The 72,089-nt window shown below is 43.6% G+C and overlaps 1 protein-coding gene across 1 annotated transcript; it reads left to right on the top strand.

Moving 5' to 3' along the window:
* Positions 1-6,160: 6,160 nt before the first annotated feature.
* LOC115506532 (peptidyl-prolyl cis-trans isomerase E-like) lies at positions 6,161-50,552 on the top strand. Its single transcript, XM_030304542.1, is given in 7 exon segments — positions 6,161-6,270; positions 7,144-7,214; positions 12,788-12,913; positions 13,084-13,188; positions 49,963-50,164; positions 50,166-50,305; positions 50,308-50,552. Coding segments are annotated over 7 exon segments (999 nt in total).
* The last annotated feature ends 21,537 nt before the right edge of the window (positions 50,553-72,089 follow it).

Consider the following 72,089-nt stretch of genomic DNA (forward strand, 5'->3'; position numbering starts at 1 on the left):
TGCTTAGCTTAGTATAGACAGTATATTCTTTTTGTTATTGCTGTTCATTTATTTTGAGAGAGAGAGAGGGCACGAGCAGAGGAGGAGCAGAGAGAGAGCCAGAGAGAGGATCCCAAGCAGACTCTACGCTGACCACGTGGTGCCCAATGTGGGGCTCAATCCCAGGAACCGTGAGTTCATGACCTGAGCCAAAAGCAAGAGTCGCATGCTCAACGGTCTAAGCCACCCAGGTGCCACCCGCCCCCGCCAAGAGTATACTCTTGAGTGAGACAGGAAAAGAACTAAGAAAAGGCTACCGGGGCACCTGGGTGGCTCAGTCGGTTGAGCGTCCGACTTCGGCTCAGGTCACGGTCTTGCGGTCCTCGAGTTCAAGCCCTGTGTCGAGCTCTGGGCTGATGGCTCGGAGCCTGGAGCCTGCTTCCGATTCTGTGTCTCCCTCTCTCTCTGCCCCTCCCCCGTTCATGCTGTGTCTCTCTCTGTCTCAAAAATAAATAAACGTTAAAAAAAAATTTTTAAAAAGGCTACCAACTGTCTGCATTAAACAAGTCACTTCCCTCCACTGGACCTCAACTCCCTCATGTATAAAATGGCAGGAGGGAGGTGTTTCACAAGAAATTACGAGAGTCTTCCTCAAGGAAATGCTGTTGAGAGGCACCCGGGCAGAAGAAAGTGGGCACCAATTTTCGGTCACCTATAAACGAGCCCTGCCTCGGCTCTGTCGCTTTCTAGCTGTGTGGCCCTGGCCCAGAGAGAGAGTTCATCTTTGCCTTCATTTCCTCAACTTTAAAACAGGAAGGAAAATGCCTCATCCGTGAATTGCTGTGAACTTCATGAAAAAATACGTTGACACTGAGCAGCGAATCTCCTGGGAACCGCGGCCAGCGCAGGTCGTGCTTGCGGAAGCTTGTAAGAGCAAAGGGGGCGGGAGAGAGGAGGCAAACCCTTGGGGGCGAATTATATAGCGAGATGCACCCCCTTGGCACATCAAACCCAACCAGACCTCCTTCCCCTGGATTTGCTTCTGCTTTCTCCGTGGAGCAGAAGGAAGGGAAGTAAATGCAGGAATGACAGCGCGACTTGAGCCGGGAGGAAGAAGCCCGGGAACCAGATTATGAGATTTCGCCCCCAGCTGAGAGGCCCGCTCGACTCACGCTAAGTGTGCGTGGTCACTGAAGAAATAGTGGCCTGGGAACCCACCAGGCGCCAGGCCCTGTGCTTGGTGGGAACTCCGACGCCGCCCCCACCCAGCCCTTAAGGTCCTAAAGGTGGAGATGACGATATGAGCAAAAACAAGGTTTCACGTTAGTGCAGGTGCGAACGGGGGCTCTCGTAGAGAGAAGACACCTGCACAAGCCCATGTGTGAGGGCCCCCAGGCACCATGATACACCAGGTGATAGAAGGTGTATTTTCTCGCGTTGAAAATGGAAGACGGGCAAGCCTTTGGCCTGGGAACCAGGTGAATGTCTGCATGGCTGGGCATAGCTCTGGACCCTTGTTTCAGGGTCTCGGGGAGCTACGGAAGGAACTCGATGTCAGCAACGGCTGCAGCAGTGTGTGCAAACAGGCCACGTGTGTGCGGGGTGGGGGGGTGCGTGTGTGTGCTGCACGTTCACACATATGCACGTGTGAACGTGAGAGCAAAGCCCGGCGCGCGTGGCCTATCGGGTAATCGTTTTCTATTGGGAGACCCCTGCTGCTCTGGGCTCTCACTTCCTTCCCCGCTCCGGTCATTTGTTTTCTCGGACAGTCTATTCCTCTGGCCACTCTTGGCTCCTTGAAAGTGGTTTCCACGACCCTTCTCCCGGAGAACCCTTACTTGGGAATCCGTGCCCATGACCTTGTTTGCTTCCACGTGTGTTCCCCAGATCCACGTTCTCTCAGCCAGGGCCAATTTTACTAGAGCTTTCTTATCCCTCCCTTTGAAAGCCCTGGAAGGCACGTTCATTTCTTCCCCAAACTGCACACAAACGCTGAAATGGGTGAAGATTCATCGAGAGAAAGGTCAGTGGTTAATAGGCACAGCTGGACAGGTGACATTAAACACAGTCTTTTATATAAAGCCCCAGGCAGATTCAGGAAAATGAAAATGGCCCCAGAAAAAAAATGGCCAGGTATCTCATACAGAGCCTACCTCATGTGGAAGACACCCCCAAACCACATTCAAAACCATAGCCTCTTCTCTACAGGTTGGACCTAAAACACAGTATTTTATTGCACACACAGATGCACACATACCTATTTTATTTTTTAGTTTTTAGGGTTTTTTTTAATGTTTTTATTTATTTTTGAGACAGACAGAGACAGAGCATGAGCAGGGGAGGGGCAGAGAGAGAGGGAGACACAGAATCCGAAACAGGCTCCGGGCTCTGAGCGGTCAGCATAGAGCCCGACGCGGGGCTCGAACTCACGGACTGTGAGATCATGACCTGAGCCGAAGTTGGACGCTTAACTGACTGAACCACCCAGGATTCCCATTATTTTTTTAGTTTTTCAGTGTATTTATTTATTTTGAGAGAGAGAGAGAGAGCATGAGCAGAGAAGGGGCAGAGAGACAGAGAATCCCAAGCAGGCTCCGCACTGTCAGCACAGAGACCGACGCGGGGCTCAATCTCCCGCATGAACCGTGACATCATGACCTGATCCGAAACCGAGAGTCAGACGCTTAATCGACCGAGCCACTCAGGCGCCCCCACATTTTATTTTCTCTAAAGTAAGGCACGAGGTTTAAATATACACACACGTATATAGACACACGCATGTCATTTTTTATCAAAGTAACGCAGGTATGAGGTTTAAAGAGACACACGCACAATTGGGAACGGTCAGTAACACGTTCTCATCCCCATCCAGCTCCACATAGACAAACACTTCTAATTACTTCAGCTTTCTCTGTATTTTTTACTCATAGTTCATTGTCTTTAAATATGTCTGCGCTGTTGGGGCGCCTGGGTGGCGCAGTCGGTTAAGCGTCCGACTTCAGCCAGGTCACGATCTCGCGGTCCGTGGGTTCGAGCCCCTGCATCGGGCTCTGGGCTGATGGCTCGGAGCCTGGAGCCTGCTTCCGATTCTGTGTCTCCCTCTCTCTCTGCCCCTCCCCCGTTCATGCTCTGTCTCTCTCTGTCCCAAAAATAAATAAACGTTGCAAAAAAAAAAATTTAAAAAAAAAATAAATATGTCTGCACTGTTAACATTTTGAGGTACGCTCACTTGACTTTAGCGGTCTAGGATGCTTCTACGACCTTCTCTCCCTCTTTCCTTGTCTGGGGGTCGAGCTCCCCTGCTTTCCCTGGCCGCCCTCCCATTTGCCTTCACGGACATTTCTCCTAATTACATTCTTGCCTGAGGAACTGCGTTTTGGCATCTACTTCTCGGAAGACCTGGATTGTCCTCTTGTCTTTCATAAATCCTTCGGCGGCTGCTACAGGACAAAGTCCAAATTCCAGTAGAGCATACCCAGACCTGTAAGACCTATTAGGAGTCAGAGTGGTCTCGATTGCATCCTCTCTGCACACGGAGCCAGGTGCCCCACTGTTTGCGACCCTCTCCATCCCCCTCTGTCTTTCACACATGCCGCTTGCCCTTGTCATTTCTGAAACTCCCTCTCTTCTCCTGCCCACCAAGAAAACTGCTCATTACTCACGAGTGTCCTCAACCACAACTCTCCTATCCCCCACCTGCAGGACAGGAACGAGGCCCCCCTCGTTCTCACTGTGGTCTGCTGACGTCTCCTGTAGCCTGACCAGAGCGGGGAGTGGCTTTCTTTGTTGTGCTCTACTCCCCACCGGGACGAATGGTCTTAGACGGCAGGCAACATCCTTCCTCCTACTCTGTCAACTGGGAATGAAGTACCAAGGCTGCGGTGAGGAGAGAGACCTAGATTTCTCTCCTGGCTCTACCACGTGATGGGTTGCTTGACCGTCACTTCTTGAAGCCTGTTTCCCTCTCTTTCAAGTGAGGCAACAACATCAAGGGGGCCATTAGATCCACTACAAAGAACATCATGCTTAATCTTTCAGGTGCGGATCCCCACACAGCCCCAAACTCTGAAGCTTGATGTGATGTGCAAATACGTGGGACTTTGGTGTCCCTCTTGGAAGGGAGGAGAGTGACGGTATCTTGTATGCTACAAGGAAAGTGAACCAAATGTTTGGTGATCAAAAGAAGAACTGTGTCACTTATTATGAGTTCAGCCCTTCCAAATATTTCTGGGTCTCCTTTTTCTCCGGGCCAATGGTAGGATTGTGCTTCCTTGGCCCCTTGGAGCTTGTCTGGCCCTGTCATTTGCTTTGGTCAATGGAATGTGGCCAGAAGTGCTGTGCGTGCCTTCTGGGTAGAAGTGTTAAGAACTCGTGTGCAATCCACGAGACCATTCTCCTTCCCACTGCTGAGCGACTGGTGATGCCACAGGTGGTGGCAGATGCCCCATCGGCCATCAGTCTGTTTTCTAGACTGAGGGCATTGCAGAACAAGGCCACAGCCAACGCCCGATGGACTTCTTCATCAGTGAGAAATATGCCTTTATCGTTTCCAGCCACTGGAATTCTAGATGGCCCCTGTAAACTTTGTGCTCCGATATTACTCCCATGATCATGGTACCTTACAGAGCAAAAGGGATTTTGCAGGTGCAATTAACATTAGCAAGTGATTCATAGGGAGATTATCCGGGCAGGTCTAATCCAACTGCCCTGAGTCCTTGAAAAGCAGAGTTTTCTCTGTCCTAGTGGCAGAAGAGGTCAGAGAGATGTGAAGCATGAGTGAGATGTGGTGAGGAAGAGGTTCTCTGCTGCTGAGATGGAGGGGCCACGGGAGAGGAAGTAAGAAAAGCCTCTTGTTGTTCTCAAGGGATTGGATTTTGCCTTCGATTTGAATGAACCTGAAAGTGAAGTCTTCCTCAGGGTCCCCAGACAGGAGCCCCACCTGGTGGGTGCGTTGGTTTCAGCCTATAAGACCCAACACAGAGAATTGAGATTTGCCCAGATTTCTGCCCTACAGAACTGTGACCTAATAAATGTGTGAGTTTCAAGCTGCTCAGTTTGTGGTCACTCGTCATGCAACAGTAGAAAACAAATACATGACAGCACAATCACCTGGCTCGGCCAGACTGACACAATTCAGGTTTGTGGTGAGGACCATCCCACTCTAGCATTTTTGAAAGCAGAAATGAATTGTTCTTCCTCAAAGCCCTTGTTTCTCCAGAGCCTAGAAAAGTGTCTGACACATGATTTTTATCAGACCGAGAAAACAAGATTGATGCAATGTCTGTAGCAAAGTACCTGACGTGTGCTTAATAAAAAGGGGTTTTTTTTTTGATCGGGTTATAATTATCACTCGTGCAAACTGAAAAGTCTATCACAGCTCTGTGAAACCGTTAGAGACGACTACTTTTTTTTCTTTATTCCTTCCAAATCACCTAGAAGCACTTGAATAAATAAAGTGGGAATAATAAAAAGGCTGTGTCCTGGGGAGCTGTAGACCACTCGCGCTTTCACCCCTTCAAGAAGCCTCCCCCGAATTCTCAGAAGTAAGTGGGAGTCTTCCAGTTACGTTTGTTCAAAGAATTCTCTATCGCTGTGTCAAGAAATTTTCTCAGCCACAATTAGTAATTATTTGTGTAACTGATTGCTTAAAATCTGTTACTGTCTCTGAGGGCAGAAACTCTGCTGGGTTGGTTGGCGTTGTTTCTCTATGACCTCGCGTAGCTCCTGACGTCAAGTAAATGCTCAACGCAAAAATTCCAACAGGAAGCAGAAGCAAGCCAGGAGGAAACAGAGCCAATCTTCAGTAATATATGTACTATACAGGGCAGGACTTACTGTCCCAAGGAGACGGATACAGATAGAGGAATACTTGCCAGCATGCTAGGACAATGGCATCAGGGTGTCATCCTCTGACAGGGATCGAGCAAGAGCTAACTGTCTTTCTAGAGCTCTAATCCAAATAGTTGGGGTTCAGGGGGCACAGGAGGACAAGCAAGTAAGGTCCAGATGGCAAATTCCAGCCTTTAGATTGGGCTGACACAGTGAGACTCGTAGGGAAACCTGCTTGGGAACCAGGCAACCTTCCAGGCCAACTCGTTCCAGAGAGCATCATGTCAAGTCTAGTTGACAGAAATGCCCTAGCACCAAAGGAACTAATTTCTATGGGGTCGAGGCATCTAGTATGGGTCTGGAGGAGGGAATTAACTGCAAGACCCATAAGAGGTTTGACAACCATAGGCTACGCACGCGGAGTGCGGCTTCTGCGCTTGGAACCGTTGAAGCACTTGGCAGGTATCGTCACGGTTCATTTGCAGAGCAACTCCTAGAGATAAATGCTAATATGATCTCCGTTTTAGAGATGAGAACCTGAAGCACAGATTCTCATAGTCCTAAAGCCAGTCCCAAGGTCGTAAGGCCAACCAGTATTCAAACGTGGCCGTCTGAGCTGTGAGCCCCTACTCTTAGCAAGATGGCAGTGTGAAGAGGTCGAAGGGAGTGTGTGTGTGTGTGTGTGTGTGTGTGTGTGTTGGAGGCCATAGATTGAGTTCAAATGTGACCCCACCATTTTGCAGCTGGGCCGACTTGAACACGTTTATCAACCTCTCAGAGCATCAGTGTCCTTCTTCACAAGGTAGACAAAACTACACTCACCTCCAGAAGTGGTGATGGGGACCACGAGGGTAATCACAATAGGAGTCAGACAGAGTAGATTTCCAATATGTATCCCATCCCCCCTTTACCTTCGGCCTCTTTTGTGACACACGAGGAAGATCAGCTGTGACCATCCCCAGAACCTGCCCCAGCTGGGAGGGTCAGAGAAAAAGAGAGGCGAGAGAATCGAACTTGCCTACCTTACCATTTGCTCGCTGCTGAATGGAGATCATAGTGCTTAGTTCACAGGGCTTTGATGAAGATCAGGTGAATTTGGTGAGCGTGTTCTACAAATGCAGCGTAAGGGCACGTCAGATATTATTATTCATTCCATTCTGTCTCATTCAGCAGAATAAAGGCAGGAAGAATCTGAAAGCCTAAGCATTGTCAGGAGACAGATGTGTGTTTTCAATTGTTCCTCTTGGAAATTCTAAAAGTAGTTTTAGCCTGAGTGAGTTTTGAAGCGATTCAATTTCCCTTTAAATTCAGAGATGCCGAAACCCTGTGATTTAGGCTCCCAGAACACACCATTGGAGGCGTCTGCCTGCTCTCAGTTTTAATCAAGTACTGGTACTTAGCTGAAAGTGAGGAAATAATGTCCTCCAACGTGGTTAAGCCTTTTAGCAAGAGAGGCAAGCTTGCCTATTTAGCGAGCCAAGCGCGCTATGGTTGGAAGGTCCACGTTCATTAGCATGGTTTCCAAGGCCCTTCAAGGTCTGAGGCTTGTTCTATCTCTATCTCTCTGCTCTCCTCCTCCAGCTTCTGGTCCCAACTCTGTCTCCTACGATCTGCTTACTATTCAATCAACACATCATTAAATTCCAAAGCTCTATGTTTTTATGGTACACCTTCCCTCTGCCTAGAATGCTTTACCCCCACCAGCTTCCCACCACGACACATAGACTCTGTGTGTGTGCTGAAATATCACTCAGCCTTTAGATAGAACTCTAACACCCCCTGTACTATGAAGTCCCCCTTCTCTGTCTGACTCTCAACCAAAATTTATGTCTTCCTTCTGTTTGTTTCTCTTGAAGTCATTTATGCATCCATCTATCCACCTCCCCTTCCCCCTCCTTCCCTCCCTTTTTCTATCCCTCACTCCATCCCACCTTCCCTCCCCTCTCTCCATCCATCCATCGTTCCACATCTGAGTGTCTTCTGTATTCTAGGCACCATACGAAACCTTAAGGTCCTTAAAAAAAGGGTAAAAAACAAACAAATGTTAGGTCGCAGTCTTCAAATGTCCCTTTATGTAAGATAGAACATTTCAAAATATTATAGTTCTAGTGAGTACGTGAGGTAATGGTAACAGTGGAAGATGGAAAAAATGTGTTTTTTTTTATGGGCAAATCAAAGAAGGCTTTAGATGGGAGGTGATAGCCACACTTACCTGTTTTGCAAGATGAGTAGGAAATTGCCATCTGGGGCACCTGATTGTAGCAATTTTTATAGTGTCATATGCTTACTTGTATATGTGACTTCCTACCTCTGTCATTCTGAAAGTCATCGGAGGGGATAAATCATATGCATTATTCATTTTTAGACCCTTGAGGAATGCCTGGCATGTTGAAATGAATGAATGGAGAGATACATGGTGATATTTTAGGAAGAGGAGAATATGTTCTTTTTTTTTTTTTTTTTTGGCATAAAGGAGTTCATGATAGCAAGACAAAGAAGTCTAATCCATAGATCAGTGCTATAAAGCCTAATCCCATGCTACATTGTGAAGCAATCCTAACTAACACTTATTGGGCAATTCACATGTTCCAGAAATTAGTGAGTATTTTTCCTGCATGATAAGAATCAATCTACAAAACAATCTTGGCACATAAGGATGATTATTGCCTCTATTTTAAGACTGACAAAGCTGGTAAAGACATAAAAGGACTTGCCCCAAGTCATAGAGTTGAGGCTCCACTGACATTCAGCTCTGGTTCTGATTCCAGAACCTGGCTTCTTAGCTGCCAAACGATCCCACCATCCACGTGGTCCTTTCTTGCCTAAGTGCTTCAGGGACCAGCCTTGGGCACTGTGGGGGACCCTCCACCTTCACATCAAAGCAAACCCATACCATGCAGCTCTACCTAAAAATTCGGCTCAACCTTAGGGGGCACCGTGATCACTCTACTTCGTACATAAAACCTCTTCTCTGGGATTTTGATTCCTAGCAGACTAATGGGTGACATAGTCTCTATATTGCGTAGTGATTAATCATCGTCGTTGTTACTAGACACCCCAGGGTTCAAATACATTTCCTGCCATGACCCCAAAATCTTGGACAGAAACAAATTTTAAAAAATCTATCAGGGACACCTGGGTGGCTCAGTCAATTGAGTCTCCGACTCTTGACTTCGGCTCAGGTCATGACCTCAAGCCTCCTGAGACTGAGCCCTGCATCGGGCTTTGCACTGACAGCACAGAGAAGGCTTGGGATTCTCATTCTCTCTCTCTCTCTCTCCCCCTCTGGCCTCCCCAACTCATGCTCTCTCTCTCTCAAATAAATAAACATTTTCAAAAAAGCAAAAAATTGGGGCGCCTAGGTGGCTCGATCAGTTGAGCATCCGACTTCGGCTTGCGTCATGATCTCGCAGTCCGTGAGTTCGAGCCCCGCGGCGGGCTCTGTGCTGACAGCTCAGAGCCTGTCGCCTGCTTTGGATTCTGTGTCTCCCTCTCTCTGACCCTCCCCCATTCATGCTCTGGCTCTCTGTGTCTCAAAAATAAGTAAACATTAAAAAAAAATTTTTTAAGGTGAAAAATCTATTCAATTGACTCAGCTTTCATTTCATCATGTATAATAATACTACAATAACACCTAACGTGTTAAAATTAAATGAGATAACATGTTAAATGCTTAGTATAGTACCTATTTCATGGTAAATGCTTAATAAACATATTATCATCTGATATAGATCTATATTATATACAAATATATAATTCCAGGACTCTAAAATGTTACATCATATGCATTATACATTATACACCATAGTGTATATAACATATAATACGTAATATATATAACTATATGTTTTTCCTCTCGTTCCCATCTCATCTTTTAGAGGCTGCAGCACAATATACTTATTATGAGTGCAGTTTTTGGAGCACAAATACATTTGTTTGAATCCTTTTCTTTCTACTGATGAGCCATGTGACCTTAGACAAGTCACGGGACATGAATAAGAATTCTAGTCCGTCTCATTGGCTGTCATGAGGAGTAAACAAGGCGCAAATCACTAAGCAAAGTGACAAATAGCAAGCCGGTGATGAAGATACAAACATCAGATCAGTATTCCTGCGGCACGGAGGACAGAGGGCAATTTGTGCTCCTTCTTCAATGACGTATTGATTTCTTGTGGTAGGAAAGAGTTATGCCTTTTTGAAAGCCTGTTTATCCGGCAGAGAAGTGCACGTTAAATAGGCAAGAGAAGAGAAGGGTTGATGGAGACTGCAAGGTTTTTGAGAGGAGGGAAGGCACTGAGAGGAGGGATGGGAATTCAGTTGTCACAAAGAGAAGCTTTAGAGGATAGAGACATCCCAGGGAAGGAAAGAAAAGACTTCCTTTGTCTTGCTTACTAATTAGGATTTTATCCTGGAGGTTACACGCAGACAATAATATCCTGGTTTTTCTCTACTGGTCATGCTTGTTCCAGCACAGAGGCTGCACTGGGAGCTCATGAGAGCACTGCCGTGGTGCTCCAGGCCAAGGAGAGGTGCTAAGTTAGTGGCAGTGGAGAATGCAGGACGGGGCTGTTTGAGAGACACTAGGAGTCACTGCAGCGTGATGATGGATCGATTCAGGTGGTGGAGCAGGGGTAGGGGAACAGCTGAGGTTGCCTTCTAGGCATTGCTTTGCGTGTCAGGATGAGCGACACCGAGAGCAGCATGATAGCGGAGATGCCTGTGAGGTACCCAATTACAGATGTCTCCCGGGCGATTATTTATATGGGCCAGGAGTTGAGAAGGGTCTGGCTTGGAAATAAAGGCCTCGGTGTAATTATGAAATAGTTGATGATGAAAGCCATGTGTTGGATGGAGTAGCCCAGAGAGAGGGCAGAGGATGTGGAGAGGAGAGGAGACCGGCCTGTGCAAATGGCTGCGGAAAGGGGGCGGGAAGGGGCCAGTAGAGGCGGGGGATGTGACGACAGGGAAGGAGAGCGGAGTCAACTCATTGAAGCAGGGCCCCTGAGAGGGGGATGAAATTCACAATGCGCAGAGCTCATGAGTTTTCCATGGTGAAGAGCCAACCGTCTGCTGTGGTAAACGAGCGGGAGGAAGAATACAGACAGACGCAGACAGAGATAAGATATATGGTTCGTGACTTGTATCTTCTCAGGGAGAGGGGAGGCCCGGTGATGTACCAAGATTGAAATGAAAGTGTCCAAAGGCAGGGAGCGGTACTTGGGAAGAGGGAGGGAAGAAAGCCCGTTTCCATTTCAGGGTGACTGGTGCGTGCAGTAGAGGCCGTCACGAGAGAATTAAGCGTGTTCCGTCACCTGCGCCTTCTCTATTCCATGATGTAACGTTTGGCTTGTATTAGAGTTCTCCAAGAAACAGAATCCACAGGAGGAGAGATATGAATGCAGAGAGAGATACGTAGATGGAGACAGACATTTATTTATTATAAGCTATTGACGCACACGATTATGGACGCGGAGATGACTCGTGATCTGCTTTCCGTAGGCTGCAGCCCCAGGAAAGCCAGTGGTGATAGCCTGAGAGCTCTAGTCAGGTTTTTCATGGATTGGATGGTGCCCCCCCACACTGGGGAGGGCCCGCTGCCCTACTGGGTCCACCAATTCCGAAGCTAACCCCTTCCAGAAGCATACTCACAGACACACGGAGGAGTAACGTTTAGTCAGACATAGGGCATCTTGTGGCCCAGTTGATACAGAATTTAACCATCGCGTGACTCATGCAGCCCACAGGAGTATCTAGCCACCATCGTAGGGACTTTGGGTAGTAATCACAGCGACTTCCAGAGCATCTAACGTTCATCCTGACTCACTTCCGGACTCCAGCTCCCTCTTGGAGGAGCCCTTGTGGGAAATTCCACAGGAAGTGGGAAACCACCGAACAGTCAGGTTGGGTTAGTGTGGGTCTTCTCAGTTACCTTCTTAAGTAACGGGACAAGGCCTAAAGAAAGCTCTTTAGATTAATGTACCACTCGGTCAAGGCTAACTTACGTCTAGGTAGTTAGAGGAGTTTAAATCACCTTAAATCCTTATCTCTGCACAATCAGGAAACTCTGTCTTACTATGGCTTTTAACTCCATGGCCCATTAACACAGGAAATTGCAAGAGTTCTCTGAGCTTTGTAATGAGCTCTGAGTTGGAATCCTCGCTTGGCCACTAACCAGCGGTGAGACTTTGGGCAAATTAGTTCAGTGCAACTGCACCAGAGCTCAATTTCCTCATCTGTAAAATGGGAGCGTTGAGGTGCACCTTGGAGTATTGTATAAAAGATTAGGAAAAAGTATTTATTAGATGTTGACATTAGTACTAACAGGTACCGTGCGATACTTTCCTCTTTATAAAAAGAGTAAGTCCTTAAATAAGGAGAGAGGAGAATAATGGCAGCTGAGTCACCGTGAAGTAGAAGGAATAGATTTCTTCCTCTGTTCTTCTGGAAATCAGATCAAGGACAGGAGTGCAGAAATTGTGAGGAGACAGATTTAGGCTGACTGTGGTAGTTAGCCAAGAGAGAAGACTGTCCAGCTGAGACTCTTTGGCCGGAAACAGAATCTAGCTGGGATTTCCTAACATTGTCTCCCATTTGTCATTTCGTGTTTTTTTCATTCATCACGTTATTTTTAAGTTGCCATTTTATGTATGGCAAGCGATTCTTATTTTCCATTTAAGACGGCAATTGGTGTTTATAGGAAAAAGGGAGTCTAGTAAAAATAAAAACACTGAAGAATAGTATTACGTGTATATAGCCAACACCCCAAAGGTGACCCAGGGATACCTGACGCTTGGGAAATACGGGCTCGATTAAGAAGCATTCTGCCTTTTCTCCTAGCTCTCAGCTGCTATGGGTCTGCATTCATAGGGCAGTCCTATGCCATGCTTGACAACTGGATGGCCATGGTTCTCAAGGGCATCAATACAGCTCCTCAAAGTGCATCCTGAAAATGTATAGGACGCATTTTCGTTTGTCCCAGGAATTGGGCATGGTGATCAGTCCTGGGAGCTGAGGATGCTAGATGTTCTGTGTCATCGGGGACGGTCCCCTGTGTCATCGGGGACGGTTTTAGTGTTTTATATCCCGTATGATTTATGGGATAAATGTATGTACGTAATGACTGCTGTGCAGGGATGAAGAAATCGCTTACAATGATTACACACGGTCAGAGTGTGCTTTTCATGGTTTTCAAATAAGATAATTGCCCGAGAATGCAACTATCATGTAGAGTGAGAAAAGATCATAATTTGTTATTTTTAAGCTCTTGTTACCAAGGGTTGCTGCCCTTTAAGAAAATCGCCAAGAATAATAACTTTGTGATGTTTGAGTTGCCGATAGCACACGCTGAGATCGCCGAGAGTTGCAGATGTCACATTCTTGGTGAGTCTATAATACTTGCAACATTTGACAAGTTAACTTGTCAATGTTCTTCCAGCATTTGGAAGAATGCTGTCTTCCAAAGCATTCATGTGTCAGTAATTCTATGTAATAAAATATATATAATAAATAATAATGAATAGTTATGCACATAATAAAACATTTATAATGCAGTAATAGGTTTGTTTATTTATTTGTTTGTTTGTTTGTTTTTAGTTCAAGTTACGTAACAGACAATGTAGTCTTGGCTTCAGGAGTAGAACCCGGTGATTCATCTCCTACATAGGAAACCCAGTGCTCATCCCAACAAGCACCCTCCCTAATGCCCGTCACCTATTCAACCCACCCCATCACCCACCACCCCCTCCAGCAACCCTCAGTTTGTTCTCTGTATTTAAGAGTCTCTTATGGTTTGCCTCCCTCTCTCTTTTTATCTTAATTTTCCTTCCCTTCCCCAATGTTCATCTGGTGAGTTTCTCAAATTCCACATGTTAGTGAAATCATACGATATTATTTATTGAATTATAGATTTTATTTTATCTTAAATTAATTTTATTTCTTTTATATATTACATTCAGATGTTTCTGTTGACTTTTTTTTTTTAATTTTTATTTTTGAGAGAGAGAGCAAGCAGGGGAGGGGCAGAGAGAGAGGGGGATCCAAGGATCCAAAGCGGGTTCCATGCTGACAGCAGAGAGGTTCGAACTCACAAACTGGGAGATCATGACTTCAGCTAACGTCAGATGCTTAATCGACTAAGCCACCCAGGTGCACCTCTATTGGCTTTTCTTAAAATCATTTGAGTAGCTAGATTACATTATCTATGAATTCATGATTATTCATGTTCTATTCATCTCATGATTGTACAAGGGGGACTTGCAAAATATTTAATAGAAAGTGGAAACTTGGGGATAAACCACTTTTTTCCCTGTGTGGTTGGGGCAGCCCTTAACTTCAGAGCCTACCTTCCCATCTGCAAGGAGGGGATTCTGTGAGTGTAACGAGGGTTATGTCAAGCCCTAGAAGTGCTTAGCAGAGCACCTGGCACATGTTAAGCCCTCAAACTATGCTAGCCTTTCTTTATAAATTGTAATTTTACATGGATTGCTTATCCCTCTGAGTCTTGCCCATAAGATGGGCTAAAAGCATTATCTCAGAGGATTGTTCAGAGAGTCTACTGATGGAATGTTTGCAAACTCAGCTCAGTGCTTGACAGATGATGGATTTTAATGCTAGCTCACTTTTCGTCATGTGTGTTAACCCTAACTGTACAGTCTTATGATTCTTGTTCCTAAAACCATAGCCCTCAGTAAGGTGTAAAGGACATAGAAGGCCCTTTATACATTGATCGTATCGAGGAAATAGATGACAACCGAGGGAGATGCAACTCTAAAGTTGGCTTTTATATGACCATTGCCTTTCTAGAACCCGTATGATTCTTTTTTGCACATTTGCAATGGGAAAAGTAAGCTTCAGATATCAAAATCAGATCAGAGGTCTTCAGGTATAAACTGTCTGTATTTTAGGTCATGCATGAGTTGAAATGGCAATCCAGAAGGTAATCTCAAGATGAAATGGAAGGGCTGTGCATCTTTCCACTCAAGAAAGCATCTGCATTACTCGCACACTTTGCTGGGGCTGGAAGTAGTCTGCAAATTACCAACATGCTTATACTGTGAAGAGACTCAGGACTTCAGTGAGTAAGACAGTCATTCAGAGCCCACTGTCACCTCCTGTAATTCACCTACCTTAACCCCAGAGCTGGGTATTGGTGGTGCAGAGGCTGCCTAGATTGCACGGGTGCTGATTAAGGACCCCTCGAGTGTAAGGAAACTTCAAGGTCATTTTCTCCAGACTGCCTTTTTTCCCTCTGAATTCCCACCTCCTCCTTAGCGTTCAAGAAAAAATCATAAAGAGCATCTCTTCTCGGCTTAGACGTGGGTTTGAATCCTGATTCCGACATGAATTACCCATGTAATATCATTCAAACACTCATGGCTTCTGTTTCCCCATCTATAAAATTGGGATCTCAGACCTCTTTAAAATTAAATGAGATTGTAAATAACTGAGACAAGAAATTTTTTTTAATTTTTAGTGTTTATTTATTTTGAGAGCGAGAAGGAGAGAGTGAGCAAGCAGAGGGGAAGGGAAGGAGAGAGGGGGAGGGAGAGAGGGAGAGAAGGAGAGAGAGAATCCCAAGCAGGCTCCATGCTGTCAACAGACAGCCCATGTTGTCAAGCCCAAACGGGGCTTGAACTCACAAACTGTGAGATCAGAACCTGAGCCAAAATCAAGAGTCAGATGCTTAACCAACGGAGCCACCCAGGCATTCCAACTGAGACAAGAAATTATGAGTACATGACATACAAACCTTTTCCCAAGAAGGTAAGTGTTCTCCCCTAATGATTTTTTTTTTTTTACTTTTAAAGCCATCCCCTGACTAAGCCAGAAACAATTGCTTCTTCCTATTTATTTCTCCAAAAGTTATCTGCATGTATCATGGGATACTCAACACTGTCTACCTGATGTAATAGTAATTTCTTCTCCTTCTCCTCATTTTGTCCACAGGAGGGAGGAGGCTGTTGAAGGTGACCATGTCTCGTATTTGCACATTCCTAGCCCTGGAAGTTGATGACATATAACGAAGGCAAACACATGATAGGTTCTTAAGATGTATATTGCAGACATACAAGAACACCAAACAAACCATCAGCAAAATTACATATTCAAAAGAATGCCCGTTGGCCAGAAATGATAGACATCACCTTTATTTTTTTTTTAATTTTTTTTTAACGTTTATTTATTTTTGAGACAGAGAGAGACAGAGCATGAACAGGGGAGGGTCAGTGAGAGAGGGAGACACAGAATCTGAGCCGTCAGCACAGAGCCCGACGCGGGGCTCGAACTCACGGACCATGAGAAGTAAGAAGGGGAGTAGATGCTTATGTAAGCTAAGATGTCTAGGAACAGATGTAGCTTCAGCTGAGTCGGGATCCTGGGTCAGGATGATATCACGAGGCTCCGCTTCTTTGCTCTGGGTCCTCCAGGTGGAACTCATTCCTGGGTCCCACCTGGTGACTCCAGTGAGTTGAGGTTTATCATCATTGTGGCATCCATCCAGCACAAGCAACCATTCACTTCCCTGAGCACGCCCACAAAAGGCAGAGAACTGGGTCCCGATGACAGTGAACGGTCTAACCTAGATCATTTCTCTACGCCTGGAAACTAAGTCTGTGGTTGGAGGAGTTGAATGTATTTACAGCATAGTCCAGTCAAGGTCACACACTTGGAATGTGGGCAAGAGGACGCGGTGGGGGGGTGGGGGGGGTGGGGAGGAAGAGTCAGCTTTGTTTACCTTATGCATGTGGACCCAAAAAAGGAGTGCTTGTTCTCTCATAGTAAAGTTAGAATACTGTTCTCAAAATACCAATACTCTGATGGGAAAAAATAATAAAATTCTACTCCAATGGTCGAATTGAGAGAACTCCCTTATCATGAATGGAGATATATATCCCGGCCAACAGACTGGATTGTATATACATATACACACATTTATGCATGTTTATCAGGACATATGTATACACGTATATAAAGCATGATAAGGTGGCTCCCACAGGACTTCCACTGGGCTGCAACATTGCCCAGAATTCTTATATCACCAATTCCTTTGGATTAAAACCTCAAAGGTCAGTCGCAAAAGTGCAAATAAACTGGGTGTATGGGGCCAGAAGACTAACTGTCCACCAGAAAACAATCATCCATTGCCTACAGTTTAAAAATATGTAATCTGGGGCGCCTGGGTGGCGCAGTCGGTTAAGCGTCCGACTTCAGCCAGGTCACGATCTCGCGGTCTGTGAGTTCGAGCCCCGCGTCGGGCTCTGGGCTGATGGCTCAGAGCCTGGAGCCTGTTTCCGATTCTGTGTCTCCCTCTCTCTCTGCCCCTCCCCCGTTCATGCTCTGTCTCTCTCTGTCCCAAAAATAAATAAACGTTGAAAAAAAAATTTAAAAAAAATATGTAATCTAAAAATGATAATCGAAGATTGTCAAATGAGGAAAGGACACCAGTGACTATTAGGTCAATATTTATCCTTCCAGATAATGAAAGCTAAAGGTTTAAGGTCTTGCCCGTTATTACATAGCTCTAGATTCAATTTGTTTCCTTATTTTTTTCTGTAGAATTCAAAGTTAATATGTATTAAAAGTTAATATTCTATAGAATTAAAAATTAATACAATTTATACTAATAATGGCCATTCTACTGGCTTTTAATGTTGAATCAATGTAAGTAATAATTGCCTAAAGGCCACGTTTGAAATTTTGAGCATCAGTTCCTGAAGACAGTGGCTGTTAATTTCACCAATGGTCCCGAGGTCTGACTTTGTTGAGATTAAGTGGGGTAAATTTCTTGACTGGATTAATGACAAGTGGAAGAAGTCTTTTCTTTCTTTTTTTTTTTTTTTTGAAAAGTTCATTAGAGTTCCTTTTATCAGAAAGAAAAAAAAAAATCTGCATCCTGAAAATGATGTTCATAGTCGAGCTTAGTGTTCACTTAAAGTGGCCATTCACTCATTGAACAAATATTTATCAAACATCTAAATATGAGTTTAGGAAATGTGAACATGGCAATGTCAAAGACTAAAGTCTGCTTTCGCGCGGAGTTCATCCTGATGGGGGTTAAAAAATGACAAACAAATGCATATATACTATCAAGTAATAACAAGCTTAGAGAAGAAAAGAACTGCTTAGCCTGGGATTTTGCAGTATCCATTTCTCCCCTAGTACCTCCCTGGCCTCTCAATAAAGTTTCTCAAAGTTTATCATGACTCTGAATCCCTTGAAATACAGATTTTTGGTTGTGAACTGCCGTATGTTTCTGAAATTAGTCCTAGCAAAAATGTAAATATCTCCTTAACGCAAATCAGCTGGTTAGATTGCGCCTGTCGTATCCAATAGAATGGACTCGTTCAAGAGTGCCTCCTGTGGACTGACCATTGGCGCTAGTGGGGAGAGATAGGAGAATATAAATACTTGTGCCAAAATGTCATGTGTTGTGCTAACCAGAAGAAAATAGGAATGCCAGAGACACATGAGGGCCCTGTAGGTACGCAGAACAGCATACCCCAAATGCACTATTTCCCTGTCTAGCACCTTAGTCTGGAATAGAGGGAGCTGAGATGGAAAAGAGAGAGCAGTGGCAGATGATAGAGGGTGAACGACCTAGAAAGTGGCAGTGGTGGCCAGGTGGAGATGGGCCTTGAGTCATGCTAACAAGCTGGGGTTTGACCCTGTGGCTTTAACATCAGCATTAAATCTGAGTGAACAAAAGGCCAACAGAATTGCACACAGGGGATATTAACTCACTGCTCAGTTTGCTCAAAGTCCTCGACTTTCTCCTAGCAGCACACAGCGGTCTTCCTCTGCGTTCTGAATCACAACAGACCTGGTGACTTCTCTGCCCAGGGGCCCCCCATCGCACACCTTGCAAAAACCAAAGGCTTTGCAACGGCATGCAAAGCCCCACGTGATCTAGCCCTTCTGTCATTCCTTCCTCTTCCCCTTTCTCACTCTACCCACCCCCCCTCGCTCACTGTACCAGTGCTGAACATGGCAAAGAATCTTCCTCCTGTGCACCGATCTTTCCTTTTGCTTGCAGATCTTTCCTTCCCGGGCACGCTTCTTCAAGTCTTCGCTCAGACATCATCCCTCGGTGGGGACTGCCATAGTCACCCCATTTAAATTTGTAACATTCTTCTCCATTGTCCCTCTTCCATATCCTGTTTAATGTGTGGCCATAGAGCTGATACCCTCTCACATTTTGCCATTTACCTACTGATCACAGTTATGTTCCACCTCACCGCACTAGGATCCCAAATCCGGAGAGGCAGGGAGTTCTGCCCTGCTTTCTTCTGCTGTATCCCCAGCTTCCGTTGTTACATTTCCACCATTTGTGACAAAATTGCTAAAGAGGAACGAGCATGAGAAAAACGGACAAAAGTAATATGCATACTTTTTAGCTGGGCAATTTTCTCTTGAACCATGGGTCCCTTTTTAATCAGGAATTGGTGATGCACAAAAGCAATCAACAGATCTGAGAGAACTCAGGGGGATCACAAAAATCAATGTGCCGACATCCAACGATGCGTTTCCTGTATGTTAATTACTTTCATTTCTCAGACCCGAAAATCAGTCATTAAGCGTTTGGTTTGCTGGGCCTTTTCCTTTCTTCAGGTTGGGTAATGACATTTTTCTCAGGCACTCATTTTCCCTATGTTCCTGTTTAAAAATTATCTCACGCTGTTTCTCTTTCCAGAACAATTCATCACAGTTCCATGCTAATGCTATCTTTAGTCCCTTCTCTTCTTTTTTGGTGGCAAGTCAGGATATCTTTATTTTAATTCCTCCCCCAAAGTCATTTCGTTTTGTTTTGTTTTGTTTTTACTGTTAAATGTTGATATTACTTCTGGAATCACTGAGTAGAGTGCTTAGCAAATCCTATCTGCAAAAATCAACATTAAAACCAGATCACACTGACCAAAACAACTATATCAGGACTCTGGAAATTGATCAAAGGCATCCGTCAAATTGAGAAGTATTTATGCGAGAAAAAACTACTATAAAAAAAAAAACCACTCACCCTAGATAAAAATAGTGACTTACCTTTCTTGTTTTCTTCTTGTAACCCACCTCACCTCTCCTTTCCCTGGCTCCCCCAGGCAGAGAGAAACTCTGGACACCATCAGATAAGTCTTCCGTAAGTCTTACCTGCCACTTCCATAAATCTCACAAGAGGCCGTTCCTCTTGAGGCAAAACCAGACATAAACAAAATACACTGGAAAGTGTTTCCCAAAGTGGGTCACTTCTGTACGTTTTGACTTTCTACCATAATTTGCCCACTTCTGTTTTCTTTTAAGAATCATAAAGTAACACTCTTGAATTTTGTCCAACATTTTTATTTTTCACTAGTGGCGGGATGGGCTATAGCAAGTCACATTTCTAGAGTGGAACACGGCTAGAAACACATTTCTAGCGGAACACATTTCTAGAGTTGACACGGCTAGATCAAGGGCTGGCAAGCTTTTCTGCAAAGCTCAGTTAGTAAACCTTTCAGCTTTTGAGAGACACATATGGTCTCTGTAACATATTCTTATTTTTCTAAACAGCCCTTGAGAAATGTGGGGATGGATGTTAAGGAAACTTATTGTGGGGATCATTTTGCAATATACACAGATATTGACTCATGTTGCACACCAGAAACTGATGTCATATGTCAATTATATCTCAAAAAATCTATTGAGTCGCTATTGTACCACCACATACTACATAGCAGACCCTTCACAAATCCTACTTCACACACGCCATCCACGGTTCTTGTTCTACAAATGCAATAACCTAAAACACTCTAAATATTTTTCCTGCTTCTCCCACCCTTGTGTTGTTGTTGTTCTATCTTTTATATATGTTATAAACCTCACCTGGCGAGGCAACTATTTTTGCTTTCAAGGTTAGTTATCCCTCAGGGAAAACATAAGAGTGAAAAATAGTGCTTTGTATTTCCCCAGTCGTGTGTTATTTCTGGTGACCCTAACGTTCTTTCCCGTGATCTGACTCTGCACCCAGCATCAATTGACCTCTGTGTGAACAACACTTTCCCATCACTTATAGGGCAGGTCAAATGCCAATGGATTCTTTCAACTTTAATTTTACAAGAATGCATTTATTTCACTTTCAGTTTTTTCGAAAGATATTTTTACTGGATATAGGATTCTGGGTTTCTAACTCTTTTTTTCCATCATTTTAAAGATGTGGGCTCATCTTCTACAGGCTTCCATTCTTTTATCCCCCTGAGGAGAAGGCAGGAGATTATCCTATGACTATTCCCATATGTAGTGTGCTCATTTCGTTTTTTCCTGATTGCTTTATATTCCTGTTCTTGACCTTGGGGGTTCAGCAGTTTGACTGTGAAGTATGTAGATATAGTTATCTTTGTAATATTTCCTGCCTGGGGTTCACAGAGCTTTTGCATTTCTAAGCGAACATTTTTCTCCAGGTATGGAAAATTGTCCATCATAATGCCTTCATACAGTTCTACTCTCTTCTTCTGCAACTCCTGTTTTTTGTAGGGCAAACGATTTGGTATTCCCCTCAGTTCCTTGCTGATTCATTCATTCCCCCCCCCCAATAATTTTTCCCTTTCTTTTGAGATTGAGCAAGTTCTACTGATTTTTCTTCCATTTCACTGGCACTCGATTGGATCATACCTGATGTACTCTAAAGTGAATGTATTTTTGAATGCGTAATTGAATGAATTTGGTCACATCTATACACCCAGAAGACCATAGTTAAGGAAATGATTTTATTCACCACACTCAAAGCTCCCCCTTTCCCCTTTGTAACCCATCCTTTCTTCCAAATCCAGTACATTCTGGCTGTCCTAACAGTGCCTTTAAAGAATGATTTTTTAGGGGTGCCTGGGTGGTGCAGTCGGTTAAGCGTCCGACTTCAGCCAGGTCACGATCTTGCGATCCGTGAGTTCCAGCCCGGCGTCGGGCTCTGGGCTGATGGCTCAGAGCCTGGAGCCTGTTTCCGATTCTGTGTCTCCCTCTCTCTCTGCCCCTCCCCTGTTCATGCTCTGTCTCTCTCTGTCCCAAAAAAAATAAACGTTGAAAAAAAAATTTTTTTTAAAAAGAATGATTTTTAATTTTGGTGAGATGTTCAATATACAGATTGTTATTAGCTCATTATTTTGTGTCCTTTATAAGGTAGTTTTCCTACTCTCAAGTTACTAAGATATTACCCTATTGTCTTCCACATTTTTTATAATCTTAGCCCTTTCATTGAGGTATATGACCTATGTGGGGTTATTCCTTTGTGTATGGGGAGAAGTAAGATTCGATCATTTGTTTTCACATATGCTATTCATTTTGTTAAAGGCTTTTATGCATCTGTTGAGATGACCTATGATCTTTTTTTTTTTTTTGTCTCTTAGTATGGTGAATTACATAGATTTGCAAATGTTAAACCAGCCTTGCATTGCTAAGACCAACTCCTACTCAGCCATGGTACATTACCCATTTCAAATATTCTAAATTGGATTTGCTAAAAAAAAAATTGCTAAAAGTATGTACATTTATGTTCATAAGGGATATCAATCTGTAATTTTTTGTTGAAATGTATCTTTTCAATTTTAGTATAAATACTTTTTTCTGCCCCTACCTCTCTTTTCTTCTGTACGTCAATTGCATGTGCATAGACTGCCTCAATTTATCCCATGGTTTACTTTTGCACCTTTAATATTGTTAGGCCCTTTTTCCCTGTGTTTTTCACTGTAGATAGTTTTTATTGCTATGTATTGAAGTTCAGAAGTCTTTTATTTCTCAATGTCACATATGTTGTTAATCCCATCCAGTGTATTTTTCATGCCTAGATGTCTGATTTACATGTGTTTTATATCTTTGTATTCTTTTTTTTTTTTTTTTTTGGTCTTAAAAATACCTCTGTATTACACCTCCCCTCTGAGTCATAAAAACAAACTCCTTCTCTAATACATTTTACGTTTGACATATTTATAGTTTTATGACTCAATCCAATTTTATTTATTTATATACACATACATACGCATATGTGCTTATATATGTGTGTGTATATCTTATTTTTATACACACACATACATTTATTTACACACGGAAACTTCTAACCTTCATCTATCCTTTCCAAACTCAAGTCCAGTCTGCAGAATTTTCAAGGGGATTTCCACTTCAACGCACAAAAAAATACACTCACAACTTAACTGTACATAATAAAATTGCCAGTGCGGTTAAGTGAGCCATGTTTCAGAGTAGAGGTATGTACTATTTTTTATTTTTATTTTTTTAATTTTATTATTATTATTATTTTTTTTAAAGAAATCAACGTTTATTTATTTTTGGGACAGAGAGAGACAGAGCATGAACGGGAGAGGGGCAGAGAGAGAGGGAGACACAGAATCGGAAACATGCTCCAGGCTCTGAGCCGTCAGCCCAGAGCCTGACGCGGGGCTCGAACTCCCGGACGGCGAGATCGTGACCTGGCTGAAGTCGGACGCTTAACCGACTGCGCCACCCAGGCGCCCCGATTTATTATTTTTTTTAAATATGAGATTTATTGCCAAATTGGTTTCCATACAACACCCAGTGCTCATCCCAACTGGTGCCCTCCTCAATACCCATCACCCCCCCCCCAACAACCCTCAGTTTGTTCTCGGTTTTTAAGAGTCTCTTATGTTTTGGCTCCCTCCCTCTCTAACCTCTTTTTTTTTTTTTTTTTTTACTCTTTAATCCCCATCCCCTATTTCCCCCACCCTCCACCCACCTCTTCTCTGGAAACCATCAGTTGTTCTCTAGAGTTAAGAGTCTCTTTCTTGGTTTGTCTCTCTCCTTACCTTTTTTTTCCCTTTGCTCATCTGTTTCTTAACTATCACATATGAGTGAGGTCATATGTTTTTTCTCTTTCTCTGACTTATTTCACTTAGCGTAACACTCTCCAGCTCCATCCATGTTGTTGTAAATGGCAAGATACCATTGGTTTTTTTATGGCTGAATAATTTAGTAGTACAATTCCTGGATTGTAGGGTAGGTCTATCTTTAACTTTTTGAGGAACTTCCAGACTGTTTTCCACAATAACTCCAGCAGTTTGCATTCCCATCAATAGCGCAAAAGGGTTTCTTTTTCTACACGTCTTCGCCAACACTTGTTGTTTCTTACGTTTTTCATTTTAGCCATTCTGACAGGTGTGAGGTGATATCTCACTGTAGTTTTGAGTCCGTTTCCCTGACGATGAGTGGTGTTAAGCATCTTTTCATGTGTCTGTTGGCCATCTGGATGTCTTCTTTGGAGAAATGTCTGTTCGTGACTTCTGTGCATTTTTTAGTTAGGTTATTTGTCTTGTGGGTGTTGAGTTGTATCAGTTCTTTATATATTTTGGATACTAATGCTTCATTGGATATGTAATTTCCAAATATCTTCTCCCATTCAGTAGGTTGTCTTGTTGATTATTTCCTTCATCGTATAGAAACAGTTTACTCAGATGTAGTTCCAGTAATTTATTTTTGCTATTACTTCTCTTGCCTCAGGCTTTCCTCTATTTTTTTAAACATGTCAAATTTTTATGAAGATGTCTCAATGTCCTTGTCAGTGAGTTATATCATCTGTGTTACTTCTGTGCTTGTTTCCACTGCTGGACTTTATAACTCTCGTTATAGGTTATGTTTCCTGCTTTACACGCCTGGAACTATTTGACCGGATGACGGACATCATTAATTTTACCTTGACTGGGATGGGGTATTTTCTTTGTGCTTTATTAAACTCCTTAGAAACAATTTGACTATTTCAATCTTGATGTAAGGTTGTCAGTTGCATTAATCCTTTAATCTCTGGGTAATTTTGTTTGACTTCTGAGGGCTCACTGAATCTATATCCTTCTGAGCAGTCCACCGATATCCCATATGTTATGTTTTTTTAGTCCGGCTGATAGGGACATAAGCTATTATTTCTGTGTGAGTTTTGGGTTTGAGCTTTCAGCTTGTTCTTTTCCAGTGATTCTCAGGCCTCGTGGTGTTTTATTTTGTTTGGTTTGGTCTTGTTTTTTGTTTTGTTTTCTTTTGTTTTGTTTGTGGTTTTTGTTTTGTTTGGTTTGGTTTTGTTTTTTGTTTTGTTTTCTTTTGTTTTGTTTTGTGGTTTTTGTTTTGTTTTGTTTTGTTTTTTGTTTTCTTTTGTTTTGTTTTGTGGTTTTTGTTTTGTTTTGTTTTGTTTTGTTTTTGCGAGGATGAACTTACTGGTTCTCTGCTAAAGTCAGGAGGATCCTTTGAGATCTCCAGAGCCTCTCTCTGTGCAATTCTCTCCTTTCATTTCAGGTTTCTTCCCTCCTATATTCTTACAGGAAAATCCTAGCTCACTTGGCTTTCCCAAACGTCTTGTGCTTATTCTTCCGATACTCTGGCTCCTATCCAACTGAAAGACATTATGTGTATGCTCCAACACAGAGGCTTTTTAAAAAAAGATCTGATCGTAACAGTTCCAAGAACTACAACAGGCCGAGTCAAAGGTGGAGTCCTGGCTTGCTCCAACCCTGTTCTCCACACCTCACAAGTGCATTGGACAAATGCCTTTCAAAAAAGAAGAGGAACCAGGGATATTTCCTCCTCTCCTTCCAAGGTAATAAAAAAATAAAAGAACCTTTTATAACTGTCACAATGCTGCTTTTTATCAAGGCCATCAGCTTCACAATACATTGCCTTATTTATTGTTTCCTTTTTTCTGGCGTGAGGTAGAGGGTCCTGTTGGCATATCCAACAACAGGGTAAGAGCCTGCGTATGTGTTTCTTTACATATAATCAGACCGGTTGTTGCCATTACATTGTTTCCAAGGTGTCTCTTGCAGTCGGTTCTTAAAATGGGGAAATTTATTTTTACTCTGTGTACGTTTGCAACATGTCTCTGTTCAAGGCTTTGGTTTCTCAGACGGTAGGGGCACTGTTTGCACAAGGCCCCAAATTTTGCAAAAGAGAAGGTAAGCAATACGTAGCCATAGAAACACGATGCAATAAAACCCGTGGGTGATGGAGACCAGAGGATTGGGGTTTCTCAGATGGATAAAATCAGGATCCTTATGTAGAATCGTCATGACAGCTCTAGGCTAAGTCACATGGACTGGAAAAAGCTAAAAGCCTTAGACTTTTTTGACCGGCACATGGTGATAGAGTTAATACACGGCACATCCTTACCTTTCATGTTACAGACAAGGAAAATAAAGTTGAGATTAAAAAAAAAGGACTTGGGGCGCCTGGGTGGCACAGTCGGTTAAGCGTCCGACTTCAGCCAGGTCACGATCTCGCGGTCCGTGAGTTCGAGCCCTGCGTCGGGCTCTGGGCTCAGAGCCTGGAGCCTGTTTCCGATTCTGTGTCTCCCTCTCTCTCTGCCCCTCCCCCGTTCATGCTCTGTCTCTCTCTGTCCCAAAAATAAATAAACGTTGAAAAAAAAATTTAAAAAAAAGGACTTGTCCAAGTTCACCTACTTAGTACTTAGGTTCTTCAGGGTCAATGTTCTTTCGGTAATACCTGGCCACCACTTTTTAGTAGCATGGCAAACTTGGACAAGTAAGCAAAGCCCTCTCAAACTCACTTTTCTCATCTATAAAATGGGACAATAGCACCTACCTTAAAGAGTTGCTGTGTGTGGTTCCATGAGCTTCCGTAGGTAATATGTATCAGGCAATGCCTGCCACGGACTAGATGCCTAAAAAATTCTCTTTGAACCAATGCTTTACTCTTAGCAGTCAGATTTGCTCATGCTTTTATTAGAAAAAAAAAATCTACTGAGCAAAAACTCTGTGCCAGGTTCTGTGCAAAGCTATTTAGGCAGGAATGGCACTCAAAGTTCAAAAGTAAAGATGATCAGTATTCAAGTTACACGACAAAAGAAGCAAATGCTGTCATGGTGGTTATTAATGTAAGGGTTTTTTTGTTTTTTAAACTTTAAGCTAGATATACAATGAATTTTTAAATAACAGAAAGAATGTTAATATTTCAACCAGAGCGTTTGAGAATTCAAACAGAAAAAAGTCATACCTTTATCTTCCTTACTCTTGATTCGTATTTAGTATTTCTGACCAAGTCTGACAGTTTTGCCTCGATCCATTCATTTCTTCTTAGATTGTGATAGCATTTTTCTCCGGCACATTACATCCCAGAATTGAAACTCTATTTCCTAACATCTCCTGCAACGTTGTGTAGCCATGTGATCGAGTTCCGGCTAATGAGTGGTAAAAACAGAAGTTTTTAATTTTATAAAGACCAATTTTAAAACCTTATCTGCCACAGTTTCCCAAAATAACAGATTTTCTCTTGTGTTTCCTTCTAGCAAGTTCATAGTGTTCGGTTTCACATTGGGGTCTGTGATGTATACTGAGTTATCTTTCATAAATGGTACAAAATATAGGTCAAAGTTCATATTCTTGCATATGGACATCTACTTGTTTGAGTACCATTCATGAAGAAGACTGTCCTCTCTCTATTGAATTGTGTTTGCATCTTTGTTGAAAATCAGTTGCGTGTGTGTGTGGGTTTCTTTCTAGACATTCTACTTCCTTCTATGGATGTATTCATCTGTCTTGATGTTAGAACCACATTCTCTTGATGATTGTAGTTCCTCCTGAAACCAGGTAGAGTGTGTCCTCCAACTTGGTTTTTCTTTTCAGAGATATTTTGGCTTCCCTAAGTCCTTTGCATTTCCATGTGGATTTTAGAATCAGATTGTCAATTTTAAAAAAAAGTTTGTTGAGTATGACAATCATGGAATTTTCTTCCCATAGAAATATAATTAAGAAGGAGTGTTACCAATGTAAATAATAATTGATACCTTTTGTGTTTGTTATGATAACCAAATAATAATTCCTTATTTCATTCTATTTCCATATGTTGCAAAGATCTACGTAATTATTACAGATTAAAATGTATACCTTTCACCTATTACTACGTAGTTCTGCCTGAGCACGTTTCTGTATTTTGAACTGGTCCTAGTCTACCGCAAAGAAATAATACATAGAAGGATGTGTAGTGTGGAGCTGGTACTTAACAAAAATTCATTTCCTCCTGGATTTTCTCTTTTTCTATAGATGATATTCCTGTAGAAATTGAGCCAGCAGATCCTAAGGTTGCCTCTCTATTTAACGTCCCTGTGGTTTTATTCTTTTGAGTGCCAAGTGTATAATTGGATTAAGGGTATAATAATAAGAACACAAATGCACTAATTTCTTATCAATGATGGGCACCAGCTAGACTATATGAAGTTCCATTTCTTACCCAACACTATCATAAACACAATATTCCTAGCCAGTTTTCCTCATAGCTACAAAACAATGATAATTAACGTTCATCAAGCAACATTGAGGAAAAATACTGCAGCGTTTTCTGAATCATCAAAGGAATCAAATTCCCTTCAGTTAAGTTAAATAGTAATCAGTCCCCTGCTTTCTTTAAGATTGGTGAACGCTTTAGCCCTAACTAGCAGTTTGATTTTTTTAAAAAAATTACAACGTCCTTGATTTGGGGTAAACTTCTGCTTACAGCTATAATAGAATAACAGGCATCAGAGAGACTCATCTCCAATGGCAGAAAAACTGAGCAAACTATCTGAAGCAGTAATAGCTATATACTGGACAATAGCAGCTCAGGATAGTAAACTCTTGGAGAAAGAAACAAACAAACAAGTTAAGTCCTGTGGTTATTCTGGCTCGCTGCCTAGGAACAGCATCAGGGACACAGCTCAAGGAGTGGGAACCCCCCCAAAAGCCCGACAGACCCTCTTGGCTGGTCCTGCCCCTCTGAGTCCTTAAACCCAGCCAGTCTGCATCAAAGCGCAAGCCAGAGTCAGGCCTTCCCTTGAGTTACTGGAAGAAGTGACACTCCAGTCACAGAGCCAATTAAAGCTGAGCATCGTCCAAGAGGGCAAGGGGAGACAAGGCTGTGCATCTCCTGAAGAAATGATTTTCCAGAATAGACCAGCAAGGGCAGAGTGATATTGAAACACAAAGAACTGACACCGTGTGCCTGGACGATGTCAAAGTGACTATCTTGAGAGATCAATCCTCTGCTGATTCCTTAAGGACAGGTAACTCTTATATTTACATCACATCATCCAATGAAACCTTAGCACAGGGGGCATATATAGTTGCCGATATGAACCAAATAGGAAGATATATTAAGCCTTCATCCCAGAACGTGGATGGCAAAGTCTTAGTCACTCTTAATAAAACCTGAGGTTGGAGAAACCCTTGAGGCCTTGTAGGTAGATATATGAACTGGATAAAATGTGACCTTATTGCAGACTTGATTACAGTGTTCAGAATGACAAATCAGTTAAGAAGTTCCCTGATTATTAAAGAATAAAACAATTCCTCCCTGGATTTGCCACACACAGCCCCGGTAGACACAAAGGGTAGAAAGTACAAAAATATAAGAACATTTTCAGTGGGGGGAAATGTATGCCAGTTGAGAGAAACTAACTCAGAAAGTGTTGCTTACAAAATCAAGCTTGGGGTCCAGCCTGGTGCATTTCTGACTCGACCACAGATTAACTGATCTTGACTAGTTATTAAGCTTATCAAAACCTCAATTTACTCATTTGAAAAGTGAGGGCAAAAGGAACATCCAATCTCACAGAGCTGTGGGGAAGTTTATATTAGATCGCATGCTCTTAGTAGAGAGCCAACAAATAGTAATAATCATTCATCAACCACCCATCAAATAGCAAGGTTCTTCTATTTCTGCATCAGAACTCTGGTTCACATTCTGGATCAAGATTCAAAAAAAGCCACAATGGTTGTTATAACCATTGAGTCCTACAACTTTATAAATAACAGTTGGTCCTCAGGTACCTTTCGGAACGTGTGTGAAAATCAATGATATTAAACATTTGAGTCAATGCATTAACAATTCCTGTGAGCTCACCTAAGAATTCGGAGTTTCATTTTACAGACGGGGGCATTTGAAGCTCAAAGAGGATAGGCACTGTGTCTCAGCCTCTGGTGTGTGAGTCACTGTCCTTGGGTTCAACTCCCAGCTCCTACACCTACCAGTGTATGACCTTGGGCACATAAATTTAAATTCATCTGCAAACTGGAGATAAAGCTAGGCTCTCTATTCCTGGACTGCTGGGAAGTTAAAATGAAGTATTTCATATAAAGCTGTAGAACAGCACTGGGCACGTGGCAAGGACTTCATAAATATCAGCCATTGTCATTGTTATCTTATTCCCAGTGCCATGGCTGTCCTTCCTTCTAGAGCAGCAGTTCCCAGCGTGCAGTTATCTGCATCAGCAGCACCAACATCACCTGGGCGCTGGTTAGAAAGTTTAAAAAAATAAAAAATAACAAATAAGGCAAATTTTTAGCCCCATACTGGTTCTCTCGAACGAGACATTCTGGGGTAGGACCAGCAATCTGAGTACCAAGAACCCTACGGGTGCTAAAGTTTGAGGACCATTTTGATAAAGGGAATTTTGAGCATCTTCCTAGATACCTTCATTTTTCTACCTGTGAATGGGACGAGGCAGTAGCTGTAGAGCCCTCATCCATGTACTTACTTTAACATATGGATGGAGGGGCGCCTGGGTGGCGCAGTCGGTTAAGCGTCCGACTTCGGCCAGGTCACGATCTCGCGGTCTGTGAGTTCGAGCCCCGCATCAGGCTCTGGGCTGATGGCTCAGAGCCTGGAGCCTGTTTCTGATTCTGTGTCTCCCTCTCTCTCTGCCCCGCCCCCGTTCATGCTCTGTCTCTCTCTGTCCCAAAAATAAATAAACGTTGAAAAAAATTAAAAAAAAAAAAAACATATGGATGGAGAAGGTTCTGTAGGTCCTGTGTCCACACCCCTCTCCAGACATGTCAATGTGTACAAGATCTTGATTTATAGTTGGAGAAATTCTCTTATATAATGTCATAGTTATCATATACTTGCCCAGATTCATGACAATTGATACTTTGCTTCTATTTACCTACCGTATTGGGCTTTATGTTACATCAATCAATAAGACTGAGGAGAAGGGTGAATATATAACACAAATTCATTAATTAATATTTCCCATTCTTCCATTCCTCCTGACAACGTTTCCCAGAGGCACAGGCTTTAAATACTCTTTCTGGTCTTCCAGGAGGATGGAGAAACACACATATTATTCCACTGAAAATGCCCTCCGGACCTATAAGAAAGATCTCACCTGCAGTCAAGTATAAAGAAGAGATATAGATCATCAAACTAGAAAGTACAACACAATGGTGGGGGGGTTTTGCCCCCCCCCCCAATTTTTTTAATTAAAAAATTGATTTAAAAGTCAATTGGGAGTAGGGGCGCCTGGGTGGCTCAGTCGGTTGGGTGTCTGACTTCGGCTCAGGTTATGATCTCACGGTTTGTGAGTTGGAGCCCTGCATCGGGCTCTGTGCTAACAGCTTGGAGCCTGGAGCCTGCTTTGGATTCTGTGTCTCCCTCTTTCTCTGCACCGCCCCCCACCTTACTCATGCTCTGTCTCTCTCTATCTTTCAATAATGAATAAATGTTAAAAATTTTTTTTAAAAATCAATTGGGTCTAAAAACTTGAAATGAACAGATAGAAAGAAGGCAGAAGTCTTACTATCAGACAACCTTGAAAGATATCCGAAGGAAAAACCATCTCAAAATTCAAGACAGACCTGATTTTCAGTCCCATCTCCAGCACCAAAATCTTTGTCGCTTTGAGCAAGTCAATTGTCCATTCTGCTCTCCAAGATCGCTAACTAGAGGAAGAGGGATTCTTACACTGGCTATTAGCTATTGTCAAACTTTTAAGGAACTAATGAAGTTATAAATATAGCAGGATATCAAAATACCATCAGGAGGCACGATTTTATTAGCTATTTCAGGAATTTAGACAATAAGAAAGGTTTGTATGCAGTAGATTTGGAGTCAAACTTAGGCCCAAATTCTGGGTTCATCCCTAAGAAACTATGTTAGCTTGTAAGTTCTTCGATGTCTCTCAGCCTTATTTTTCACAATATTCCAACACCCATTTCATGGAGCTGTTACAATGTTTGATGTTACTTAGATGGCCTAGAGTTAATTGTGTGAGGCTCAGAGTGGATACTCACTGAAGATTAGGTATTATTGAAATGCATTAAATAGAATACTTAAGGCAAGGAAGGCAGAACAGAAAACTAATACTATGGTCCCATTTGTAACAACCTCAGTCTCCTACCCTCAGGAGTAGATTACTTATCATGGACACGGACATGAACTTGAGAATGTAAAGAAAGACTTGATTTCTTAATACTTAAAAATGTCCTCACTTCCTGTGAGGCAGGAAGTGTCCCTGCTTAACAGTAACATCTTCCCAGAAAAAAAAAGACTAAGAAATGTGAAAAAATCCAAGACATCAATCTTGGGGAACAATGAACAGGTGACTCTGGGCCAGTTCTTTAAGCTTTTGAAGCCCACTTTCCTTCCTGTTAAATAGATGCCCTGCCTGCCTCCAAAGTTAGTTGCGCAGGTCACATATAATAACGCGTTTATTTTTTTTTAGGTTTACTTATTCATTTTGAGAGAGAGAGACAGAGAGGGAGCAGGGGAGGGACAGAGAGAGGGTGACAGAGAATCCCAGGCAAGCTCTTCACTGTCAGCACAGAGCCCAATGCGGGGCTCAATCCAATGCACGGTGAGATCATGACCTGAACCGAAATCAACAGTCAGACATTCAACTGACTGAACCACCCGGGCACCCCAATGCAATCATGTGTTTCTAAGCTCTCAGGATACTGTCGAAAATCCTGATGTTATTGGGTTGTTGTTGTTATGGTGATGATGGCCGTGGTGGTGGCTACTGTTATTTTGGCCATTGCATTAAGAATTCTAGAAACAGGGGCGCCTGGGTGGCGCAGTCGGTTAAGCGTCCGACTTCAGCCAGGTCACGATCTCGCGGTCCGTGAGTTCGAGCCCCGCGTCGGGCTCTGGGCTGATGGCTCAGAGCCTGGAGCCTGTTTCTGATTCTGTGTCTCCCTCTCTCTCTGCCCCTCCCCCGTTCATGCTCTGTCTCTCTCTGTCGCAAAAACGTTGAAAAAAAAAATTTTATAAAAAAAAAATAAAAAATAAAATAAAAAAAAGAATTCTAGAAACAGGGGCGCCTGGGTGGCGCAGTCGGTTAAGCGTCCGACTTCAGCCAGGTCACGATCTCGCGGTCTGTGGGTTCGAGCCCCGCGTCGGGCTCTGGGCTGATGGCTCAGAGCCTGGAGCCTGTTTCCGATTCTGTGTCTCCCTCTCTCTCTGCCCCTCCCCCGTTCATGCTCTGTCTCTCTCTGTCCCAAAAATAAATAAAAAACGTTGAAAAAAAAATTAAAAAAAAAAAAAAAAAGAATTCTAGAAACATAAGACAGACAACATTCTAGCACTGTTTATAAATTATCCAAGAAGCCACAGCTGATCTCTATGGGCTATCACAATTAGGAGCCATAAGTCCTTTCGATACAAAACAGATTATGTATATATTAATAGAAGAAAAGATAAATGAAAGTCACAACATGTGTTTGTAAGTGAATAAGGTAGGCCTGCAAGCCTACTGGAATCACAGGCTCCATGGGATGGAAGGAGGAGTGTGGTTGATTACAAACAGTGTAATTTGTCAGCATTTTTCACTCTTCAGTTGTCCACATCCCTTGCAGTAAGAGTTTGCAATTTCTCCTATTGAAGATGCAGAGTCACTTCCCTACCCCTTCACTCTTGACTGGCTTTGTGTCTTATTTTGTTCGATGAGATGCAGTGAAGACTCCAATTTTAAGAATAGGGCCCAAGAGGCCATGAGTTTCTTGGTCTACTGGATCCCTCCTACTACTATATAAACAAATCCTAGCTAGCCTGCTAGAGTGTTAAAGACCTCATGGAAGGCACACGTTTGTCTTAGCCAGGACCATCATCAACCAGACTATAGCCAATCACTCCCAAACATATGATAGTTTTCAGCCCAGGTTAGCAAAGCCACTTGCACCCAGAGCAGCTGACTGCAGACACATGAGGGAGCCCAACCAAGACTGAAGGAACGATTCGGCTGTCCTCTAGACAATGTGAAAAATAATACAGACTTACTGTTTTAAGCCATTGAGTTTTGAGATGGTTTGTCACATAGCAACTACTAACTGATACAGGAACTTAGAAACTGTAATCCAATCTCCCACATGATGTTGGAACCCGGTCTCCAACATACCTGCCAAATGCTTACCTGGACTTTGTTAGATCGTGACTAGAAACCTGTCTTTTTTGATGTATGGACCCTCTCCTGCCATAGATCATTCTGTCTCTGAGCAGTTCTGACTGCTGCAAGGCTTTCCTTTATGTTGAACAAGGTTGGTACCATTAGATTTCTATCCCTGGATTTAGTCTTCCCCTTACGCTTGCCCCAGAGAGGTGGACTGGTTCATCTCCATTTCACCTAACTGAAAGAATTCTCAATTCAGATTACAACTAGAAATGTTTTGAGTCAGCCCCGTCTCCCGAGAGGATGAGAAAAGTTTGCTTTGCTGGGCCTGTTTTCACTTTATTCCTCTTGGTCTGGTTTCCGCCGTGAAAGGAAAATTAAAACATTCCAGAAAGTGTTTCCTTCACTGTTGAAGCCAAGAGATGTGAGAATCTTCAGAACTAAATCTGTCCTGGTGAAATGAAGGAAGGCAGCTTCCTCTGGATCAGAAATGAAGAGCCAGTAAAGACAATTAGTGAGTATAAACTGACTCTACGGACCTTTGAGAGGTGAGCGGGCCATCTAGACTGCTAAGTTCTTCATTGGGCTGTTTTATGGGCCAAGGAGAGAGGAGACGCATCCAAGGGTAGGAACTTCTGCTGGCCCATCTGGTGACCATTTCCTGAGCTATGCTAACCAAGGCAGCACCTTTGATTGTAGACTCGGCCTTACTGAGCAATCTCTCCAGTGTTCCTGTTCTCTGAGTCGAGTTCTGGACATCTCCTCATTCTGGTATCTGGAATGGAGAATTTCTCATCCCCTGAATTAATTTCCCCATTCATTCGTTTTTATGTTACCTGTGGCAGGGCACTTGACCTCTCCAATTATTCAGATCCCTCTTTTGTTAAGTAAGGGTCATTAGTACTAATTCATGAAAATGCAGTAAATATTAAATGTGATACTGTAGGTAAATCTAACAAAGAGCAATAGATATTCAATATCTGAAAACTGATGTTGGGATCAGCATTAGAATCATTGCTAATAATGATAGTATAGAGATTAACCTTTCAAGATAAATCAAAGCTGTATATAATCCCAAAGCTTTCAGTGTTGATTTTTCCTTTTTATAAAAGGCTCATATATCTAAGACTGCCTCAACACTGAGCTTATTTGAGTCTCAATGAATTTAGCGGATGAAGGGCATACATGGAAAATGGCAGGCTCCTCTAAAGACTTGCATATTCAGACATGCTCGAAGACAGCTCGAGGACTAAAGGAGCCCTGGGGGGGAGCTATTTGCGGAAGGACCAAGAGGCATCATGGAATATAATCTGTCTGGAGGGAAAAGAGAGACAGAACACGTGCGTCTGCTCCAAGGCAACAGGACAGGGACAAGGGATCGTGGTGACTCTGAAGCCAGCTCAGGAAATATTTTTAAATGTCTGACATCCTTGCTGTCATGAACGGACTCCTGGTTTTATAAAAAAAGAATTGCGATTAAATAAAGCAACCAACATGGACCACTGGAAGAACAAATAACAGGGGCACAGTCACCAGTTTCTAGAGAAAGGGTGCGTTCAGCAGAAGTGGGTTTTCTCTGTACCCCTCGCCATGTCCCTGGTAACACAAGTATGTGATTTCTACTAGTCTTTCGGCTTTACTGAGATATAATTGTGGTGATCATTTTGCAGCACATAAATGTATCAAAATGATATATTATACATCTTAGACTCACGCAGTGTTACCTGTGTATTGATCATCTCTTTACACATCTCAGGTGATTACATGAAAACAGAGACCTTATCAATAATGTAAATGAATACTGTAACTTTTAAATTAAATTTTTCCTGATTATATGAATGACACACGTGCTTTATGAAATTGTAAGAATAAAGAAAAGTATAAATAAGTTGGCTGGCATTTTTAAATTCACTTTTAAAATTAACACGAAATTCTTCTATGTAAACAGGATACATGAATCTTCCAGAATTATGGTACAATGACCAGTAAAACTTAAAGTAAAAAAACCTTTATTTTCAGTAGAATTTCACAAATAGTAACGTCCACATGCCAAAAATATTGAGCACTTGCTGCAAGATAAAGAAAAAACTAGATTGGATTCAAGACAGTGTCAACATGGCCAATAATTTGCCACATCTCAAAGAACAAGATGCTTAGGAATTACGAACAGGGACCCACACAATCCTGAGAGAGGCTCTGTATCATTCCCTTCGTGGAAAATATGACAGCCCCAAGTGGCAGAGTGGGAGATGAAGAAAAATCAGGGACTTGAGGAAAAATACCACAGTCCAAAAGATTCTGAAAATGGATAACTAGGAGAAAAAGGAGGAACCTTTCACATGCTTAAATTAATTTTTTCAAGAGTCAAGAGGACTTTGAATCTTTAAGAAGAGATCTTAGGGGCACCTGGTTGTCTCAGTTGGTTAAGCGTCCATCTTTGGTTCAGGTCATGATCTCGTGGTCTGTGAGTTCGAGCCCTATGTCAGGCTCTGTGCTGACAGCTCAGAGCCTGCTTCAGATTCTGTGTCTCCCCCTCTCTCTGCCCCTCCCCCACTCACTCTCTCTCTTCCTCTCTCAAAAATAAGTAAAACATTTTTTAAAATGAAAAATAAATTAAAAATAGAAAGAGAACTTGCAGTCATGAAAAGAAAATAATTTCATTTCAGGAAAGACTACAGGAGGTGAAAGGCACATTTATCATAGTAAAAGGACAGTGGGATCAGTACACATTCGTTGGGACTAAAAGACAGAACAAGTCACACATTGCGGCCAAATTCAATTGTGGCCAATTGAAGCCAACATAGGACACAAATTACACAAAAGGCAGAAGAAAGTTTATAACTTTAATGAGAAAATAACAACAATGATAAAGAACTTCCCCAGCTCAGAGAAAAATATGAAGCTTGCAAATGAAAACTACATACCAGGCAATGTTAGTGAAATAATACCAATCTCATAACACAATTTGTCTTGGTCCTTTTTAATGTCCAGCTATACATAAGAAAAATGTCCTTCAACCCCCTAGGGGGGGAAAGAACAACACAAAACAGCATCTCTACAGAGGAGCACAGGTTAATTTGGACTCAGAAGGCACCTCTACCAGAAGCGAACTTTTCTAAGTTTGACACAGTCTTCAGCCCTCCTTTAATCACGCATCGTTTCCAGTCACCCGGCTCCCCTCTCAGTGAATTGTTAGAGCTTGGAGAACCCAAGATGTGTCAAAGAGAGTGAAAAGAGTGTACAAAAGTAGTCGATACGCACAGCCAAACAGGACGCAGCTTCCTCTTCAGTGGGTTCTCTGAAGACTGGGAGAGGTAGAAACGTAGACAAAGATAAAACCAAGGGTGGAAAGCAGGAAGATATGCCCAGGTTGCAACTGGAACCCAGAGTACTGGTGTCTAATCAGATGGAGGGAGGCTGGGAGTGAGAAGGTTGAAGGAAAACCCTGAAACAGGCAATGCCTGAGATGCATTCAAAAATAGACGTAGGATGGATGGATGGATGGAGAAAGAAAGAAAGAAGAAAGAAAGAAAGAAAGAAAGAAAGAAAGAAAGAAAGAAGATAGGTGTGAAGGTTAATCAGACTACAAGGGGATGGGGAAGGGAGGGCAGCCCACACAGAGGACCAAGCCTGAGTACCACTGGAGGTTGTGCTCAAAGGAACAAGCACAGTTTGACAATTCTTACTCATGCCCACAATTTTCCAAAACTCCCTAAATTTCTACATCCTCATCTATGAAACAAAGACAATGCTAGGACTATTGTGAAAATCAATTAATGTAACCTTCTAAGACTAGTGCCTGGCACTCAGTGAGTATTTGTTGCTCTTACGGTGATGATGGGGGTCCTCTTTTCATCTCCATCATCAACATCTTCCTCCTCATCCTCACCATCCAGTCTGGTAGATGTGGAGAGTTATATTTTATTTCCCCTGTTGCCACTTCCGGCTTCAATGTAAGCAGCTTGAGCTACTTCTCTGTGCCACAATTTCCGTCTTACGAAAATAAAGCTGATCGTGTCTACCTCGTGAAATTCGTAGAGAAATTCAGTGACATCATAAGTGTAAAGTACCCGACACACAGAAGGGGGTTACAAGAACACCTGTCCTTTGAAGTACAAAGCACACAAAAGCACAAAGATCCAAGTACAAATACACTCAAGAGTTCGTCGGAACGCTATGTCTAAAGAACCAAGACATTCCTAGGATTCTACCCAACATCTTCAAATGGTCTGTCTCTACAAGCTTCCTCCTCTCTGTGATTCTTCTCAGTTTCATTCCTTAATTCTAAAAGTTGAGCACAAGAAACTCCCGGTTTTTCCAACTCACCAGGACCTGTCTCCCCTTGGCCTTCATGTTGGTGATGACCTGTTGTAGCATAGCCCATAATTCCCTGGGATCCCAGGACTGGACGAGGCTCCTCTCCTCAGGCCCAACGGGCCCTTATACCTCCATCACAACCTTTACAGCTGTTTGTGATCGTCCGATTGATTACTGGCATGCCACATTGGACTAAAGACGGCGGTGACAGGGTAAAAGCTGTTTTGTTCACCAGCACCGTCCCCAGAACGCAGAATATTGTCACCAAATAGTAGGTTCTCCACAAACTTTTGTACAGTAAATAATTAAACAAAAGCACTCCCGTTGAGTATTTTTTCTGGATCAGAGTAAAATCGAATTCAAAAAGAGTAAATTATTTTTTTTTTTTACCAATGTGTACGTCTGTAAATTCATCATAAACACCTATTCAAGTCATTCGACTCAAGGTTGTAGAATTGTTTTAATGGTCACGTTCAAACTCCACTGAATTTGTGATTTCTTGGGTTTTCTGCGAGTGTTTCTGTAAAGGCAGGTTTTGATGTTAGGTTTTCTTTAATTTTTATTAACAGTTACTAAGTTTTATTAACTATGTACACTTCCGCAACGTTCTATATGTTATTGATACTCATGTTGAAATGTTCCTTTAAATGGTATAAGTTCTTTTAAGATATGTCCCTACACTAAATTAATTTTCATCATATTAACAAAACCATATTAACAAAATTAACTTTTATAGAACTATGAGGTTAAAATCTGAAAGGCTTACTATTAAAAGTAATGTTAGAGAGCCACATAGTATTGTCCGTACATTTTCCCCTCCGTAGCTTTTATTTACTTTTTTCTTTAATAATAATCATCTTTCCCTTGCATTTTGGTAGAACCGCTCAAGTTTGCCAGGCACATTTTGTGTGCCATTGTCACTCTAGCCCCTTTCCTACCTCCAATAGGGGTTTTAGCTCTGCTGGTGAATTGTTGCTGTCTTTCAGCCCTTCCCGGTCTCTCTTAGCTCTCTTGTCTTCCCAGCCTGCTGTCTTTGCATGTCAACTAGCTGTCTGCTTAAGCCTTCCTGCTCCAGTTTTACAGAGGTCATCACTTCCTGCATTCTTTCAAAGCATTTAGTTCCCCAACAATTTCATCTAATTGCTGTAAAATATAGATATATATTGGTAGGTGCAAAGATCTCCTGGGTGTTCAGGATTTTTTTTTCACCAGTTCTACAGTAGATTTCATGTTTACTTTCCACTTTATTCACTTTCAAGTGCGATGAGATTTGTCTATACTGTGTTGCCGTACTATGTATCTATACACTAAGCGTTTGCCAGCCCTGGCTTCCAGGCACTGTTCATTTGGGTGACGGTTAAATGCCATTCTCAAAGAAGGAATGGAGATATTGCAACTCAAAAACCACCAGTAGGTCTGCTCAAGAGAGATTGCAGTTTTTCCTATGTTCACTATGCCGTTCATTGTCCTTTGAACCGATGGACTACCGTGGGGGCAAAAATCACAAAATAACCTGCTGACAGATCTCTTTTTCTGTTCCCATTCATGAGTCTTTCCATGAAGCGTTTCACCTTCCAAATACTGCATATCCAAATACTGTGTATTATGGACAATTGTCTTTTTGTTTTTCAGCCATAATTGTTTTTTTAGTATTTGTTTGTTTGTTTGTATGGGGATGGGTGTAGTCTAAGAATAAAACAATGTGGAGCACATTATTGTCTCCTAGGCTCTCTTGAGGTATTGAAAACACCATGAAGAACACAACAGACATAACCTCTGCCCTCCTGGAGTCCATAATTTACCCAAGATCCAGTTATTAAACACGTACAAGTATGACATGTTCCACATGTACTAGAGAGAGCTAACTGTAGACAAAGAAGAACAAAATAGAAACACTGGGAATAGAAGCTTCATGGTGACTGCTTTTGACAGAATATTCCACATAAGACAGGGCTCCTTTTCTGTTGGTTTAAACTTTTTATTTCAGGGACACAGACCATAAACTAAAGAATTTTCTGTGATTTTTTTCCAGAATGAATGGTAAATTTGATTTGGTTCTATGGACGACAGAGGCACTTGTTAAAAAATGTTTTTTCTATTATATTAATCTCTGGTAATCTGTTAAAAGTGATTTGGATTCCTGTAATTTTTAGTGGCTTTAAAATTTGATGCTGTTGACACATTTTATCTTTTTAAAATGCATTTTCATAGATATTTTTAGTGAAAAATTGGAAATAACTTCAGCAAGGAGTGTGAGCTAGAACCCATTTTAAAATTAAAGCGAGAAGTCATTTCGAGAGATGTTTAAGAGGCACATTCTACAGGGACTGGTGATAGATTAAATTGAGAGAGGGAGCTGTTTCACAAGACTCGGTTTTCGGCAAATAGGTGAATGTGAGCCCTAGGAGGAAGCCTGGGCTGGAAACAAGAACTTGAAAGTCATGTCGCAGCCAGTTGCCATCTGAAGGCCAAAAGTCAACTGTGGAAGACCCCAAAGCATGTATTCCCTTCACATGTTGAGTCTTGAAATAGGTCAAAAGATAACCCAAGTGAATAAAATTTTGCTCTGGGTGGCATGACTTAACACTCTTTAAAATAACAACGACTGTATTTATCCTATACCTTCCAAGGGTCTCTCGCATCACCCATTTTTCCTTAACCACAACTCTTGCTCCCATAGAATCCCATTCGCCTCGAATTCTGATGTGATTTATTAATTTGGAAGAAGCTGGTTAGTTTCCCAACATAATAAAATGGGGGCTTTAATAAGGAAGGGACGTGACAGCCAAGCAAGGTGCACCACGAAGGGCCCTGGGACTTCCATCTACTTCTCACCCCACCCCTCCCCTCCTTCCCTTTCACTTCCCAGAATCTCATCTCTTGCCACCCCTAACTATGAGTGCCTCCTTACTGGTCTCTCATAATCTTGGTTTACTCCTTTCTCATCCATTCCTCGTCACCTATGAGATTTGTGCATTTGTTTCTCCTAAAGCAGAATAAAGAGGTCAAGGCTTGGTTCTCGCCTTAACCATCGGGGGAAATCACAACCTTCCCCACAAAGTTTCTGTATAAAATGGGAAAAATTAGATTGCCTTGCCTTGCCTCCTCCATGATAGAAAAGAGTAAAGGAGACAACATATGTGAAGGTAAACACAAGTTCTACACACGTGATGGTACATCGCACTAGTTAGGGTAACACCGGCAGAGTGTAAGAGAAGCTCTGGTGTCTTAATAGCTTATCAAAGTAAGATTTCTTTTTCCCTCCAGCAGGTAGGATTTACAGTGGTCCAGGGTCCCTGGCTTCTTTCTACCCAGCCTTCCCCAGTGCCTCATAATTCTTCACTCTGCCAGCAAACAAGAAAAAGGACTGGAAGAATCACCCATGGGAAGCTTTTAAGGGCGAGGATTGCCAATCGTGTATATCACTTCCAAGCACACCCAGTTGGCTAGAACTCAGTCACGTGGTCATACTTAACTGGAGGGTTGGGAAATCTTGTTTAGCTGTTTATATAGGATGAGAAAGAAACGGACTTTGGTGAACACACCGCAATTTGTGATTTCTTGACGTTCCTATAACTCTACTGGATGAAGGGGGTACCAATGTAATAAATACCTTTCTTAAAGAAAGTCAGTCATTGGGATGAGCCAGACATACAAATAACCAACTGGAACTTAGGATAAGATAAATGCTAAGTTTTAGGTTCAAAGTGCTAATGGCTTGTAGTGCACCAGAAATTACCAAGAGCCTACTAAGTGCCACAGCCTTTTCTGAGTACTTATTTTCTTTTAGGTACCATCCTTCTATTTACAGAAGAGAAATACTCAGGTTCAATTAAGCTGGACTCGTCACCAAGCTCCAAATGACTATATGTAATGGTGATCTGCACTCAAGCCCAAGATGAAGGAGGAATTGATTTTGCCCGGTTATTTGAGGGAAGAATGTTTGACAGAAGAAATATTTCAAAGTGGTCCTCAAGGAGAAGCCCATAACTGACAGGGTGAAAATTTTAAAGAGTAAGTCAGAACTTGTTACTCCCAGCTTAACAAACCACTAACGCCTCCATCACACTTGGACTGCAATCCAACTCCTCCTTGCATTGACTAGCAAAGTCTGTATCTGGTTGGTGACCATCCCTATGACCTCATTGTGTCCCACGTGCCCCAAGTCATCACCATCATAACCCACTGTCTCTTCCTCCGATGTGTCAAGAGTACCTTAGGGCCTTTGAAATAGCTATTTCCTTTGCCTGGAGTGCTCCTGGTCTAGACTTTCATGGGTCTCCAAGAGTCTTTTCCTGACACTTCACTGTTCTCTATTCTCCCAACATTTATCATTATCTGATATCTTTCTCTCTCTTTCTCTCCCTCTCTCTCTCTCTCCCTACTTATTCCCTCCCTCCCTCCCTCCCTCCCTCCCTCCCTTCCTTCTTCTTTCCACTCTCTCCCATCAGCATGCCGGCCCCTTGAAAACATGAAGCTTCCCTACTCTCTTCACCGCCAAACTAAAACAATATGGCTCAGAAATTACTTGTCGAATAAATGCGTCCTATTTTGACAGGTTGAGAAATGGGGAGAATAAAGATATTAGAGACTGAGGGTAGCTTCAAGAGCCAAGGCAAGTTATATGTCAGCCTAAGGGGTCATGCACGTTCATACCTCACCTTTTCCTCTTAAGTCTGACTATGACATATTCTCCTGTTTTATAAGATCCAGGGAGTCTGTTCGTGGAATATAACATGCTGTTGGTGGAAGATTGTGTACAATGGCTGGTACTTGTTCTTTCAAAAAGACTTAATGATGGTTGGGAATGCTCCCACAAAGGGCAAAGGCCAGCAGAGACTCTTGTACAATTCCAGACTCAAAGTATGGGGATTGCTCTGCCTTGAGATATTAAGTTGAGAAGAGGTGGAAACAAAATCTGGAGCAGTGTGGAGAAAGGAAACATAGTTTCATTCAGCTAAACCCAACATCCTATCCTCAGGCTCCTTTAAAGCTAGAAAGAGGGCACATTTAGGACAAATAAAATATCATAACCCTCCATTGGCATAACACTAGGTTTATAAGATGCTTTTTTCTTTCATATTTCTTCAAAATCTGCACACAACATCTGTATGGTGGGTATAATTATTCCTATTCTATAAATTGAGTATATCAGGGTTCTGATGGGCAGTTTGCCTAAATTCCTTGAGGAAAATAATCCTGTCTAACTCATTCTTTTCGTGTTGTTTGTAAAGTTAAAAAGGGGGGGGGGAGAAGAAAAAGAAAGAACAATAAAGGTCTATGGAACTGAATTGGATAAAACTCAGATGAATCAGAAATAGGTTTCCTAAGAATGCCTTGCCACTGGGTACCCATTTCTTCATCATTAAAGGTGAAGAGAAATAATTCACTTCTTTTTTTTTGCCCCGAAGTCCAAAACGCCCTCAGCCCTGAAAAAATAATGAACAGAGTGAACTCAGAAATTTAAATTGCAACCAAAAAGATGTCAATGTCTCTAAACTGAGCCTGGAGGAAATTGGTCTTAGAAGGAAAGAAGATTGAGAGCTCCTTGTTTCAACATCTTGGCAAGATGACGGAATAACATAAGATCCTTTTCCTCAAATCAACCCTGTAAAATCAAAACAAGGAGAGGGAAGCAGCAAACCCAAAACTGTTAGTTTCGGTTCTGGCCAAGGCTGAGTAAGCACGCTCCGTCCTGTCTCTCCCGCTCCACGCAATGAACAACCCCAGACAGAATGCACGGAGTAGCGATCTGAAGAATATTTATAAAAATAAAATAAAAGCGGTAGCAGGCAGATTGGGGAAGGAAAGCAGAACTCGAAATAACACCAAGCCAGTGATGACTTTCCTCTTTTTCCTCCTCCAGTATTTCTGAGCCTGGATTCAAAGACAGTCTGAAACCCGTAAGTGTGCACCAGATGTGAGCTCTGTATTACTTTGCTAGAACTATCAGAGCACAGTACCACACCCTGGGTGCCTTAAGAAAAAAGACAGAAATGTATTATCTCACAGTTCCGGAGGATAGAAGTTCAAAATCAAGTTGTAAGCACTGCCAGTTCCTCCTGAGGGTCGTGAGGGAAGGATTTACTTCAAGCCTCTCTTTAGCTTGCAGATGGCTGTCTCCTTCCATCAGCTTCCCTTTATATGTACTGACATCCAAGCTTCCCTGTTCGTAAGGGCATCAGCCACACTGGATTAGGGGATCGTCCTAGTCCAGTGTGGCTGAGTTACTTACATCTGCAATGATCCCATTTCCAAATAAAGTCGTGTTCTGACGTGCAAGTGTTAGGATGTCAACATATGAATTGAGGGTGGGGGTACAATTCAACGTGTACAAAGATTAAAAATAACAACAATGATAACCTTCTCTTTCTGGTCCAAGGAAGAGATAGGAAAGAGGGTTCCTACGGGTCAGAGAGAATAGTAGAGTCCCCTGGTTTTGTTTTGGTTTTGTTTTTCCTTCTCTCCCAACCCAGTCTCCAGGCAATCCCATGACATTAGTAGTGGGGGGACTGGCAGAGGAAGGCTTACTGACCAGGAAACCATTGCACTAAGGGAGTGGGAGGTGTTCCTTCTTACCATTCCATATACCCTGGTTCTTTGGCCCCTGATGTCTCAGTATGAGGAAGTACATGGCAAAGCTGGGAACCTACAGTGTCCTTTCCTAGACAGAAAAGAAAGGTGGGACTGTGGTGGACTCGATCAATGAATGGGATGGATTTGGGGAGACAGAATGTGTCTGGAAAATAACCAAAGGGAAATAAAGGGGTGCCATAAAAGGTATGAACCCTTGAACTCTTGGGCTCACCTTCAAGCTGTGCATTCATGGAGCTTGGTCTTAAACTGCATACAAAAGACTTTGAGAATTGAACAACGGGGTAAATCCTCACCCAGCTCCCAGACTGGCCACTCCATGATACACACATGGGACAAATCTAAGTGGTCCTTCAAAGGCTTTGAAAATTAAGCCTACATTTGGAACCGCAGCCCAGAGAAAAGGACAGTAGGAATTTGTGACCTTGAACTAGGACAATTCCTCGCTGAAACAAATAAAAAATATTCCCTATAGGATTTAAATGAGATTTAGGCCCTTGCAATATTCAAAATGTCCAAGATATAATCCAAAATTATAAACATGAAGAATGAAGAAACTATAATATCTTGTAAGGAAAAAAAAAGTCAACTGTAGATGTTAACCCTGAGGTGATAGAGATGTTGGAATTCTTATAGACAGAAGACTTCCGAGCTGTTAATTTAACCATGCTCCACAAAGTAAGGGTAACCACTTTTGAAATAAAAGAAAGAACATGTAATTAGATAAATAGAAGTTATAACAAAGGATCAGCTGAAAAATAATACTTTTCACTGAATGGGCTCAGTAGCAAATTAGAGATGATAGAGAAAAAGTCAGTAAACTTCATGCTACCATCAGTAAAATCAATAAAAATTATCGAGTTTGAACAACAGAGAAGGAAAATGACTGAGAAAGAAAAGGAGCCTTAGGACTGTTAAGATCAAAAAGGCTAAGCTCCAGATGGAAAAGAGAAAAAATACGAGGAAGAAAAATATTTTAAAGAGATAACGGCTAATATCTTCCCAAATGTGGCCAAAGACTTAAAGTTAAGTAATAATTGTAACATTGCATTATTTTTTATCGTTGTTGCTCTTGTTAAGGACATCTATTGAGCACTTTGTTCCAGGGATCTGTTTTAAGTTCTTTACATACTTATTTAGTCATCAAGGAGTAACACATAGAAGTTCTCACCCAAGATCACAGAGGTATTAAGTGGTAAAGACAAGAAACATATCCAAGAAGTATGTGTCCAAAGAACAAGGTCTTAGCCACAATGTAACACACTCTCCGGCTCATCTAGTGGGTGGATCTCTCCTCCTCTGCATTTAGATTCTTGTGTGTGTGTGTGTGTGTGTGTGTGTGTGTGTGTGTTTACATAAAGCAATATATTTTATAACATATAATACACGCTACATTGTATATGTATGTATATCATGTATACACACACGCTGAATAAAAGTTTGAAAGGAGTGGATGGTAGCAGACAATTGTCACATGTGCTGTGGCTCGGAAATCACCTGCACTCTTCCCGCTGCTTTCCAGAACCTTCTCCAGATGTTCAAGTCTTGCCATGAGGCTCACTAATGAATGAGGTATGAGGACACTTCTTACCCAAGCGCACACATGATGCTTTTGGGAGGAAACAGAGTACGCGGGCCGGTCATCCAGAAGGTTCACGGCAGTGGCCTTCAGAGGGAGGGCTGTCCTTAAGCAGTGAGACATGGCAGGTGCCGTCCCTGAGGGCTGGGGCAAGTGTGGTGAGTGAGAGCCGTGGGCCCTGGCAGAGTCCTGGGAGGCAGCGAAAATGGGAAAAATTGGGTGCTGTGAGAAGTAATCCCAAATACACACTGTATGTTGTCCTAACTCCTTTATCGCAGGACTGTGAAATTAGGTCTGCAGGCTAAATCAAGAATCATTTTTCTGTGAAACTTCAGTGGAGTCTAAATTTTAGAGTTTCTGTGGAAGCCAGAGTGTATGTAGATAATCTGTACCTTTTTGTCCCTCGCTAGACAGTACAGGGAAAGGAGCACTTTAACTCAGAGCTGGCAGTCCGGGATCGTTCATTCCTTGGCCCGGTGACTTGAGGAAGGTCGCCGCAAACTCCACACCCGAAAAACAACCCAGTGAAGAAATGGGCAGAAAACATGAATAGACACTTCTCTAAAGAAGACATCCGGATGGCCAACAGGCACATGAAAAGATGCTCAACGTCGCTCCTTATCAGGGAAATACAAATCAAAACCACACTCAGATATCACCTCACGCCAGTCAGAGTGGCCAAAATGAACAAATCAGGAGACTATAGATGCTGGAGAGGACATGGAGAAACGGGAACCCTCTTGCACTGTTGGTGGGAATGCAAACTGGTGCAGCCACTCTGGAAAAGGGTGTGGAGGTTCCTCAGAAAATTAAAAATAGACCTACCCTATGACCCAGCAATAGCACTGCTAGGAATTCACCCAAGGGATACAGGAGTGCTGATGCATAGGGCACTTGTACCCCAATGTTTATAGCAGCACTCTCAACAATAGCCAAATTATGGAAAGAGCCTAAATGTCCATCAACTGATGAATGGATAAAGAAATTGTGGTTTATATACACAATGGAACACTACGTGGCAATGAGAAAGAATGAAATATGGCCCTTTGTAGCAACGTGGATGGAACTGGAGAGTGTGATGCTAAGTGAAATAAGCCATACAGAGAAAAACCATATGGTTTCACTCTTATGTGGATCCTGAGAAACTTAACAGAAACCCATGGGGGAGGGGAAGGAAAAAAAAAAAGAGGTTAGAGTGGGAGAGAGCCAAAGCATAAGAGACTCTTAAAAACTGAGAACAAACTGAGGGTTGATGGGGGGTGGGAGGGAGGGGAGGGTGGGTGATGGGTATTGAGGAGGGCACCTTTTGGGATGAGCACTGGGTGTTGTATGGAAACCAATTTGACAATAAATTTCATATATTGAAAAAAAAAAGAAAGAAAGAAACAGGCCGGGAGCTTCCTGCAGACTGGCTCCTGCTAAGGGGACCGTAATCCGCAGGCGGCTTCCCCGTTGGCACGACGTGTCCACACATTGTTCCTTTCGGTCGTTAACACAGGACTGCGATGTGGATGCCAGCATCCTGTTTCCCGACACGGCCACATAACCCAAGGCGTCGTGCCTTTAGATTCTTAATGGCAGTTACTTTGTTGTGCTGCACTGTTATTTTGTTTTTCAATTACGTGCTCTTGGTGTGGTGTCAAATATACGGATGCGCAAAAAATTTGAGGGAAGGGAAGCACCTGGGTGGCTCAGTCGGTTAAGCATCCAACTATTGGTTTGGGCTCAGGTCATGACCTCACGGTTTCATGGGTGTGAGCCCCGCATCAGGCTCTGGGCTGGCCCCATGGAATCTGCTTGGGAGTCTCCCTCTCTCCCTACCCCTCCCCAGCTTGTGCTGTTTTTGTCTCTCTCGAAATAAATAAGTAAACTTTTTTTTTTTATTTGAGGGGGAAAAGGATAAATACCTATACTACAGGGTTGTCTTAGTCTGTTTGGGCCACTATAACAAAAATACCATACACCATATGCCTTGTAAACAATATCATGGAGGTTGAAGTCCAAGATCAGTGCCAGCGTGGTTGGGTGAAGGCTCTTTTCCGATTGGAGACTTCTCATTGTGCTCTTGTGTGGCAGTAGGGGAAAGGGAGCTCTCTGGGGACTCTTTTATAAGGGAACTAATCTTGTTCACGAGGCACCAGCCCTCATGATTTCATCATTTCCTGAAGTTTCCACCTCATAATACCACCACATTGGGCGTTAGCATTTCAACTTATGAATTTAAGGTGGGGAGGGGGCTCATAAACATTCAGACCATAGCCAGGGTGAAAGTTGGTTTTTTTTATGATTTACGATCTAATAAGACTGTAAATTTCTTAATGGAAGATATTCTGCTGATATTCTTATATTCCAAAGTATCTAATATGCTTCTGGTACATATAGCTGCTTAATTTAAACAATTTTGTGGTTTAACGAAATAGGCATAAGTCTCCATAATTTCCACACACACACACACACACACACACACACACACACAAAACAATGTTATAAGAAGATGTTCTGTTTCTACCTCTAACTAGTTTCCTAATCTTGGGAAAGTCACTTAATCTTTGAAGCCATGGCATCTTTTCGTAAACCAAGGAGAAAGCATTCCAATGCCCAACTAGAGTATATTGTGAAGAGTGCTGAGGTCACGTATGTGCAAATGCTTCGGAGAGCACGACGCAAATGACTTTTCCTTTGATTTAACTCATTGCAAGGGAGACAGGAATAAGTGAAGCAAACTAGATAAGGAGCTTCACTGGCTAGGAGAGGGCGTAGTGACTAATTCCAGCTGGGAGCATTGAAGGGTTGTGGGTAAAGAGTCAAACAAGCTGGGAAGGAGTTGCTTAAAGGAAAGGAGGCCAAGGCCAGAGTTACAGAGAGCTGCGTCCTTGCAAGGCGAGCTCCCACCTCAGGAACTTATTTCTGACCTCCTCTCCTCCCCGGAGCTTGGAAGAGATATGATCTCAGGGAACATGCTCAAAATGACTGCAACCATTTGGAACGCTTTGTAATCACGAGAAAGAGAACACCACACAGATGAAAAGCAGGAGACGAGGGAGGTTTTGAGATGAGCAGGCTTTTTACAAAACATCTTTCTTTTTTAATTTTGGTGATTGGTGCGGTGGGGAGGGGGGTTCTTTTCCTAACCGAACCAAACTAGTTTCTATCCAGTTGTTGGGAAACTAGCAGATGTGTGCACACACATCTAACCGATCTGTGCACTTCAGGATGAGTAAGAATACCTTGAGGAACTTATCTAAGGAGAAAAAAAAATGGATTCCTAGGCTACATCCCCAGGGCCACTGATGCAGAGCTTACCTAGAGTTGGACCACGGTTCTTCACTTTAACACACAAGCAGGTGCTCCAGATGTAGACAGTTCATTCTCACCAAGGAAAGATCGAAGATCGGGTCCATGCCAAAGCTGAGAGCACAGTATTTTGCACTCAAAGCAGCTCCAACATTGCTCAGACTCCCCTCCAAGAACAGCAGCTTGGGGATACGGACAGAGTGGGAGATTTGGAATCCACATTGGACTTTTCCAGATTGCTTTATTTTAGTCTTTGCATTTTCTTCTGCTCAGAAGCAAGAGTTTAAAAAACCAGACCTTGGCCTTGCACACCCTGCTGCCCCAGAGCCACCCACATGCTGCCCAGCCGTGGTCAACCCCACCCTGTTCTTCGACATCGCCGAGGACGGCAAGCCCTTGGGCCACGTCTCCTTTGACCTGTTTGCAGAGTTCCAAAGACAGCAGAAAAAAAATTCATGCTCTGAGCACTGGGGAGAAAGAATCTGGTTATAATGTTTCTTGCTTTCACAGGATTATTCCAGGATTCACATACCCAAGTGGTAACTTCACACGCCATAATGGCACTGGTGGTAAACCCATCTCTGGGGAGAAATCTGAGATGAGCATTTCATCCTGAAGCATAGGGGTCCTGGCACCTTGTCCATGGTAAACGCTGGGTCTCACACAAATGGTTCCCAGTTTGTCATCTGCACTGCCAAGACGGACTGGTTGGATGGCAAGCAGGTGGTCTTTGGCCAGGTGACAGAGGGCATCGATATTGTGACAGCCATGGAGTGCCCGGGATCCAGGAATGGCAAGACCAGTAAGAAGATCACCATTGCTGACTGTGGACAAATCTAATAAGTTTGACTTGTGTTTTCTCTCAACGACCAGATCATTCCTTCTGTAGCGCGGGGGAGCACCCCTTCACCCCCCATCTGCTAGGAATATCCTGTCGTCTTTGTGCCTCACTGCAGTCCTGTGGGTTCCGTGTTTTCCTTGCTCCTCTCCAAGTCTAGCTGGATTGCAGAGTTGGGTTCATGGCTACAAAATAAAAACTAAACAGCAAAACCAGATCTCATTAGCCAGTGTTTACTTTAACCTTAGTTAAGACCTGGCCACTGTACCACCCAGTCCAGGAAACAATGCCATGATGGACTTCCGAAAACAAGCTGAGGACAGAGTTTTGTTTTAATACCAAGCCAAATTCGATATGCAACACTCTCTTTTGTGATTCACCCCCCCCCAAAAGAGAGGAAAAACAATCAAGAACTAAACAAATAAAATGAAAATTACCTCCCTTTTATACTTTGGTGATGAAAGATGTTTCAAAGCCCTCGGAACACTCACAGAAATGATAATTACCTTCTGTTTTCCTGGGGTAAGCACGGGGACATTTGGATTGTAATAGTCTCATCAGAGTTGTATAAACGGCAGCGTAAGCAATAAAAGTTGCTGAACATCTGGGCTCTGTCTACCCTTTAAAGGGTTTGTGAGCATCAGATAAAGAAGACGTTAGATGTTTTTATTTCAGGCCTTAGGGCAGTAGCATGGGCCCATAATGAAGTTATTCCGAGTTTGAATTTCTGGAAGTCACCTGTGAAAACTACTCTCAAAGCAGCCCATGGCCTAAAGTGAAGGCTGTATCCAACCAAATCACATCTTTCCAGGGAAAACTAATTTCTTGGTGCCAGCTCTCTTTACTCTGTTTGTCCTTGTGGAGACAACACTAATACCTGGGAACATTTGCCTTGGGCCAAGGAGTGTGCTGGGAATTGTACAAGTGTCATGTAATTCCATGCGCCCTACTAACGTGTGGGGCTGAAATTACTATATTTTATAGATGAGAGAACCAAGACTCAAAGGGGCAACATAACTTGCTTAATAGCAAAGAGATAGCAAATTGTAAGGGAATGCTGAATTGCCTGATTCGTGCCCCAACTGCAAAATTCCACTTCCTCGTCGCTCTGCTGGGAAGTCTTTATAACCCTGCCCGCCTCAATCTGAGAGGACAGGGCTTTTGTCCCCCATTGCGGCATGTGTGCAACTAACAGGGGCCACAGTCTGGAAGATGTTGTAATTTGGGATTCATTTAACTGTCCCTACCAGTGGGCTGTACGTTGGAGAGAAGGAAGCACATCCGATGACATAACTTCTGGCAAAAGACATAACAGAGTACAGGTTCTGTTTCCAACATTTACTACCGATGCTTACCAGGGACGAGTTTTTGTCTGCTGGTGTCTTGTATTTTTGACCCACAGTTGTCTCATCTGTAAATGGGGATAATAATCCTGCCTCTAAAGTCACTGTATGGTTTAAGTGAAAACATGTGAATGCATCTAGAATACACCTGCTACTTTGCACATGGTCCACAAGTAGTTTCCCACCTACTCTCCTTTTTTAATTTTTTTTTTGAGACAGAGAGAGACAGAGCATGAACGGGGGAGGGGCAGAGAGAGAGGGAGACACAGAATCGGAAGCAGGCTCCAGGCTCTGAGCTGTCGGCACAGAGCCCGACTCGGGGCTCGAACTCACGGACCGTGAGATCGTGACCTGAGCTGAAGTCGGACGCTTAACCGACTGAGCCACCCAGGCGCCCCTCCCACCTACTTTCCTTATGGCCATCGTGTCGGGCGTGCTAGGGCCACTGAGGACACTGAAATACAGTATAGTCTGATAAGAAGCTTGTCACTCATTCATTCATTCATTCATTCACACATTGAATAAATATTTACTGAGTTCTGTATGTGCCAGGCACTTTTGCAGGTGCTACACAGGTAACAAAGATAAAGACAGACAAAAAACCCTGCCCTCATGAGATCCACATCCTTTCAGGAGAAGACAGACAATATACCAAAACAAGTATAATATGCTGCAATATCATAATAAGCAGAGAATTACAAATGAGGAGTTCTGGGGACACAGTGGTTGTTTTGTTTTGTTTTTTTGTCATCATTTAATTTTAGTCCAAGTATAGTTAACAGACGGTGTTGTATGAGTTTCAGGTGTACAATATAGATTCAATTCAAAGTCCATACACCATCCAGGGCTCATGATGACAAGTGCTCTCCTTAATCCTCACCACTTATTTCAGAGGGTGGCTATTTTGAATAAGCTAATCGGGGAAGGACTCAGTGACAGGCTGACATCTGGACAGAGACCTCAAGGTGTTGAGGGAGCAAACCCTGCATATTCCAGAGAGAGGGGGGGTCTAGGGAGAAACAAGAGCAGCAGTAAAGGCTTGGAGTAAAGTTTTCCTGGTGTGCTAGTGCACGGGTGAGAGGGCTGAAGACTGGGTCACCGTGGCTTCAGATTATATACCTAATCTTGGCACGGGGTGGGGGATGGATCAAGATATGAGCATCATGGGGCGCCTGGGTGGCTCAGTTGGTTAAGAGTCCGACTGCGGCTCAGGTCACGATCTCACGGTTCTTGGGTGCGAGCCCTGCGTCGGGCTCTGTGCTGACAGCTCAGAGCCTGGAGCCTGCTTCGGATTCGGTGTCTCCCTCTCTCTCTGCCCCTCCCCCGCTCCTGCTCTGTCTGTCTCTCTCTCAAAGATAAATAAACATTAAGACATTAAAAAAAAAAAGCATATGAGGATCCTAGGTTTCACACCAAGCAAGGTAGCAGCATAAGCGAAAATACTAGTTACATCCTGTAAAAAATCCTGAATAGGAATTAAGAGACTCTACGACTGTGTAGTTATGATCTTGGAAAGGTCACTCTCCCTCTCTGGACTTCAGTGTCCTCTTCTTTAAAATAAACAATTGCACAAAAACATCTCCAAGTTCCCCTCAAACTCTGCACTTCTAGAACTCAATACCTTCCAACTCAGACAGAGGGGGAAACAAGGCAAGAGAGAGGCCAAATGTTAGGGAAAGCATCCGCAAATGTTTTTGCAGTTTGTTACAAATAGATAAGTAGACTTCCAGCTCTGAAAACAAATTGATACCCATCCCTCATCCCTAGATCCAACCACTACCTCAGGGATCTCAGAAAATTAAAACCAATACGTGCTTCCCTTGGATTTATTTTTAATTTCTGAATGCAAACATTTGAAAGGAGAGGATGAAAAACGCAGCAACAATCTGTAAATCAAAATCCCTGTCAGGGCGCCCGGGCGGCTCAGTCAGTTAAGCATCAGACTCCAGCTCAGGTCATGATCTCGCGGTTCGTGGGTTCGAGCCCCGCGTCAGGCTCTGTGCTGACAGCTCAGAGTCTGGAGGCTGCTTCAGATTCTGCGTCTCCCTCTCTCTCTGGCCCTCCCCACTCACTCTGTGTGTGTCTCTCTCTCTCTCAAAAATAAAGAAACGTTAAAATTTTTTTTTTTTTAAAATCCCTGTCTCCAGCAGGATGTGGAAGAACAAATAATGATATGCTCTGACGGCTGGTATGAGACAGGTAGATTGACAGATGGGTCCATGTCTCTACAGACGGTTTCTGACTTACGATGTTTCTATTTAGGACTTTTAACTTTATGATAGTGCAAAAGAGATAGCCATTCAGCAGAAGCCCTGCGTCAAAATGTGAATTTGGATCCTTTCTGGGCTAGCAACAGGCAGTAAAGTCCTCTCTCGTGATGCTGGCCAGCCGCAGGGAGCCACAGCCCCCAATCAGCCAACTATTATGACTATAAACAACTGATACACTTAGAACCGTTCCGTTTGTCACTTTCAGCGCAGTGCTCGATAAATTACAGGAGACAGTCAACACCTTATTATCAAATAAGCTTTGTGTTGAATGATTTTGCCCACCTGTAGGCTACTCTAAGTGTTCTGAGCGTGTTTAAGTTAGGCTAAATCAGGCTCTGATATTTGGTAGGTCAGGCGTATCACATGCATTTGGGATCTAGGATATTTTCAACTTATGATGGGCTTGTTGGAACACAGCCCCATAGTCAGTCAAGGAAAGTCTGTATATAGAATGTGTGTGTTTGCATGTGAATTGTGCTACCCCAAGTTTTCCCATATTTGTGCTGATTTCCTTAGTGTCCAGCTTAGCTGCTAAAAAGACTAATTGTTCCTGCAGACGCTTCTATTATTACACATACTGTGACCTATCGAATGAACATTATCGCTTTGACGCCAATTAGACTCCGCCCATGTGTGCTTACCTCTTAATAGCAGAGCTTATATCTCGCTAGGTAACGTGAGGTGCAAGCCACGTGCCTGAGCACTACAAAAACACAGACGTACGTGCCTACGTGACTTTCTTCTAGAAAGTCACGTTCATCTGCCTGGAAGTTGCTATGGTATAAGGCCCGTGGGTAACTCTAAAGTCAAAAACCCCTGATGGCTGAAATAGAAGGCAGTGAACGGGTATTTCTTGAGCACATCTCAAGTGTTAGGTACTTGGTTCCACGCTGTTGTGTTAAAACTTTATTTTTTTTTAATTTTTTTTCAATGTTTTTATTTATTTTTGGGACAGAGAGAGACAGAGCATGAACGGGGGAGGGGCAGAGAGAGAGGGAGACACAGAATCGGAAACAGGCTCCAGGCTCCGAGCCGTCAGCCCCGAGCCCGACGCGGGGCTCGAACTCACTGACCGCGAGATCGTGACCTGGCTGAAGTCGGACGCTTAACCGACTGCGCCACCCAGGCGCCCCGAGTTAAAACTTTAAAAAAGATCTGCATGCTCTTCCTGGACTGCAGAAGGGCATTCGAATCCAGAAGCACGTGTAAAAACCTCCCATCTGCCAAGACTAAGTGAAATAAGGCAGCAGAGTGCCTGGTCCAGAAAAGGAGCTCCATACAAACAACATCCACAGAAGCAGCCATTCTCTTTTACAGCCATTGAGCCCAAATCTTGTTTTAACACCATGGTTTTCACCACATGTTCTCCGGAAGCCATTTGACACATTCCAAACCATCCTTCAATAACGCAGATAACTGGTGTTCTCAACCCGGTAGGGCTGCTCTCCCAGTTCGGACCATTTGGCTGTGGTCAGAAAGTGTGTGTCCATGAAGGGGGGGGCGGTACCATTATTTGGCACCAAAAGGAAAAATCCCTGGTGGGATTAATGAGTTTCAGTTACCATCTGGATGGCCGACTCCCAGATCCTTGCTTCAGTCCAGACCTCCATTCCACATTCTAGTAAATACCAACTACCTCCTTGACATTTACATATGAGAACCCCCAGGTCCTTCACCTGGATCATGCCCAAGATGCAGCCATCCCCCCCTTGCCCACCACATTGAGTCGAACTCTGTCTCCCCACCGTCCCACCTGATAGATGATACATTCACTCCCCTGCTTGCCTCACTTACAAGCTTACAGTCTGAGTAAGACACTTGAAGTCAGAAAGGTCTAGTTGCTTCCAATGTCACCTTCAACAAATATGTTAAGCACACGTTGTGTTTCGGGAACCTTGCTAGACGCCATGAGAAGTGGTGAGGAAAGTATTCATGGATATTCCAAAATGAGGTTAAAGATAAGGAATGCACTGCTCAAGGACTGGGGACCTCAGGGGACACAATGGAATGCTTCGAAGAATTGAGTTGGGAAGTGGTAGGGGAGGGTAAAATATCACACCAATCAGCAAGGGGATAGGAGTTCAGAGTATGGCGGAGAAGATAGGCTTGGACTTCTACAAGGGCAGAAGTAGGCAGGAGAATGAGTTCTGAGCATCTCATGGAGGACAGTGTCCAGCCCTCCCCCAGCTCCCAGGCCTAGAGATCTCATCTAGAAGCTTCTCAAGAGGAGCAAGCCTGCATCCTGCCTGGCTACGCTCTCAGGCAACTCTCTGGGGCAATTGTCATCAAATCTGCCTCCCACAACTTCCAAATATCTCCACTTCTCTCCAGAACAACTACTCTACTCATATCAGCACTTGTCTGTGAATGGGGGTTCAGGGCAGGCTGCCCCCAAATATGCCACTTTGGCATATTGATCATCTTGAATTACAGTAACTTAAGAAACAGCCAGCGCAAGAAGGACAACTGTCCCTCCTTTGTCCCCCTGAAAGCAGGAAACGAGTCTCCCATGTGAAAGATGCCCTCTGGGTATCAGGAGAGAGACAGACGCCCTTATTCATCAGAGACAGGGGATTTAGGGCCAAGAAGACTGTGAAAACAAGCCTTGTCACTTCTTCACTAATTTGCTACTCCAAGCCCAAACTCCTCTGTCCCGTCAATTCTTCACAAATGTATCGTTTCTCTAAAAGGTATAAAAACTGCCTGCTTCGGTCACTTCTCTGAGTCTCGGGTCTCTGTTACCTCCTGTCTGTATATTTGCATTCCAGTAACTCTCATGCGTCTGTGCTCATTTGAGATCTTCTTTACTCGGCCTTTGTTTTATTCCCTTTTACTCATCCTTCAAGTGTCCACTGTGACACCATTTCTTCCAAAAAGCATCACTTGTACGTGACATGCTGTTTACCTCATCACAGTAATTGTCGTTCCGTATTCTAATTGCCTGTATATCTCTTCTTACCTACAATTGCCTAGTGAGAACATTAACATTCTTGATGCCTAAAAAATGTCTTCTTCACCACTGAATGCCTGACCCCTTACACATGGCATGGTGACATCAGAGGTACTCAATAGCTATTTGTTATATTAGTTTAATGAATGATGGCCTGGGGCTGTCCCTGGTGGCCACGAAGGTGGCACTGGAGGTTATATTAATATGGAAATTACCTAAACCTTGCTTTAATCCCGGCTTCTTTATTCATAACCTGAATGGATTTGGTTAAGGGCTGAGCGTCGGTGTCCTTGTCTTCGACAAGGACACGGCATGTACTCAATAGGGTCATCGTGAAGATTTAATGAGATAATATATATGAGGCATCTTGCAAATAAGCATTGCCCAAAATCAGGCAGAGATTTTTAGATTTTATGATATCTTTTCATAAGATCTTTCCACATTTATTTTCCTCTTAAAGATCGCTCTTGCTTTTTCTTACGGCCAGATTTCCCCCCCAAATAACCGTTTGAATCGGAGTCCTGGGGAGGTGGAAAATGGGTTGTAGGTGTGATTTGCTCCTGGCATAGAGAGTCCTGATACTCAATAAAGTTAACTTTCTCTTGCCTCTTGAAATAGTTGTCATTGCAATTCCTGTTGCCCTCCCCAAACTCAAGCTACTTTGTTCCTCCAGGTTGTAGGAAACTGCTCTGAATCCAGGGAAATGCCTGTGGCATCACTGTCATATTAGGAGGCTTAGGACAATGATATATGACACATGGAGTCAAGCGGACTCTGCCAGATTGATGAAGGGGAAGCCTCTTCTTAACACTGAGGGCATTTGGTCTGGCCGTCCCTCGGGGCTGGTTTCAAGGGCACCATAAAGACAGGACAGAAGCAACCAGACAAATGGCTTTGGACAGAGAGGGCAGTCTTCCCTAGTATGGATATAACAAGCACAGAACGTGGAATCAGAAGCACTGGGTCAGTGGAGAAAGGCAGAGCAGCGGATTCTGAATCACCCTGAATATGTGGCATTTATGGGAGCCATCGGCCATTTTTAATAAAGAAGATACAAACCCAGTAGAGCCCATGGGAAGTACGGATTAGGGGATAGTTTCTAGAAGCAGTTGGGCAACACGTCTTGATATAAGGCAACAGATGATTGAGTTTGGTAGAGAGAGTGAGGAGGGAAAGCAGGGCTGGATAGGAGAGAGAGGACACAGAAAGAATCAGTAGAGCCTGAAAACCGATTCAAGGTTGAGTTTAAAGAAATGAATCCTCTCCAACTAGAAGAAAAATGGAACCAGAGCACAAGGAAGATGAAGGTCAGAAGACACATCTGTTCCTGTCACTACACCAGGAAGGTGCTGTGAGGCTGACAACTGATGGACGGGAGGTGCTTCCGTCTGCCTGGGTGGCCGAGGAGTCACGTGGGACTGTGTCCATGCGATGTCACAACATCTGGTCAGTCTGCTCTAAAACTCAGTCCGATGCTCGGTTTCACCCCCTGTGGAAGGAAGAGGCTGACAGAATGAGCTGCGCTTCCCCACGGTGTCTCCTGGCCCAGACTTACTTGGCCTGGCTACTGGAAAATGAGAAACTGAGTCACGACTGTGACGGCACATGGTCCCAGGGCAGCCCAGAGCATGCCTGTTTCTTAGCATCTGGACTGGACTTTATTTATGTGTATCGAAGGCTCTCAGGCTGGGGTGGGGAAGGAAGTTGGGAAAAGAAAAGCGGAAAATCCAAGAACCTGAAAGGTAATATCCATTGCACTCCCGGCAGCAATGGGTCTATTTTTACATCCGCCACATGGGGCAGAGGGCTTATGTTGTCATTTCAAACACCGCTTCGTCTTGACCAAGGCAGGATTATATGTGACAGCACTGAAATCAGAACATTTCTCCAGGCAGCGTAGCGGGAGGCCTTCTAATTGCTCTGGGTATCCGAAGTTACAAGGACCATCCCAGCTCGTCCCCTGCCTGGGAAAGAGAGATCATTAGTTCCCTAGACAGAAAACACTAAGGTTGCAAAAAGTGAATGAAACGCCCTACCAAACAATGCTCTCGTTGTGAGACGGTTTGCTCATGTTACAAAGGGGCTCAGGTCAGCCATCAGAGATACTAGAATGGTCTATATGTTTTTTAAGTGTCAACAGAAACTGGGATCCAAGAAAGACAAAGACTAATGTCTCGGGCATAGAGAACGGATTCTAAAAATAACAATCACTGCTCCGTATGCGTTTCATCTATCTCTCGATCCCCAGTGCCTGGTACCATGTCTGGGACGTTAATAAGTTTTGGTTATGACTGAATGGGTTAATAAAGTAATATTATCCGATGTTATTCCCCCACCCGGATGCGCTTCTCCCATGTTTCTAGAATATTCTTCCTCATATTTTTGGTCATATCACAGATCACATAGGAAATATCACTTCCTGGGAGAAAAATCCTTTCTGTCAACCAAAATGGGAAGCATCTGTCCATCGTTACCTTTAACACAGCATTGGTTTCCTGGAGGCACCAGCAAGAGGGTTGTGTTTTATCGGTTCTCTTGCTTGGCTCTGAGTAAGCTGAAGTTAGAAACCATTTCTTATTCTCTCTCTCTCTCTCTCTCTCTTTAGATTGTCTGGTATAGTTTGGCACACAGTAGGTTCATAATACATTTGGGTTGACAAACTGCTCCAAGAGACATTAGAGAAAAAAAGCCCTGTCAGGACTTAATAACAGACAGAATCCAGGGACACGAGAGAGGGAAAGGTCAATGACAAATCATCCCCGACAGTCGTTTCTTCTGCCTGCAACACAACATTTCTTTTCTTGACATCAGTAAGTGGTCCACGCATTCCTTCCAAGCCCGATACAATCTGTCGGCCGCCATTCCTGCAGGAAGGCGCTCTGCCACGAAGTCGCAAATAAAAGATAAAAATGTGAATGATGCTTTCTACGTGGCAGTGGCCTTTTTTCTAATTTTCCCCAATTGTTTCCAAAGCCCAAGTCTGTGTGTGGTCTTCTGGAGGAGACCGGCTTTGCTGTCGTGATGAACTGGAACAAAGCTCTGAATACCTTCCCCAAAGGGGATCCTTCCCCGCAGCCAATTAGAGCCCGTTCTAGGCTTCGCTGTTTCCTCCTAAGTCACTGTATATTTTTTGAAGTTTATGTGCCGTCGATTAGATGGATTACCACTCCTCTTCCATAAAGCAAGCGAATCGAGGGGCAGATTTTTCTTGGCACTTTTCCCTAAGAACAATCAGTCACACTCATGGCCTCGCTTTTTGTTTTCCAGGGGATGACCCCTAACTCTGCCTGGATCCTCAAGTCTTTGGGTTCCTCACTGGCACATTCAATTCCACACCTAAAATCTAACAAAATCTCCTCCCTTTACCCTGCAAAACCAGCTTCCCGTGTGGACCCCCTTCTCCTCAGGTATAATGCGAGCTGTCTCCAGTCACCCAAGCTCAAAGCCAGAGTCATCCCCTATCAGAGTGAGCTTTCTTTCTTTTTTTTTTTTTTAACACTTATTTATTATTGAGAGACAGAGAGACAGAGAGACAGAGAGCGTGAGCGGGGGAGGGGTAGAGAGACAGGGAGACACAGAATCAGAAGCAGGCTCCAGGCTCCGAGCCATCAGCACAGACCCCGACACGGGGCTCGAACCCACAAACTGCGAGATCGTGACCTGAGCCAAAGTCGGTCGCCTAACCAACTGAGCCACCCAGGCGTCCCTCAGAGGGAGCTTTCTAATGGATTTCATTGTCACTCGTCCCTTGCACATCGCCTCCAGAATTACAGTCACGAAGATCCATTTCTTCTACTATAAATTCTCAACTACTCAGTCTGGCTTTCAAATCTCTGCAAAACTGACTCTTAATTACCACTCCAGGAAATTGGTTGAGAAGTCCCCCAGGAATATTCTACTGAGTCACCATTTTCTGTTCCCAAAACAGACCCCAACCCTCAGACACTATCCTCAGCCTTGCCATCCTGGATTAAATTGTCTTTATGTGTCTAGTTCTTGTCCCAGCGCCTGGGTTACTGAAGGACTTGAACCTGATGCCTCTGCAAGTTTGTCCAGTTGGTCTGATTCCACTTAGACCCCGGATACTGGTCTTTTGTGCTTGCCTTGACTCTACACGCAGAAGCTCGCAGGCCAACCTACGTCCTCTTCCAGCCCTCAGCGGATTCCCAGGACCCGGAGCGAGGCGCATGGCCCGGGGTCACTGTTTGCCTGGATAGGAAGTCCAGAAACAAGCCAGGGCAGCCTGGCATCCAAAGATGAAAGTGGGATCATAAAATGAAAAGAGAGAAGCACATCGTAAGATGAAAAGACATGAAAGAGAGTTCTCAGACGTGTTGTTCCATTAGGGTGAATGAATGGGCACTCTTTCAGTCACAGTTGATAGAGCTCTAACTCAAAGCAGCTTGAGCCATAAAAAGGAAAGAGTTAGGTCGTGTCACTTAAAATTCCAGGAATGTATTTGGCTCCGTGTTCGGTTGAATACAAGTGTGCACATACTATCCTTCGACGTCTTTCTCTCTCCGTAGTTACGCTCTGCTTTCCGTCGTGCTCTCCCAGCCGGGCTTCCTCCTTGCGTGAGCAGGCTCTAAGTTCCTATCCTACCAGCTCAGCGACCCTAGAGAAGAGTACTTTCATAGCAGTCGCATCAAGTTTCGGGATGGTTTCCCAATGAGATGGCTGAGGCCCCAGCCCCATCCCTGAATGAACCGCTGCCCCCGGAGAGAAGAAACATCACTAGGAAAGTCAGGACACTGTTCGAAGGGGAAAACGCTAGATGCTGGGTAGTAAAACCAATGTCCAGCATGATAGATAAGAGCAGTTGGACGGCTCAGGACAACAGGTACATCGGAGGCCTGAATCTTGGGGATTGGGGGTAGTTCTGATCTCTTAGAGATCCCATGCTTGGTCTCTCTCTTATACTTTGGTACATGTGACAAGGGTCATGGGTGATGGTGAACCAGAGAAATACACCTTCCCCATCCGGATAGATGGAGCAGGTGCACATGCACACACACATACACACACATCTGCTTCTCAGCGGAGCTACATCCTATTTAGATGGATTATTCGGAGGAAAATCCATGCACCTGTGCAAAGGCCACCTGTCTGGGGCTCCCCATAGGACACCCTATTTTAGTCCAGGTGGAAGGATAGGAGAGTGAGATATGGTTATGAGGGAACATTTCAGAGAACTTTAAAAGGCAAAAAACTCTCCAGCCCAGATTGTTACAACGTGCCCACCAATTTACCCCATGCAATTTGCTTACCTTTCAACAGACAGAGGATCTTTAGGGAGTATTTTTCACTGTGGCACCTTCCGTCTAGGTATGACCCCTCACTAACCACAGTTCAAAGCCTTTCCCCGCTCCGTGCCAGGGAATGCAGGGATCCCCCGTCCCTGATCTAGGCCCCAGGTTAAACATGTTCCAACACATTCCAACATGTTTCTCCAAGGCTCAGCTCAAATTCCATTCTCTGTCACAAACGTTCCCGCTACCCTTATTTTGATTTTATTATTTTTTTAATGTTCATTCATTTTTGAGAGAGAGAGAGGGAGACACAGAGTGAGCGGTGGAGGGAGGGAGAGACAGGGAGACACAGAATCCGAAGCAGGCTCCAGGCTCTGAGCTGTCAGCCAGAGCCCGACGCGGGGCTCGAGCTCACAAACCGCGAGATCATGACCCGAGCCGTATCGTCGGACGCTTCATGGACTGAGCCAGCCAGACACCCCTACCCTTATTTTAAATTAGTCTTTCTCTCTCTCTCTCTCTCTCTCAAACTCCGCGGGTGTTGTTTATTCCCCCATGACAGCACTTATCACAGTTTGCTTTTGAATTAACGTTATTTATGTATGTGTCTGTCTTCACTGATAGACTGTGAGCTTTCAGCAGGCCTGGAATAGCTCTCATCCGTCTCTATATCCCCCCCGCCACAATGTCAAGTGCCACCCTTTACACTGAGCAGATCCCCAACGACTGTTCGCCAGGTTGCTGCAACCAATCACGTTAGCTCCTGGCACAATATTTTTCAAAGGCCTCGCCTTAACTACAGCACCGCTTCTAACTTTCTAAAAATCCACGTTCCCTTTGCGAGCTAAAAATCTCATGCCTTCTGTTGTGATTGGAGGGGTCCGGTAAATAATCCCTTCTCTGCTCCACTCATGATCCGAGCCAGTTAAAACATTAGACAAACAAGAAGACAGGTAGGGATTTCCGGCAGCCTTGTTACCGATGAAAACTGAATTTCGGCTGGCAAGAAAGGGCTTCCTAATTCGAAAGGCAGGCCGTCCACATACCCTTTTGAAATGCAGAGCGGGGGGGGGGGGAACAGAGCAGTAATTCCGTGTGCTGTGGACACGGGCCTCCTAGGAGGGAGGCTGAGCTGTGTATTCATGCTCTTCCCTGTCCCACATTCAAGAAGCCACTCTTCTTCCCATAAAGAGGAGTGACAGAAGGGTCACGACTTGCCTTGTCACCGTCACGAAAAATCTCTTCACATGGAAGGAAACGTCGGGAGAGGTGAATGTGCCTTCAACATACACCTCCCTTCATCAGTTTGTTCAACAAATTGCAGAGTAAATAACCATGCGTCGTCTACTTTGTCCCGAGTACCTTGTTAGAACGTGCGACACAGTGGTGAGCCGGGCAGGCATAATCCCAGCCTCCAGGGGCCTCAGTGTCGAGAGCAGTGAGAGGCGACGGCAAACGTGACCATCACTAAGGAGCTGTGGAAGCAGACAGACCGAGGTCCAGGAAAGCCTCCTGCAGAAGTGACATCTTGGCTGGGACTTGATGAGTGATGGGTTTTAGATAGGTGATGAAAACGGGAAGAGTATTTACTGGAGACGCAAGAGGGGGGAGAAAAGGGAAAGTGGAGGTGGGCGTTCCAAAGCCAGGGAACAGAATATGCAAAGCACCTGAGGTTCTATGTCTATGTGGACCTGGCCGACTGCATTCCGTAGAAAAATCACATGCAAAAAAAAAAAAAAAAGCTTCAAAATCCTGGCTTTTCTACCTCCAGCTTCCAACTTCCCAAATCCGCTCACTCTGCATCATGCTGCAAGAAAAAGCAGATTGCCAAGGTACCAAGTGCTATGGTGATTGGAAATATAAAGGGGATTAAGTGACAGACAGACAGTGACTCTAGAGAGAGGATGGCTGGAAGAGAGAGCCAAAGAGAAAAACACAAAATCATGAGGACTGGAGGCAGGAATATCAGCCCTAAAATAATTCGTAAGGGAAAGAGATAATTTAAACTTGTAGACATCCTTCTTAAATCCAGCCAAATTCGAAAACCCACTTGGAGGTGTTGGCAGCGTTTTTATTCTTTCTCGGGGGGGGGGGGGAAGAAAGTCTCCTTTATCAAACTCTTAATTATCAGAACTATCTAAACATGAGATGGTAGGGAGACCAAAAAAGGCTCTGTTCTATTTTGCATTTCACTAGCTGCAGCTAGGCTGACCCTAATAGCAGTGATCGCTTGGCTACATATTTGGTGATTAAGTGGCACCACGGTTTGGGAAGCCAGTTCCCCAAAGCAAGCTATCAACAATGCACGGACAACAACTATGAGGTTCAAAGTCAACTGATAAGGCAACTCAGACAGCAAATACGAACTGCCCCCCACCCCACCTTGCGGGGACAGTGCTGGCATTCTCCAGCATGCCCCGTGCTGGCGTTCTCCCATTAACGCCGTAGTATATGAAAGCTAGAAGAAGCCCTGGAGACCATCTTGTCCCACGTCTTCATCGTACATCTAAGACACATCAGGCCCGGGAAAAGACGTGATCTCCCCAGCAACCTGCAGCAGGCCAGAGGCAAGGCTAGATTTAGCACCCAGACCTCTGCTCCTTGGTTAGGGCTTTTGTACCCATTGGGTTTCAGTCAATGCATTGAAAGCAACTTCAAAGCAGGCAATACCTAAAGATAACCATGTTAGCCTCATCGTGGATTACAGCTACCTTTGAAGACGAGTAGTCAAATGTGCTTAGTTACATCCCTCTGAAATGAACTTAGTTCCTAAACCTGCAGGCTCTCCTTGCAGCGGGAGGGTGGGATCTGTTCCACTAAGGTAACGATTCGTAGAGAGAGAAGGTCAGAAGCCTTCCCTAAGGGAAAGGCATACAGATCCCAGAAGAGATAAGCCATGCATTCCAAATTCTTTCTCCCAAATTCATCCATCAGATAGCTTAGCCCTCTTCTGATTTGACTGGAGATAGGGAGTGATGACAGGTGAAGCGAGAGGCCAGGAACGTGACTCTAATGGGGATCTTGTCACAGAAAGCAAAAGGCCAGGGTAAAGGAGGTCTCCCTCCAACATTTCAAAATGCTTTTTGTTTTAAATCTTAACTCGTAGTGCTTAACCATTAACCCAGGATCCCCAAGGTACAGTCAACCCCTTGTGAGAGAAGATCAGAAATCTATCAAGTAATTCTTGCTTCCTTCTTCATCAAGCCACTCCTTCAATATCAACCATCACACCTCAGGGTGTCCTATGGGTTAGCTGTAACCATTCTGCCTCCGCGATAGGGCAGGCAGTCCTAACATGTGTCAGACAGATATTACTTAAATGAACTCCAAGTCTCCTTGTCCAGTCTCCTTCTCCATGAGAGCTCATCAGAGGTTCTGCAATAAAGATCAAATGGCCACCTGAATGATTCGCCAGCTCTACAGGAAGAAACCAATGTTCAAAGGTCAAGTGTCCTCGCATGTCACAATGCAAAGGAATCAATTCCTAAAACAAAATATTGTCATGCTCAGAGAAAATTCAAAGTCCAAAAAATTCTGGGCAAAATCTAAATAAATCGAAATACTTTCTAACTTCTTATTCCTCACAATCTCTCTTAGGATTCTTGATGCCTGGTGAGGGAGGGATTCCCTTAGCGTCTACAATGTGGGCTCTCTTATTGTAACGAGTGTATTTCTGTCAGGGTCTCAAAACTGGTATGAAGTCCAACCCTAAATCTCTGATGAGCACTCCTTCATAAGGAATCCAAAGACTTAACAAAGATGAAAATATTATTTCGGCACCTACAGTACACCCACAAAATTGAGAAAGCATAAATCTCTAGCCTCTGTATCACTTAATTTTATTCGGGTTACTTAATTTCAGAGACTCGGAAAAACATGAGTGTCAGGTTCCCTGTGAGGCTAACCAGTCTATTTAAGCTGCCCAGAGTCTATGATCTTGAACTCAGACTCATTTAGGAGAAATATTCCATCAAGTGTTAATGGCCTATATTCCATAACGAGGGGGGGGATTTAAAATCCCACCAATCTATATAACCCACCTTCTTAAAGGGCTGCATTTATAAAACTCCTGCCTTCTACCAAAATATAGTAATATCCACTGGTGGAAGTTCCTCCTTTTTTTTAATGTTTATTTGTTTCTTAGGGGGGGGGCGGAGCATAAGTGGGGGAGGGGCAGAAAGAAGGGGAGACCCAGAATCCAAAGCAGGCTCCAGGCTCCCAGCTGTCAGCACAGAGCCCGACTAGGGGCTCGAACTCACAGACTGCGAGATCATGACCTGAGCTGAAGTCACTTAACCGCCTGAGCCACCCAGGGGCTCCAGAAGTTCCTCTTAACTCAGAACCTCTTCAGATGCCCTTGATTCCCTTGACCACGTTGAGATTTTGATGTTTGGACACCCCCCCATGGAACTGATATCACGTAACGCAGCCTCTACATCATCTTGGTGAGCAAGCGTTTTAATTTCTGAGGTGGCAGTTCTCACTACATGCTATGGACTTAGGTCTTAAGAAATCGGCGTCCTACATTTCTCCTCATCCAAATATTTGTTTCCACTTAAAAACCACCTTCTGCCCACTTCAGAACCGAGGCTGCTGTTGATGCTTCAAAAATGTTTTTTCCAGGGACCTCATGAGGACCACTACCTCTGTCATGGCCCCCCTCACGTCACCCTGTGCTCAGCCTGAACGATCTTGGTCTTGAGTAGCATTTCTCTCTGCCGTGTCCTCTTTTACAGCAGCAAATGATGCCTCTGGCATTTCCTTCCTCTCTCTTTCTACCCAGGCGCACACAAATGCTCCAATGAGCATTCTAACTACTTCGTTGCTTCATGGCGTGGCCCCCTTTCCTTCTCCAACAGTGGAGTCCTGCTACTTACAAGAATTGAATTCCTTTCTTCTTTCCTTTGAATTTTTTCCCTCTGCTTTCTGGCCAAAATGTGCATTCGTCCAACACCACCCTTTAAATGTTATCTCCTAGGGTTTCCCACTCTGAGAGATAGGAAATTAATAATTTCTGGGTCTGCGGGACGCCTCTAACACAACAAATCTTGTCCGTGATCATTTCCTAAATTAAATCAATCCATCTGGGAGGGGGTAACCTATCAGTCTATATCTGGCCCAGGCTAGATTTAATCTCTCATTGTTCTACTTAGATTCCCTTCAGTATGTGCTGTGGTATGTAGGATTCAAAAACAGTCCTCACATATCCCACCTAATCCCGGGGACTATGGACGTGATATCACACTGGTGATAAATGTTGCACTACACGGCAAAGGCTTTCTGAAGATATAATTAATGTTACTCATCAGTTGACAATGAGTTAATCAAAATAAAGATGATCCGTGCTATCATGTGATTAGTCTAATAGCTTAAAGGCAGAGAGTCAGCTCTGGTTGGTGGCCGTAGAGTCCTAAATCCAGAAATACACCGAGCGTGTTTTCTACCGGTTTAGACGATAGCTACCAGCCCACCTGTAATAGCCATGTCGCCGTGAAATTGATCCAAAAGTTCATTTTAGTGTATTCCGTTGATTTTTCTCGTCTGTCCACGCTTTTTGCCTCGCTTACGTGTCTCTCCCAGTCTTCAGGGAATGTTTCCTGGTGTGAATTCTTTACGTGGTCGCTCTCAGTAATTCCCAGCAGGCTGCCACATTCATTCCAGGCTGCCTTCCTAGATCTTGCCTCTTTCCCTGTGTTCTATTTCTTTGTACACCTGTCACATTTTCTGGATCTAATTCAACTAAAATGGCTTCTTTTCTAATGCCCTCTTTTACAGCAATTACACCTTGATGAAGCCACTTCTACCTTTCATATCTGCTTATCACAGCCCTTAATAACTCATTTCCCTTTCGTATCTGCCTGAATGTTCCTCCAAGATGTTAACATTTTTCCTAAGGAGCTGTCTTTCTGCTTTAACATGGTCTTCCTGTGCTTGAGTTCCGTTCTTCCGTTGCTCCTTTTGAGATGGCGAGACGAAAGAATACTAGTTAAAATATTCAACTTCCTTCTCGGTTTCCTAAATAAAATTATTTCTAGACGCCACATATTCCAGACACAGGCAGTGTTTTCAATTCCCTTCCTAAGCTCTGGATTTTTAACAATTCTCTCTAATGGAGGAACTAATTTTTCTTTATAAAAAGGGTCTCCTTTCGTTCTACCCATTTACTAATAAAGCCTATCAGCGTGCTGTGCATAAAGCCAAGGTTTTGATCTTGAGAAACTAAAGCCACGGTCAGAACCTCAAAAGGAACAAACCTGAGACCACATGGTAGAGAGCAACCCTCAAGAACCTGTCCACGAGCTCATGTTTACAAGAGATTAGAGGACTCTGGGTTCCTCCTTTTAGCCTCCTTAGAGCAAAGAGAATTTAGGGCAGCAAGTTTAGCACTGCTGCTTAGGCCTGGCAATAGCATTTTCAAGTGGAGGTTTTACGCATTAGAGTCTATAATCTACGTAGAATATAACTAACTGCCTTTGCAGTTTAACGTGGCCACTTACAGACCGACACTGGGCTATGGACCTCAGGAAAAGCAGAATATAGAAGGCCTCGTACAGCCCTCTCTTTCTCAAACGAGAAAATGCAGGACTGGAGAAATAAAGCAATTCGATGTCACCCAACACCTCCGGTGGAACGTAGACTCAAACCCATTCTCCCAAGCACCATGAAAGGAACAGTCTAGGACATGTGGTACCAGGAAGTCACATCTGCAGGAGTACATCCAGTGGCGGCCACCTCCACAGGGTTATTGACAACCGCTGTGACCCAGAAGAGAGAAGTCAGAGGAGTGAGGGAAAGGGTGGAAAATATGTCATGTGAGAAGTGGAAGGAAGCTGTGGTGGAAACATTCTCCTGCTGGTGTCAGATGACCTGTTTTCAAGACACAGATTCAGTCACGTGCGGTGGCTATCATGCTAGACAGGTCTCCTGGTCCTCCTGACCTCTTCCGTTCTCTTCTCCATAAATTGGAGATGACAAGAACATTGCCGTCCTTGTCATAGAATTGCAGTGAGACTATATGTGATAATGGACCAGGATGATTTATGCAAAGCTGATGCACGTAGCTATTATTTTCTTCTACTAAAAGATAATCGAGGAGCACCTGGGTGGCTCAGTCCGTTAAGTGTCCAACTCTCGCTCTCAGCTCAGGTCATGATCTCACAGCTCGGTGCCGACAGCACAGAACTCGCTTAGGATTTTCTCTCTCCCTCTCTCTCTCCCTCTCTGCCCCTCCTCTGCTCATGCCTGCTCTCTCTGTCTCTCTCCCCCTCAAAATAAATAAATGGGCGTTATTTTAAAAAGGTAACGGAGCAAAGAATGTTTCGCAAAGGCAAAATGAGCCTGAGTTGAGGGATATTTGAGGTACTGTCGCTTATGACAAAAATAAAATAAAATAGAATAAAATAAAATAAAACTTGTTAATCATCTGTTTCTTGGACCATTTTCTACGTCCTCCTTCTTTTCTCTTTCCACACTACCAATCTATACATTCTAGAACACAGCACAGCTTGGAGGGCAGATAAAGGAGACAGACCATGAGCTGGGATCAAACTTGAGTCTTCCTGGCTGCCTCAAAGCACAGTTCACTTTCCACCACCAGGGCAAAGAGCAAAGTGGTCGGGGCTATGGGCTCTGGAATCGAGCTTCTTGAGTTCACACCTGGCTCTGCCCCTGGGAGCTCCGTGATGCAGGCAAGATAATGAATCTCGCTGTGTCTCCTTCTCGTCATTTGTAAAATGGAAATAATAACAGACCCACTTTTTCAGGTCGTTATGTGAGACCACGTGAGATACAGCATGGAGGGTGCTTGGAATGCATGGCAAAAACCCCACTCTTGTTGCCGAACTGTTTGTCAGAAGGGAGATTGGAGCAGGTGGCGTTCTGTTTCCCTGCCAACCTTCAGAGCCGAAGTAAACTTTTCTCTCCCCTTTCCATATGTACGTTACCAGGCAAAGTCCTCCTGGAAGCATCTTAGAGCTCAGCCCAGCACCTCGGTCAACACTGATTTTGATCATAGCAAAAGGAATTTGGAAAAGAACATCAAGGTTCTTGGTACAAAAACTGACTTTTTAAAAATACGTATGCTAAAGGCAGTTCCGAGAATTTGCTGGTATATTTCATATAATTTAGGGATGATCATACCTCTTATTTAAACCGATCGCACATTTATTGCACTGTCCAAACAGGTCTAGGTGCCCGGAAGCCCGGACAGAGGCATGCCAGACAGCATGTTATCACATTTTGGTGGAGATCAACCTCGCTCGGGGTGTAAGGAGAGGACGAGTCTGGACATGAAATCTTGACGGGGAACAAAAATGAGAGTGGTGATTTCTTTTCGAAGTTCCATGGGGATCAGATAAAGTGATGAGAAAAATTAGTGTTTCCCCTGAGCCACACACTACTCAATATTAACATGGCTTCAACTTAATTAGCGGTAGCTTCCTTTTTAAGATGCTAAGTAATTTTATTATTAAAGACAATAATCACAGCAGTGGAGAGATGCAGGGTGGCCACTCTAACAGAGAATTGTTGAAAAGTTACGTCCGTTTGGAAGGTAATAAGGCAATATATAAAATACATATAGTCATAATATTTATGGCCCTCCCTAAATCCTATTTCTAAATAAATAATTAAGCATGTGAAGACGTATCAGCGTGTACGATCAAAATGGCCTTGGATGTGACTGCCAAAAACCAGTGGGAAAAGAAATGGTCAGAAACGCAAGACCAGCGAAATAAACGAAGGCATATCAATGCGATGGAAAGCCAGGTAGCTATTAGATGGATGATCTAGGAAAAACTAATGATACAAGAAATCATTACAGGCCCTTGTTCAGCAAAATGAGTAGGTTATTAAGGAGCGTGAGCTGCATAACCATGATGGCATACATTCATTTACACAGAGAAAAATAGAAGCCTGGAAGGACGGACGCACAGCTAAGCGGACACAGAGGTCATCAGATGGAAGTGGGATTCAGACTGTTACGTTCTTTCTCATGCTTGCATGCGCTGTCCAAATTATTTCAAATAGATTTCATGAGTACCACTTCACAAGAAGCAAAAAAAAAAAAAAATCAATAAACAATTTTTTAACGTTTTTTTTTTCCTAATTCATTTTTGAGAGACAGATAGAGACAGAGCATGAGCAGGGGAGGGGCAGAGCGAGAGGGAGATACAGAATCCGCCGCAGGTTCCAGGCTCTGAGCTGTCAGCACAGAGCCCGATGCGGGGCTCGAACCCACAGACCATGAGAGCATGACCTGAGCCATAGTCGGACGCCCAATCGACTGAACCACCCAGGCACCCCAAAAAGGAAATTTATTAAAGCGCATACACACACCCTTGTCTCTTGGGATCTGATACTCGGCGATTACACAGCACAACCCATAAACCTACACATCAGCTCCCGTGTCTAACACGGCTCAGGCCTCAAGGGAACGTTTCTCTTACCGTATATTCTTGAAATGAGTGATGGCCAAGTGCAAATGTTAGGAAGATGTGTGAATGGAGGCGGATGCAACTTTGCAAGAAGGACCTGAGAGGCGAAAGCGTTCAGGAAGGCAAAAGAAAAAATAAGCAACTCAATGTTGCCCTCACGAACGCAATAGTCCTTGGTTATCAGTTTCCTTGGGCATCCGTTTCCCAGGAAAGTCAAACCTCCCTTTTGAGGGAATCTCTTTGTCCTCCAATTTATTGTTTTAGAGGTACTCAGAATTAGCCAAGGATTCAGA

The sequence above is a fragment of the Lynx canadensis genome, chromosome F2 (genome assembly GCF_007474595.2).
Source record: "Lynx canadensis isolate LIC74 chromosome F2, mLynCan4.pri.v2, whole genome shotgun sequence".
In the NCBI taxonomy this organism is placed as follows: Eukaryota; Metazoa; Chordata; class Mammalia; order Carnivora; family Felidae; genus Lynx; species Lynx canadensis.